Source organism: Haliotis rubra, unplaced genomic scaffold, assembly GCF_003918875.1.
Source record: "Haliotis rubra isolate DU_JTF1 unplaced genomic scaffold, ASM391887v1 Scf262, whole genome shotgun sequence".
Taxonomy (NCBI): domain Eukaryota; kingdom Metazoa; phylum Mollusca; class Gastropoda; order Lepetellida; family Haliotidae; genus Haliotis; species Haliotis rubra.
In genome coordinates, this window is record NW_025766692.1 from 1 (window position 1) to 57,321 (window position 57,321).

The following is a 57,321-nucleotide window of genomic DNA, read 5'->3' on the forward strand; positions in this document are numbered from 1 at the left end:
CTCAACGGCACATCGTATTATCAACTTCAACTCCCTGGGGAGTATACAACTCTTGCAGCCACTAGGCGCAAACCTGAGTTATTGTGGCTTTTTCATCCTAACGAGGTACCCATTCACAGCTGGGTGGACTGGGACACATAGTCACAGTACTTTGTCCGTTCACTGCACGTTGCTGTACCCGCAACTAGGTGTTTGCACGTATTCATGTGGGCCACCATCTGGTCATATACCAACGGATTCGTGGGTTCTTTTATGCACAGGTTGTGTACTGTACACTAGGGGTTGTGACAACACTGAAAGAGTCTGTACACACAAAGTTGACTCTGCAAGGCTTTTACACCCGGTCACAGGTGGGCTCGATCCCGACACCTCAACCTCGCTGATCACTTCAGCCTGGCGTCTTAGCCAGCTCGCCCACCGCGCCCCATGCTCGCTGCGCTTACGACTGAGCAAGCTGAAGCTGTACTGATTCCAGTGTGCTCGCTTACATGACTGAGTGTGCTCACTTCAGCATGACTGGAGCGTGCCAGCTTCAGTTTAATTCGGTGTGCCCAGTTTTATGTGATTTCGAGTAAAGTTAGCTTACATGATTGAGAGTGCTCTCGCCATTACATGACTGGAGTGTGCTCGCTTCCATGATTGAGCGTGCTCGCTTACATGATTGGCGCGTGATCGCTTAAGCATGATTGAGTGTGTTTCGCTTATATGATTGGAGCGTACTAGTCTACATGACTCAGTGTGCTCGCTTTATACGGGATTGAGTGTGCTTCAAGTTTTACATGATTGAGTGCGTGCTCAAGCTGCATGATTTCGAGCAGCGCCCGCTTACATGATCGAGTGCTTTTGTTAATACGACTTGGAGTGCACTAGCTTTGCCATGACTCAAAGTGCTTCAAGCTTACGTGATTGAGTGCGCCAGCTTACATGATTGAGAGTGCTTCGCTGCTACGACTGAGCAAAAGCTCGCCATAGCTGATTGAGTGCGCTAGCTATTGCATGATTGGAGGTGCGGAAGCCATACATCGAAAGCGTTTCAAAGGCTTAAGCATGGATTGAGTAAAAGTAGCTTTATACGATTGAGTGTGCTAGCTTACATGACTCAGTGCGTGCTCAAGCTTATTACGGTTGAGCGTGCTAGCTTACATGGCTGAGTACGACTCGCTTGCATGCCTAACTATACGCGCCATTACGACTGGAGTGCGCGAGCTACATGACTGGCCATCGCGCTCGCCCGCAATATCGACGGTGCCAGCTTACATGATTCAGTGTGCTCGCCAGCATGATTAAGGCGCCAGTTTTCAAGACTCGAGCGTCGCTTTGCTTATTATTGAGCGCCTGCTTCGCGCTTACATGATTAAGTGTGCTCGCTCACATGATTAAGCGTGCCTGCTTTTATAAGGATTGGAGAGTGCTCTGCTATATTTTAATTCGTGCGCTAGCAGTAAAATGACTCCAGTGTGCCCGCTTACATGATTGAGTGTGCTCGCTTACATGCTTATCATGTGCCCGCTTTCATGACTGACTGTGCTCTGCATACGACTTGAGTGTGTTTCTGCCATACATTATCGGATTTCAGCTCGCCTACACGATTGAGAGTGTGCCTGCCATTACATGCATTAAGGGCGCCCGCTTTACATGACTCAGTGCCTTTCGCTACATGATTGATTGTGCTCGCTATTATTGATCGAGCGTGCCCGCTTGCTTACGACTGACTGAGTGCGTGCTCGCCTACATGATTGAGTCTGTATATCTTTGATTAATTGTCTTAGATTTGCTACATTTAGTGCTTCAGCCTACATGATTTAGAGTTCTTGCCGACGCGATTTAGCGTACCAAGACTACAGTATTTGAGTGTTCTATCCTGCCATGAAGCGTGAGCAGTAACCTTCACTGTAAAATTACTTTAGAGTGAGATTTGATCGTGTAGCACAAATTGTAACTATAATATGTGAATGGCGGATTGCTTGTTTTAAATTTGCGCTATGGACATTTTTGGTTTGTAATATTAATGTAGTGAATAAATATTTTTTAAAAGATTCATCTTCAACTTTGTACTTAAAATGTATCCAATGCAGACTTGGTCTCGTCGATGTATGACTGAAATAACGCCGATGCGACGTAAAACTCTACATTAATTGAATTGCAGACTTACAGTGGGGCGGTGGTTAAAGCGTTGGCTCGTCACGCCGAAGACCGGGTTCGATTCCCCACATGGGTGCAGTGTGTGAAGCCAGCTTTTCTGGTGTCCCCGCTGTGTTATTGCCGGAATATTGCTAAAAGCGGCGTAAAACTAAAATCACTCACTCACTCACTCAGACTTACAGTATTTGGTGTGCCAGCCTACATAATTTGTGAGTAAATGCCTTCATTATCTCAGCCTACGTTAGACTTAAGGACTGAACTTCCATAACGCTTGGTGTTCTAGCCTGCATAGCTGTACATGATGGTGCATGCTTGCATGACTGAAAGTAACTTTGATAAGAAGTCCTACCTACAAACTCTCCCGTTTATGCTAGATTACTCAGCATTCAAGCGTATCAGATTGCACTTGCGAACGTAATTGATCCACCCTTACCTCAGGCAACCACCCGCTAAGCAAATCTGATTTCAATATGGATTTAATGCGTCGCTGACATCAAGTAGTTGTTCTGAATACGTTCTTTCCATAACAATTGAAGTTTTATCACATACTTAATCTGTTTCGCATACGCATAACATGAAACTACATTGCCTCGAAGGGTTTTATGATGCATTGTTGATCCTTTGAAATCGAAGGACTCCAACAACTGTTCTTTGGCAAGCTCTGCTTAACGTGCGAACTTTCCAGTTGTATTTCAAAATGATACTGAGAAATCGAAAGTTTGCCGTGTGTGTTTTATCCAAACACACTATAATCTCTTTGGAAGCAATCTCTGATAAAAGTCCGACCTTTCCAAGTTGATATTTCAAATATATGCTGAGAGGCAAAAGAAAAGTGTGCCTTGTGTGTATTTATCCATTTTACAATTTAATGATAATTGCCCTTTGAAACAGACTCTGCTAAAAGTCCCACTATTCCCAGTGGTACTAGTATTTCAAATATATACTGAGAGGGAAAAGGAAAGAGTGCCGTGTGTTTTTATCCAATGTTACACTTTTATAGTTACTGTTCTTTTGAAGCAAACTCTACTAAACGTCCTACGTTTCTAAGCATGGGTATTTCAAATATATGCTGAGGGCAAAGGAAGTGTGCCGTGTGTGTTTTATTCAATTTTACCCTTTGAATAAACCGTTCTTTGAAGCAAACTCTGCTTAACGTCCCTCTTTTCCGTGTTAGTATTTCAAATATATACTGAGGTGCAAAATAATATGTACCGTGGGTTTTTTTTTGTCCAATTTTTACTCTTTGAATTAACCTCTGCTAAAGGTCCTTCTTTTTCCATGTGGGTATTTTCAAATATATACTGAGAGGAAAAAGAAAGTGAACTATTCCCCGACTTTCCTTTTCACTCATACCTGGAACAGTTTGTAATAGGTATTGTGTGGCTGCCTGAATTTGTGGGAAACTGAATTGGTTCAATAACGGTGTGAAATGTATTTTAACACATGCCCTAGCTACCCTGATTGAAATGTAAACTTGTGCCCCAAAACCTACCAAGCTGCAGGTACTATGCGGGGAAAATTCATCTTGAAAGTTTTAAATTATACAATATTTCAAAACTAAAACCAAGTAGATGTATGCTTTGAGGAGTGCTGACTTAACGGCGGTCTGGTTCATGTGTTGGATATATACTGGACAAAAATAAGTTAGGGATATTGGTTTTATGATTGATATTTTATCAGTGTATCAATGAATAAATAGATCGTTATTCATAATTTCAAAATCTTACATATATCCCTAACTATTTTTTGTGCAGTATATTATCGCTCACTTAAGATACTATCAACTGAAAATCAAACATTTTCAAAATAACCTGAGAAGTCTGCATTGTGGTGTATTTTCTTGTGGGTTCAAGATCAGCCATCTTCTGTCTCCATATCTTTATACATCAATATTCTGACTTCTGTTTACTCTGCTCTTGTACGGAAATCCAATAAAGCCACAATTTATAACACGTGCATGTATTTATCATGAGCCAAATCGGGCCCCAATCCGGGATATCCTGAGCTGTATTCGTATCTCTTTGTTATTTGTGAGTGAGTGAGTTTAGTTTTACGCCGCACTAAGCAATATTCCAGCTGTATGGCGGCGATTGTTATTAGTAATAATCTGAGAAGAAAAGAGTGTAGTCCGATTGCAAATGTATCAAACATCACACTTGTTATGGCACAACACGTGGGTCAGCGACACGCCCACAGGTCTACAAGCTGCTCTCGATAAGGCATGGCACTTCGCGAGAACTCAGTACTTCCGGTGACAAACAACGTGTCACTTTCATACCTTTTCGAATGGTCTCATGGTTGTCAGTTGACAGTAAGGAACCGATAATGCTTGCAGGAATAACAAATCCTCGATCTAACCATCCCCAAATTAGCTAACTATTACGACTGTTGGTCCAGTCTGGTAAAGTCATATTTGGCGGTCGCACAATTTGGAACCAGAACTGGTTCTCCAATATATGCTTGTCACCGAACATCTGGTCCGGAAGTAAGCTGGGCCCGTCTCGCATATCGCAAGCTGACGCGCGTAAAGGAAGCCTGTAACCAGCTTAGTACCCGAAGTAGCGCCTCGCGAGACTTACAGACAGACAGTCACATTTATTCCAGTAAAAGCAATAGGCCAAAAATAAAATCTTAACAGAATGTTTAACCTATGTGCGAAGTAATAAAGTAGCATATTTGTTTTGCCCTTAATGTTTGGACTTTCGCCAGATAATGACATACATGGGCGGATCCAGGAATTTTGCAAGGGGTTTAGGGGTTCGAAGCTCCTGAACCCTGGCGCCGCCAACGCAAAAAATCTTCACACACCCACACACCACCCCTGAACCCCACCCCAAGCCCCTTGGATCCGCCCATGACATACATTACAAATGACGTTATTATTTGTTGAGGACTTCGCGAGGCGTACAGGCCATATACATCAACCCGTGAAGATCCGGGTTAGAATTGATCTTCAGTAACCCATGCTTGTCGTAAGAGGCGACTAACGGGATCGGGTGGTCAGGCTCGCTGACTTGGTTGATGCATGTCGTGGACTCCCAATGATGTATGCTCATGATGTCAGACACTGGATTGATTGGTCCAGACACGGATTATTTACAGGCCGCTGCAATATAACAGGAATATTGCTGAGTGTGGTGTCAAGCAACAAAGAAACAAACAAAACCTTCTGCACATGCGCAAAAATGAAATTATTTTGAGTGCCTCCATATCTTAAAATGATCACTATGCATCAGTCAAAAGGTGCGCAAGGTTCATTGGTGGTCGTTATTCTCATTACATCAATACGTGAGTGTATCACGAACGTCTGAGATGTGGTGGGGGAGCCTAGTGGTTAATGTGTTGGCTCGTCACGCCGAAGGCCAGGGTTTGATTCCCCACATGGGTACATTGTGTGAATTGTGTCCCTGATATTGCTGGAATGTTGCTAAAAGAGGCTAAAACCCGGGTCTTCGGCGTGACGAGCGAACGCTTTAACCACAAGACTACCCCACTGCCCTGCATCGGTACTTCACTGACTGACTGAGTTTGGTTTTACGCCGCTTTTAGCAATATTCCAGCAACATCACGGCGGGGGACACCAGAAATGGGCTTCACACATTGTACCCATGTGGGGATTCGAACCCGTGTCTTCGGCGTAACGAGCCAACGCTTTAACCACAAGACTACCCCACTGCCCTGCATCGGTACTTCAAGCTACTGCATATCAACCTAAGAGGCAAGAACAAACACCGAGTGCCTGGAGACAGCTCCCTCCGCAGTTGATCTCTTAGATCAATGGACCAATACACTAAATATATAGAAGTCAGCATGAGACCTAAGGACTAACAAAGGATAGTAGCCTCGGCAATATAACACACCGCCGATAAATTAAACCAGGTGGTCATCAAACCCGTTTTACCGTTACTTAACAGAACCTTTCATAGTCAATTCAATGGAACGGAATATGGTAATGCGGTTCCAGGGAATAATGTTCTCACGTCAATAAAAATGCAATGATTCCCAATGTCAATACAGGTTATTTTTTCTCCACCGATCGATCATATCACCAAAGCACGTTTTGGTGTTTAAAAATATCGACACTATTCTTTTCGCCCCCAACGACTTGAGGGGTAGCTGCATAATGACGTTTATTCTGGTGCGTTGTCCATGCCAACATCATTTCTATATCAGTATACGTAGATATGGATCGTGGGCAAGTAAAAACTTGAATATAATTTCATTTTATCGCATGACTACATGAGCATATTTTCTTATGTGATTGGAAATTCATTTGTGGTAGGTTTCTTATCATTATTCGTATCAAAACTTTGAACGCACAACCTGCACTCCTACCGTGTTTTTGAGTTTTATGGTGGCCCCACACCAAGAATCGATTACCCTGGTGTTCTATTGGTTACCGCGAAGGTATAGTCAAGGGTGGGGGGTTGGGGGGCGGGGTGTGTCTTCTCGGGGGATATTCTTGTGGGTTTATCATCAAGACGGTAGCACCCCTGGGTTTCCCTGGGTAATTTGTTTTCCAGTTAGATAGTTTCCCAGGTGGATTGTATACAGGGTAGATTTTCTCTCAGGTTGATAGTCTCCTTGGTACTCTCCCTGTAAGATCCAGGGTAGAATTCGCCAGGGTAGATTGTCTCCGGGGTAGTGTTCCCTCGGTAGATAGTGTCATAGGAAGATAGTCTCCCGGGTAGATTGTCTCTAGGATAGAGCGTCTCCTGGGTAGATAGTGTCATAGGAAGATAGTATCCCGGGTAGATTGTCTCTAGGATAGAGCGTCTCCTGGGTAGATAGTGTCATAGGAAGATAGTCTCCCGGGTAGATTGTCTCTAGGATAGAGAGTCTCCTGGTTAGATAGTGTCATAGGAAGATAGTCTCCCGGGTAGATTGTCTCTAGGATAGAGCGTCTCCTGGGTAGATAGTGTCATAGGAAGATAGTATCCCGGGTAGATTGTCTCTAGGATAGAGAGTCTGAGATAGTATGGGTTTGTCTCTAGGATAGAGCTTCTGGTTAGATAGTGTCCAGGAAGATAGTCTCCGGGTAGATTGTCTCTAGGATAGAGCGTCTCCTGGGTAGATAGTGTCATAGGAAGATAGTATCCCGGGTAGATTGTCTCTAGGATAGACTGACTGACTGACTGAGTTTGGTTTTACGCCGCTTTTAGCAATATTCCAGCAACATCACGGCGGGGGAAACCAGAAATGGGCTTCACACATTGTGCCCATGTGGGGATTCGAACCCAGGTCTTCGGCGTCTCTAGGATAGAGCGTCTCCTGGGTAGATAGTGTCATGGAAAGATAGTCTCCCGGGTAGATTGTCTCTAGGATAGAGCGTCTCCTGGGTAGATAATGTCATAGGAATATAGTCTCCCGGGTAGATTGTCTGTAGGATAGAGCGTCTGCTGGGTAGATAGTGTCATAGGAAGATAGTCTCCCGGGTAGATTGTCTCCAGGATAGAGCGTCTCCTGGGTAGATAGTGTCATAGGAAGATAGTCTCCCGGGTAGATTGTCTCTAGGATAGAGCGTCTGCTGGGTAGATAGTGTCATAGGAAGATAGTCTCCCGGGTAGATTGTCTGTAGGATAGAGCGTCTCCTGGGTAGATAGTGTCATAAGAAGATAGTATCCCGGGTAGAGTGTTCCCTCGGTAGATAGTATCACAGAAAGATATCCTGGATAGAATGTCTCCAGGATAGAGCGTCTCCAGGGTAGAGCGTCTCATGGGTAGATGTTATCACAGGAAGATAGTCTCTCGTGTAGAGTGTCTTCCGGGTAGATACTGCTCTTATTTACAGAAGAATCCTTCAAGGAATTCTATGCCCTTGTATAAGAGGCGAAAATACATGATGGACATGTTAGACATTCAGAAAATACATGATGGCTTGAGGGGATTGATCTTTGCAACAATCAAAATTTGACATCTGCTTAATTACGCTTACGCTTACGTGAAACATGACGTTTTCTTAGAACCAGACGCATTCGACGTTACAGCCTCGATGACGATTGCCACGGCTTTTCAAATTTCAAATTTAATTCTTAAATTGACACACGACGAGAATCTGCCCAACGTACTTAAACGTGATCGAAAGGAAGGGTTTATTTAGTTGGGATGATTTTTACGCCGATTTTAGCAATATTCCAGCAATATCACGGCAGGAGACACCAGAAATAGGCTTCACATATTGTACGAATGTGGGGAATCGAACCCGGGCCTTCGGCGTGACGAGCCAACGCTTTAACCACTGGACTACCCCACCGCCCCCTGGTTTTATTCAGACAGCGGTCTCTAGGATTTCGAGCTTAGTCATCCATGTTGAATTGAAAAGTATGTAGTATTTCCAATATGCATGAATAAGAAAGTGATCCAATATATATGTTTGTAAGTTTTTACATCACCACAGTTGCCAGGGACGCCGCTATCGAGGTAAACACAACAAACTTTCAGTCTAGTCTGTTCTTGATGGGCGGTCCAGTCTATTGGGAAATAGGGAGAACCTACCAATTACGTCATTTTATGAAATATAACCCAATCGACTGATAACGAATGGAATACCAAAATATTGCATTTCTACATGTGTTAGGTGGTTTAATAGACATTGAAAACATATCAGGTTTGTGTATAGCGGATGAGTGAAATTATTCATTTTCAGTATTACCTTCCATGTTTGAACTTAAACTCGTCTAAGAGATGACTTAAAAGGGTCCCGCGCGGGCTTGCTGTACAGGCCGATCTGGTGATAGCTGCAGAGGTAGGTACAGGGTATTTGTGGGGGGACGATAGCTGCAGAGGTAGGTACAGGGTATTTGTGTGGGGGTGACTGAGGGGTGAAGTGTGTTTGGTCACACGTAGAATACCTTCGGCAACATAGTTTTGGAGATTTTACTTTATATGTGATAATCTTGTAATACTTGAAAGACGTTGAAACTTCATCGGTGTACATTTAAAAGAAATTATTTTGATATATTAATATTATAGACACTATAGAACTTCTTCTGAATCTAGTGAGATGACGGGACGGTGGGGTAGCCGAGGAGTAAAACCACCCGCTAATCACGCTTAAGACCCGGGTTCGATAACCCACATGGGTACAATGTGTGAAGCCCATTTCTGGAGCCCCCGCGTGATATTGCTGGAATATTGCTAAAAGCGGCGTGAAACTAAACTCACTGTTGAGAGACACAATGCCCACGTCTCCCTGCTCCCGATGCTTCATATTGAGAGAGGGGCGGTGGGGTAGCCTAGTGGCTAAAGCGTTGGCTCGTCCCGCCGAAGACCTGGGTTCGATTCCCCACCTTGGCACAGTGTGTGAAGCCCATATTGCTAAAAGTGGCGTAAAACTAAACTCACTTACTCATTCATTGAGAGAGGGCTACACCATATCTGATGGTGGCTGAAACTGGGACAGATATCAATCGTTATTCATTAAGTGCTTGATACGATTAGGATAGTGGGTTTTTGGGCCTTAGGTTTTGGAACTGTTTTCATTCTGGTAGCGTTTGTCTTTTGGTCAAATCCAGTTTTCAAACGTACAGATGACATTCATTTGCCCTGCAGATTAGATCTCCACCACTAACCCTAGCTCTTACATTCTCAAGTAGACGTGGTGTCGTCCACTACCACCAGGTTCTCCAGTCTCCAGTAGACGTGGTGTTGTCCACTCTCCAGTAGACGTGGTGTTGTCCACTAACCCCAGGTTCTACAGTCCCAAGTAGACGTGGTGTTGTCAACTACCCCTAGGTTCTCCAGTCTCCAGTAGACGTGGTGTCCACTAACCCCAGGTTCTACAGTCCCCAGTAGACGTGGAGTTGTCCACAAACCCTAGGTTCTACAGTATTCAGTAGTCTCCAGTAGACGTGGCGTTCTCCACTACCACCAGGTTCTACAGTCTCCAGTAGACGTGGCATTGTCCACCACAGTCGTGTTCTACAGTCTCCAGTACACGTGACATTGTCCACTACCCCTGGGTTCTACAGTTTCTAGTAGACGTGGCGTTGTCCACTACCCCCAGGTTCTGCAGTCTCTACTAGACGTGCTGTTGTCCACTACCCCCAGGTTCTACAGTATCCAGTAGACGTGGTGTTGTCCACTACTTCCAGGTTGTACTGTCTCTAGTAGACGTGGTGTTGTCCACTACCCCCAGGTTCTACAGTCTCTAGTAGACGTGGTGTTATCCACTATCCCTAGGTTCTACAGTCTCCAGTAGACTCGGTGTTGTCCACTACCCCCAGGATCTACAGTCTCCAGTAGACGTGGCGTTGTCCACTACCCCCAGGTTCTACAGTCTCCAGTAGATGTGGTGTTGTCCACTACCCCCTGGTTCTACAGTCTCTAATAGACGTGGCATTGTCCACTACCCCTGGTTCTACAGTCTCTAGTAGACGTGGTGTTGTCCACTACCCCCAGGTTCTACAGTCCCCAGTAGACGTAGCGTTGTCCACTACCCCCAGATTCTACAGTCGCCAGTAGACGTGGCGTTGTCCACAACCCGCAGGTTCTACAGTCTCCAGTTGACGTGGTGTTGTCCACTACCCCCAGGTTCTACAGTCTCTAGTAGACGTGGTGTTGTCCACTACCCCTAGATTCTACAGTCTCCAGTAGACGTGGTGTTGTCCACTACCCCCAGGTTCTACAGTCTCAAGTAGACGTGGCGTTGTTTACTACCCCGAGGTTCTACAGTCTCTAGTAGACGTGGTGTTGTCCGCTACCCCCAGGTTCTACAATCTCTAGTAGACGTGATGTTGTCCACTTCCCCTAGGTTCTACAGTCCCCAGTAGACGTGGCGTTGTTCACTACCACAAGGTTTTTACAGTCTCTAGTAGATTTGGCGTTGTCCACTAACCCCAGGTTCTACAGTCCCCAGTAGACGTGGTGCTGTCCACTACCCCTAGGTTCTACAGTCCCCAGTAGACGTGGCGTTGTTCACTACCACAAGGTTTTTACAGTCTCTAGTAGACGTTGCATTGTCCATTAACCCCAGGTTCTACAGTCCCCAGTAGACGTGGTGCTGTCCACTACCCCTAGGTTCTACAGTCTCCAGAAGACGTGGAGTTGTCCACTCCCCCTGGGTTCTACAGTCTCCAGTAGACGTGGCGTTGTCCACTACCCCGAGGTACTACAGTCTCTAGTAGACGTGGTGTTGTCCACTTCCCCTAGGTTCTACATTCTCTAGTAGACGTGGTGTTGTCCACTCCCCCTAGGTTCTACAGTCCCCAGTAGACGTGGAGTTGTCCACTACCCCCGGGTTCCATAGTATCCAGTAGACGTGGCGTTGTCCACTACCCCCAGGTTCTACGGTCTCCAGTAGACGTGGCGTTGTCCAGTACCCCCAGGTTCTACAGTCTCAAGTAGACGTGGTGTTGTCCAGTACCCCCAGGTTCTACAGTCTCTAGTAGACGTGGCCTTGTCCACAACCCCCAGGTTCTACACTCTCTAGTAGACGTGGCGTTGTCCACTACCCCCAGGTTCTACAGTCTCCAGTAGACGTGGCGTTGTCCACTACCCCCAGGTTCTACAGTCTCCAGTAGACGTGGCGTTGTCCAGTATCCCCAGGTTCTACAGTCTAAAGTAGACGTGGCGTTGTCCACTACCCCCAGGTTCTACAGTCTCCAGTAGACGTGGCGTTGTCCAGTACCCCCAGGTTCTACAGTCTCAAGTAGACGTGGCGTTGTCCACTACCCTTAGGTTCTACAGTCTCCAGTAGACGTGATGTTGTCCACTACCCCCGGGTTCTACAGTCTCCAGTAGACGTGGTGTTGTCCACTACCCCCAGGTTCTACAGTCTCCAGTAGACGTGGCGTTGTCCACTACCCCCAGGTTCTACAGTCTCCAGTAGACGTGGAGTTGTCCACTACCCCCAGGTTCTACAGTCTCAAGTAGACGTGGAGTTGTCCACTACCCCATGGGTTCTACCCTCTATAGTAGACGTAGCGTTGTCCACTACCCCAAGGTTCTACAGTCTCCAGTAGACGTGGTGTTGTCCACTACCCCCGGGTTCTACAGTCTCTAGTAGACGTGGTGTTGTCAACTACCCCCTGGTTCTACAGTCTCTAGTAGACGTGGCATTGTCAACTACCCCTAGGTTCTACAGTCTCTAGTAGATGTGGCATTGTCAACTACCCCCTGGTTCTACAGTCTCTAGTAGACGTGGCATTGTCCACTATCCCCTGGTTCTACAGTCTCTAGTAGACATGGAGTTGTCCACTACCCGTAGGTTCTACAGTCTCCAGTAGACGTGGCGTTGTCCACTACCCCTAGGTTCTACCCTCTATAGTAGACGTAGCGTTGTCCACTACCCCAAGGTTCTACAGTCTCCAGTAGATGTGGTGTTGTCCACTACCCCCGGGTTCTACAGTCTCTAGTAGACGTGGTGTTGTCAACTATCCCCTGGTTCTACAGTCTCTAGTAGACGTGGCATTGTCAACTCCCCCTAGGTTCTACAGTCTCTAGTAGATGTGGCATTGTCAACTACCCCTTGGTTCTACAGTCTCTAGTAGACGTGGCATTGTCCACTATCCCCTGGTTCTACAGTCTCTAGTAGACGTGGAGTTGTCCACTACCCCTAGGTTCTACAGTCTCCAGTAGACGTGGTGTTGTCCTCTACCCCCAGGTTCTACAGTCTCCAGTAGACGTGGCGTTGTCAACTGCTATACCGCCTGGTTCTACAGTCTCCAGTAGACGTGGCGTTGTCCACTACCCCGAGGTTCTACAGTCTCCACTAGATGTGGCATTGTCCACTACCCCCTGGTTCTACAGTATCCAGTAGACGTGGCATTGTCCACTACCCCCAGGTTCTACAGTCTCCAGTAGACGTGGCATTGTCAACTACCCCCAGGTTCTACAGTCTCCAGTAGACGTGGTGTTGTCCACTTCCCCCGGGTTCTACTGTCTCCAGTAGACGTGATGTTGTCCACAAACCCTAGGTTCTACAGACTTCGTGGCATTGTCAACTACCCTCGGGTTCTACTGTCTCCAGTAGACGTGGCATTGTCCACCACCACCAGGTTCTACAGTCTCCAGTAGACGTGGCATTGTCAACTACCCCCAGGTTCTACAGTCTCCAGTAGACGTGGCATTGTCCACTACCCCAGGTTCTACAGTCTCCAGTAGACGTGGCGTTGTCAACTACCCCCAGGTTCTACAGTCTCCATTAGACGTGGTGTTGTCCACTTCCCCTAGGTTCTACATTCTCTAGATTCCTGCTCCAGTGTGCATTTCTTTCCCAAATTTGAAACATATATTACATTTCAGATTCCCAAGCAACAGGAACAATGAAGTTTACCTTGATTGCCATTCTTGTTCTCTCGCTTTACGTTGTTAATACCATGGCTGCGACAACAACAACAGTTGCAGCAAGTAAGTCATCTTGATCTATGTTTTCTTGGTAATTAGTGCTTTTGGAGGACTAAACTCAGGAACCCGTCAAGATCCGGGTTAGAATTGTTCTTCAGTATCCCATGCTTGCCGTAAGAGGCGACTAACCGGATCGGGTAGTCAGGCTCGCTGACTTGGTTGACACATGTCATCGAATCACAATTGCGTAGATCGATGCTCATGCTGTTGATCACTGGATTGTCTGGTCCAGACTCGATTATTTACATACCGCAGCCATATAGCTGGAATATTGCTGATTGCGGCGTAAAACTAAACTGACTGACTGACTCATGATCACTCACTCACTCACTGACTCAGGGAATCGGCAGATGTCAAACATCACGCTGTCTGCTAGCTCAGTCTTCATAGGTGAGACTTTGAATCCGGATTAATAAATTCCGGTGAGTGAGTGAATTTAGTTCTACACCTCTTTTAGCAATATTCCAGCAATCTCACGGCGGGGGGACACCAAAAATTGGGTTCACACATTGTACCCAAGTGGGGAATCGAACCCTGGTCTTCGGCGTGACGTGCGAACGCTGTAACCACTAGGCTACCCCACCGCCCCGGTAAACAGAAAGAGTCCCGTAAAAATATACTACTGAAAAGAACAATCAATTTGTTGTGTTTTTTTCTAATTTCACTGAGGACCACCAAACAATATTTTCTGATTCAGACAAATATTGGATACAACACCGACAACAATTATTGAGCATGTTTCGGAACATCCCTTTCAAGTTAATCCATACCTGTACTAAAAGCGGCGTAAAACTAAACTCACTCACACACTGTTCATCCGTCTGTTTCAAATGTGGAGTGGTCATTTATCATTGTTAAGGGGCGGTATGTGGCCTAGTGGATAACGCGTTCGCTCGTCACGCCGAAGACCCGGGTTCGATTCCCCACATGGGTACAATGTGTGGAGCCCATTTCTGGTGCCCCCAGCCGTGATATTGCTGGAGTATTTCTAAAATCGGCGTAAAACTAAACTCACTCACATATCATTGTTACCGATTGTTCTCAAACTTAAATAACGTTGGCTTAACGACCTGCTCTCATCATTCAGCAACAACGGCCGCTGCGACGACCGTTGGAGCGACGGGGACCACCGTCGGAAACGTAAGACTTCTATACGTTTTCACATAACAATTCTGTTCTGACATGTGAGGTTTACAGCTGACGTTAGTTTACAGCTGACGTTAGTGTGCAGCTGACGTTAGTGTACAGCTGACGTTGTCGTCAAAACATTACTGTACTATACAGACAAATACTGTTTACTGCAATACTACTATACAGACAACTACTGTTTACTTCAAGACTACTATACAGACAACTACTGTTTACTTCAAGACTACTATACAGACAACTACTGTTTACTTCAAGACTACTATACAGACAACTACTGTTTACTTCAAGACTACTATACAGACAACTACTGTTTACTTCAAGACTACTATACAGACAACTACTGTTTACTTCAAGACTACTATACAGACAACTACTGTTTACTTCAAGACTACTATACAGACAACTACTGTTTACTTCAAGACTACTATACAGACAACTAAATGTTCCCTTCAAGACTACTATACAGACAACTACTGTTTACTTCAAGACTACTATACAGACAACTACTGTTTACTTCAAGACTACTATACAGACAACTACTGTTTACTTCAAGACTACTATACAGACAACTACTGTACTACTATACAGACAACTACTGTTTACTTCAAGACTACTATACAGACAACTACTGTTTACTTCAAGACTACTATACAGACAACTACTGTTTACTTCAAGACTACTATACAGACAACTACTGTTTACTTCAAGACTACTATACAGACAACTACTGTTTACTTCAAGACTACTATACAGACAACTACTGTTTACTTCAAGACTACTATACAGACAACTACTGTTTACTTCAAGACTACTATACAGACAACTACTGTTTACTTCAAGACTACTATACAGACAACTACTGTTTACTTCAAGACTACTATACAGACAACTACTGTTTACTTCAAGACTACTATACAGACAACTACTGTTTACTTCAAGACTACTATACAGACAACTACTGTTTCCTTTACTATACAGACAACTCTGTTTCCTTCAAGACTACTATACAGACAACTACTGTTTACTTCAAGACTACTATACAGACAATTACTGTTTACTTCAAGACTACTATACAGACAACTACTGTTTACTCACTACCACTTCAAGACTACTATACAGACAACTACTGTTTACTTCAAGACTACTATACAGACAACTACTGTTTACTTCAAGACTACTATACAGACAACTACTGTTTACTTCAAGACTACTATACAGACAACTACTGTTTACTTCAAGACTACTATACAGACAACTACTGTTTACTTCAAGACTACTATACAGACAACTACTGTTTACTTCAAGACTACTATACAGACAACTACTGTTTACTTCTAGACTACTATACAGACAACTACTGTTTACTTCAAGACTACTATACAGACAACTACTGTTTACTTCAAGACTACTATACAGACAACTACTGTTTACTTCAAGACTACTATACAGACAATTACTGTTAAGTTCAAGACTACTATACAGACAACTACTGTTTACTTCAAGACTACTATACAGACAATTACTGTTTACTTCAAGACTACTATACAGACAATTACTGTTTACTTCAAGACTACTATACAGACAACTACTGTTTACTGCAATACTACTATACAGACAACTACTGTTTACTGCAATACTACTATACAGACAACTACTGTTTACTTCAAGACTACTATACAGACAACTACTGTTTACTTCAAGACTACTATACAGACAGCTACTGTCTACTTCAAGACTACTATACAGACAGCTACTGTTTACTTCAAGACTGCTATAGATCAACTACTGTTTACTCCAACACTACTAAACAGACAACTAGTGTTTACTCCAACACACCGCTATACAGACAACTTCTGTTTTCTCCAATACACTACTACACAGGCAACTCCTGTTTACTCACAAACACTTCCATACAGACAACTACTGTTTACTCCAACACAGTACTATACAGACAACTAGTGTTTACTTCAAGACTCCTATACAGACAACTAGTGTTTACTCCAACACACTACTATACAGATAACTACTGTTTTGTCCAAGAAACTACAACAAATGTCTAGCAGTAACACTAACAGCCGAGACAACGGTGTATGTTGAGACTATCACTCACAGTTGGGTATCTTTGCCTCGACGATAAACTGTTCTTCTGATTATTGTATTCACCCACTTACTCACAAACCATTTCTTCTTGTAGACTGGCGCCACCAACGTCTTCACTCCCATCATGTACGTCGTCGCCGTCTACAGCGGGGAGGCTGGCACTGAGCCTGGTCCTGTAGCATCTCTATGATAAAGTGGATACAGACATGGACTTCAAATGTACGAGTTATCTTAGCTTCAAATGAACACTCGGCAGCTCTCGGATCTTTCCGTGATCATCGTGTCGTGCCTTGGAATTATCCGAAAATGACGAACAGTCAAAACAACACAACGCCTGCTTGATTGGCATTTTAGAAGATGATATTTGATGAACATAGAGATTTCTAGGTTACATCTTCTTTTTATTGTCGAGTACAACGTTTCAGGGCTTGTTCACAACGCATGGCGGAAAATCCAGTTTCGGAAATGTTGAATATTGACATTTTGAGTAATTTCAAAATATGTGCCATTTTATTAAGAGAAATACCCAAAATTATAAATTCATTTTACATATCAGTCAACAGACGTATACGACCATCACTCAAGTTTCTATGTTTCCTTGATAACACCGTTCAGTGTATCAGCTGGCAAACACAATTTCTTCCTGGTCGTCCATTATGTCCGCATCCATTTTATTCCACGAGTTCAGCGTGTCCATTTTATTCCTAGATTGTTTTGTTATCTTCTGTCAGTTATTTATTTCACCTATCGTGGGAGCGGTGGTGTAGCCCAGTAGTTAAAGCGTTCGCTAGTCACGCCGAAGACAGGTTCGACCCAGTGTGAAGCCCATTGCTGGTGGTATTGCTGAAATATTGCTACAAGCGGCTTAACACTAATCCCACGCACTCACTCACTAACTCACTTACCTATTGAGTGCTCTTTCACTCGTAAGCCAACGACGCCATTATAATCACTGTAATCACCTCAGGGTTAATTCCTGTGAGTGATGAAGTGACGTACTTCACCATCAATTTATGGCTATGACTTGGTCCCTTTGATTCGTCAGCTAACAACGAATATACGGTTTGTTTCGCCACAGGAATCTGTAGTTCTGATTATGATTAAAACAGTTGTTTCACTGTGAAACGCCTCTCTATTCCACACTCAAACATACGCATACACCGTAAGTACCGCAAACACAGGAAATATCGTACACATCGCAAATATCGCACACACCGTAAATACCGCACACACCATAAATACCGCACACACCGCAAATATCGCACACAACGTAAATACCGCAAAAAACCGCACACACCGTAAATACCGCACACACCGCAAATATCGAACACAACGTAAATACCGCACACACCGCACACAACCTGAATACCGCAGATACCTCACACACCGCACTTACCGTAAATGCCTCACTCACCGCACCTACCGTTCACACGCAAGTTTATGAGAATGGTACGGAGTGTTGGAAGTGAAAAAGAGGGGTGTTAATATAGTGAAAAAGAGGGGCGTTTGGTTGCGGAATGTCATGCACTCTTTTGTTATATTCAGAACATCCTCTGGCATTCTTCTGTTCTCGTACATTAAAGATATTTTGTGCATCTAAAGATCAGTGGTTGTTGTGATTTATTATGTGTTGTGAAACATTTCAAGTTTAATAATGGTTATTTACAAAGCGTGCATAATCAAGGCGCTTACCGCGACTAACCCAAGCTGCCTGTAAGGCGCAAGAAGGTTAACGGTCCCATTCTCACCGGGTAGCCATTCTCTGATGGGTGAACTTGACAATTTACAATCAAACTCACTTGCCTAGTATGAGACCACATGTGCTTTGTTGTGCTTACATGTGCTTGTTTGTGGGGCAGGACTGAACTATCAGGAGTCAAGCTGACAGACACGGTCACCCACCCAACTGTCCGCGACGCGTTACTTAACGTCCACCGATTTGTGACCTGGGTCACGTTGTACATAGCGATCTTAGCGCTAAGGTGACTCCCATACCCTAACATAGACTTGAGGTAGTCTTAATGCTAAGGTTGTTTTGTACAACGGGACCCTGGACTCTGTGTACTCGGTATAACCCAGCCGAACATTTAGCCTGGGATCTCAAGATCTCGAATCCCGACCAGACAGTCCAGTGATTGAAGTCATGAGCTTTCATATACACAATTGGGATCCGATGCCGTGCACCATCCTGGGACACATTGCTATGCGAACCTGGCTAGCTATTCTCGAAACGTACGTAGCCTTACGAACTTCTTAAGCCCGGTTTAACACATTGGCTACGATCAAAGTCTTAGATCAAATTCTTAGAGCTAAGAACGTTTCGAGAATACGGGCCCTGACCACCTAATCCCGTTAGTCGCCTCTTACGACAAGAATGGGGTGCTGAAGTTTGATACTTACCAATCTCTTCACAAGTATCATTCGATGATTCTGTATTGATTATGGGAATCACAACTAGATCACTGTGTCTTAACCGATTAATTTAATTGACTCTTACAAGTAGGTGTTACTGAGAAAGAGAGAGAGAGAGAGAGAGAGAGAGAGAGAGAGAGAGAGAGAGAGAGAGAGAGAGAGAGAGAGAGAGAGAGAGAGAGAGAGAGAGAGAGAGAGAGAGAGAGAGAGAGAGAGAGAGAGAGAGTTCCTGCTCACCTGATAATGATACCCGCGAAGATCTGGGTTAGAATTGGTCTTCAGCAACCCATACTTGTCAGAAAAGGCGACTGAGAGGATCGGGTGGCCACGGTCGCCAACTTGGTTGACACATGTCATCGCACCCCAGTTGCGTAGAACGATGCTCATGCTGTTGGATTGTCTGACCAAGACTTGATTATTTACAGACGGCCGTCATATAGCTGGAATTTTGCTGAGTGCGTCATTAAACAACCAACCAACCAATTGGTGTGTGGCGTTAAACAACGACCAAACCAAACCAAAGCTAAAAGAATTTCCTGTTTACTTGCTGCAACTTATCAAACGATTTTCAAAGTTGCAAATGTCTACATTACTTTCAAGATATCTGCACAATAACTGATATAGCAAGACACAGTGAAAACGAGGCAATGTTTATTTACATGACACATTATGTTGGACATACGCATATATACACTAAAAGAATATTGCTTGTTCAATAGCCATAAGGTATGGGATCTTCAGATTGTAACATCCCTTACTTTAGACATGAATGGAAGCACTTCTCCCCTTTTCATATTAACACCATGACTACTGTCAGTTCTAAACTGCAACATGCGATTACATAAATCGTAGTCGTTGTGCTCAGATCTCTTTGTGCACCCGGCCTTGTTTTCATAAAGCATTGAAAAGATTATCATCATTAAACTCCAACCTCCCGATCACACAAAAATACAAAATACAACTCCTCCCAGTGCCTCCAGGTGGCGCTCGTATCTCAAGGTACGAGTGACAATGGCGGCGCTGTGGGGGAGCTTGACACAGCCCCTTGTTCCTGTCCACCGCTGGCATACTAAGCTCCCTGCACTGTACTCTGTTTCTGGGTTCATCCCCTGGTACCACCTGCACATCTGCTATCCACGAAAAGATACAGATGGCATCCGTGAGGTCACTGTGCTACACAGATCATGTATTCTTGAATCACACAGGAATCAATGCACCAGGGTCCAGGGGGTCGAGATACAGAGGTCATATGAGGTCATAAGGTCAAGGTCAGAATAGGTTTGTCTGAAGCATGATCCTGATGAACTCTTCTTTGTCAATGACGCCGTCTCCATTGACGTCGGCTTCCTCGATCATATCCTGCAGCTCCTTCTGCGTGAACTTTATGCCAACGTCTCGACACGCCTGGCGCAGGTTCTCCTGGGAGATGGAGCCTGAGCCGTCTGTAAGGCAGAGGGGGACACATGAAATTAGGGAGCAACTACAGTCAAACACTCTTGTGTCGAAGTTAAAGGGACCGACGTTACTACTTCGAGTTACCCAAGGTACAACAAAACCATCCTGACTCCATCAGGAATGCGCAGGGACCATGGTTTTGCTTCGAGACAGACATACGTTTGACACATCAAAGTTCGACTCAACGGTGTTAAACTGTATTTCATTTTCAGTGTGAGCGTGCATCCAGGGGCGTAGCTACCATAATAAAAAAAAAAAGCCCGGGCTTACACATGATTGTTGCTGAAAAGTTTGGGCAAGTCCTCAATACTATCTAAACTAAAAGCTTTGCAACCTATCGGGCTTACACGAACAAAATGGCTTGCTACGCGCCTGTCATCCTCAGGGTCTGTTCGAGATCATTTTAGCTCCTGTTTTACTGAAGATTTAATCGACAAATGCCTAGCAATCTAGGGAAAAATACTCCACAGCTTTCTTGCAGGTTTGTAACAACTACACTTCGTTGTTTCTATATATAGTAGTTTTATGTCAGCGTTTGAAAGATAAACAGTTAAACAAAACATGCCATAAATTTACCAAAGTCGTAAATTTTGTTCATCAAGGTTGTTTCAATAAGAATACATTCGAACACAGTAGTGTCGAAGCTTAAGGAACCTACGTAAAATACTTAGAAACAATATAATACTTCGACACAACTGTAAGTTCAACACAACACTGTACCAGAATACCACCCCAAGGCTTGATGTATGATTTTACGTGCGTTTCGCCGATCAGCCTACCCTGAGCACATCTGTACACGTCAACGCGTTCTCATAATCGATAAACATACCAAAGATCACATGAAAACGGGATTGCTGGAAAATAAGACATTATTGTCTTTACAAACGAACCATGAATGCATATGTCCCTTGTCACCTGGGCTCCTTTTCAATTTAGATAGATTTATTTGTTTCTATCAAAACCATATAGATTCAGAGACTAAACGTTAGTCTAAGGTGAACGTCTAAAACCTTCATCACCTCGGGCTTTCCTCCAACTTTAAGCTCACAGCGTGAAAAAACTGAATTACGTGTATTTTTCAAACTGTCGTATTGATTCTTTACAAAGGAACCATGAATACATATGTCGAATACTCATCTGTGTCGAGCAAGTATTTCTAAAGAAATTTTAAAATACACCAAAGATCACCTGATTGTTGGAAAATATGACCTTATTGCGCTAACAGACCAGGTATGACTGAATATATCGAATTATCACCTGTGTCGAACATGTTGAAGCCCTTCAGTATTTCCTCGTACACATCTCTGTTGTCTCCCTGCCGGTCTAACACAGTCTCCAGGAACTCGTTGAAGTCAATCTTCCTGGAAAACAAGCAAACACCATGGTCAATACGTATATGTAACGATCACAGAAATACGTTTATTGGTTGGTTGTTTAATGCCGCACTCAGCAATATTCCAGCTATATGGCGGCGGTCTGTAAATAATCGAGTCTCGACAAGACAATCCAGTGATCATTATCATAACCATCGAACTACGCAATTTGGATACGATGACATGTGACAACCAAGTCAGCGAGCCTGACCTCCCGATCCTGTTAGTTGCCCCTTACGACAAGCATGGGTTGCTGAAGACCAATTCTAACCCGGATCTAGGATATATCTAACCGCCGCCATATAGCTGGAATATTACTGAGTGCGGCGTAAAACTAAACTCTCTCACTTCTTCTCCCACTAAGATATATTTATGTACAGTAAATTACGGTTGTAACGAAGACAGGTACCATTTTAGTTCGTTACAAGCAAGTGACAGGGACCAAACGTTGAACATTTCGTTCTAAACGTCATATTAGATATTAGAAGGTGTTCATATAGGCAGATATATGCATAAAGTCAAATTTCTGATTAATAAGCAAGCGTGAATAAAGGTTTGACCATTCCTGGCAGAGTTCCTGCTTTTCTTCACATTGTCATCAACACAACGTCCTAACATCGACCGCCTCGGTGGTGTAGTGGTTTAGAGAGTCCGCCCGAGAGCGGAAGGTCGCGGATTCGATCCATACCAAAAGACGTTAAAATATAGTACTTGTTGGTCCCTGCCTGGCGCTCGGCATTAATGGCTACAAGAAGGGCTGGTCGGCTCGGAGTCAGTATAATGTGTCTGAGTGGGGTATTCATGCTTCACTGCGGCATGGTACCTCAGTGGGCTAGCACTATAAAATCAGCTTAAGTCTGGGCTAGTACAAGCAGCCGCACATACACATACACACGCATGTACGTCGTCATATGAGCAAAATATTCTCAAGCACGACGTTAAACCCAATTTCACCTCACCTCACCTCATAAGCGTGTTTGATGAAAACGTAGTTTATTGTACAGAGTGAGGTACTTTTGAAAGACCCCAGTATATATAGCCAATACCTACAGTACCGTGAATCATCAAGCTACTGTGACTATGTACACTATTGGTCTTCCTAGTATGTTCGGTTCCTTGTACTTCCGGTTTCTTTCTACCTTCTGTACAAACACTACAAGACAATTATAGCCCAATATACCAATCGGAAGACTCTTAAATCGAATACTGAGACAAATCGGACGAAACTCACGCTCTTCCTTTCAGACTCACGTCCATGATCATTCTTCTCGCTTCCTCTCGAGAGATTTTGAAGCCAAGGACACGCATAGCCTTTTTTAATTCAAGAGGGCCGATGAACCTACAAAAAAAATGGCAGTCATGTCATTATACACTGATGCATTGTGGGTATTTCTCGCCGAGATATCATGGCGGGCAGTAGCACATAGGTCACCATAGGTAAGTGACTTTATTTGTAACGGGCCTCTGTTCAGCCATCAATGAATGGGTACCCGGTAGGATGAGGTCATGTGACCTTTAACCTTGTAGTAGTTGTATAGTCCCACAATAGATGATAATGAAAATCGAGTGTACACTGATCCATTGACCAGGATCATAATAACAAAATTATTTTTCTAATAAACTTTGGCGCTTCAGTCTGGGCTGGTACAAGCAGCCGCACATACACACATACACGCATGCACGTCGTCATATGAGCGAAATATTCTCAAGCACGACGTAAAACCCAATTTCACCTCACCTCCCTTAATATAAGATCATGATATGCTTCTGTGAATAATGTTCACGTTTTCCTAACGCAGAGAACATCATCTGAGACGGAGGCCCGGGTTGATGACATAATACAGAGGAAACGCCCATCTGTCACAGCTGCAGCTACAGCCACATCCACGACATCGTCGCCCACGTTCTCGGTCTCCGCCCCTCCATCCGCCACTGAACCCGCCACTGAACATGCCACTGTAGTCCAAGATGGAATTTCTTCCCCGCGAGATCTTCAACTAGTTTTGAAAGATGGTGTGACTCTGTCTCTTAAATTTTGAATTAAAATATAATGTTATTTGTGTTCTTATTGATATGTGTTATTTTTCCAAACCACTGTCATAATGTTTGCGTTTAACAACCAACTGAATGAGGAATTGTTGAAAACGGTTAGATCCCATTTTCAACCAACCAAAAGCTGGTTACTTAATGACGTCATGCTGTTTCCATCTGCTGTATTTCTGCGATCAGTTTTGGTAACATGAGAACGTTGCATACTATAGAACAGAGACAGCTCGGCTTACTATGAGATCGTACACATGACTATGGGAGAATAGACTTTAGTAACAAACTATGGGAACCTTTCCCTTAGTTTGTTTAACTAATAGCTTTGCAGTTAACATGAAAATTTACCCATTTGCGACTAACATCCACATAACTTAGTTTTAAGCATAAAATCAAATTGGTACACTGGGACTCGTTATCATCGGAAGAAGCTCGCAGTTTACCTGTATGGGCGATTTATTATAAGTACGTGTTGTCTGTCTGTAGTAGACAGAACCGTTACATAGCATGTAGAGCACGGACACACTGCTCGTGCATCCCCCACACTCACGTGCACGTGCTTCACAACATTCGCAGCGCGTTCACCGTTAACATCTAGCGGTGATTGTCACTGACTGAAGACGTGACGGGAGGCGTTGACAACTTCATGAGCGTATCAGGTGGTAAAATAACAGATAAATATATTAATATATTTGATGATATTATTACACCCAAACTGCACACTGTACAGGCTGAAAATCTTGAGGGTGATATTACTATAGATGAAATAACACGAGCCGTTAAATCAATGAAAAATAACAAAAGCCCAGGAGTAGATGGTTTCCCAATAGAATTTTTTAAATTTTTCTGGAAAGGTCTTCATATTTGGGTTTGTAGATATATATCAGAAGCATTCAGGCAAAATATGTTAAGTCCAACAAAATACAGAGGCGTCATAACATGTATTCCAAAAGCTAACAAAAATAGACAGTTGTTAAAAAACTGGCGCCCAATTTCCCTACTGAATTCTTTGTATAAAATACTCAGCACATGTATAGCCAATAGAATTAAAACAACATTGAATAATCTTATTCATGAAACTCAGACAGGTTTTATACCTGGAAGGTGTATTAGCGAGAACATTAGATTATTATACGACATTATGTTTGAAGCAAAAGTACAAGATAAAAAGGGACTCTTGTTACTTATTGACTTTGAAAAAGCTTTTGACACTGTCTCTAAAGAATTTATAATTTTAACAATTGGAAAGTTTGGCTTTGGACCCAATATGGAAAAATGGATCAAAATATTAATCAGTAATGCTACATCATGTGTTATACAGAATGGTCATTTATCACAATTTTTTACAATGAAAGGGGCTGTAGACAAGGGGACCCAGTCTCTCCCTATATATTCATCTTAGTGGCTGAAATTTTAGGAATAATGATCCGTAACAACACTGCAATAAAAGGAATTACACTGAATAACACTCAACATAAAATTGGACAGTTTGCAGATGATACTGAATTATCTCTCGATAGGCGTGAAGAAAGTTTAAGGGCAGCAACTGACACTCTCAATAATTTCTACAAACTGTCTGGTTTAAGAATAAATATAGATAAAACGAAAGCAGTGTGGATAGGCTCAATGGCAGGTAATAGCATGATTTTATGCCAGGATCTTAAGCTTGATTGGCATAATGGGGATTTTGATATTCTAGGAATAAGACTTAATCCTAATTTAAATAACCTTTGGGTAATTAATACAAGAAAAAGACTAGAAATTATTAATAGAATTGTAGGGAATTGGAGGAAAAGAAAGTTGACATTAATAGGGAAAATAACTGTTATTAAAACTTTAGCACTTTCATCATTGGTGCATATATTCACTTCACTCCCAAATCCTCCAAAGGAATTCATTGACAAATTAAACAATATATTTTATAAATTCATCTGGAATGATAAGCGGGATAAGATAAAGTGAACGACACTTATTAGAAAATATGAAGAGGGGGGACTCAGAATGGTTAATGTACAGGTATTCATAAACTCTTTAAAACTGTCAGTTTTACATAAATATCTTCAAAATAATAGCAGTTCTAGCCCTAGTATCTTTTCATTTAAAGATATATTTCTGCTTGGAGCCAGTATTGAAAATTATGTCAGTATTATGAATCCCTATTGGAAAGATGTATTGGCTGCATTGGGAATATTCTATAAAACACATAAAACTGATTTTACAGATATTGATCAAATCTTATCTCAACCCCTTTGGTTCAATCACCAATTCCAAAATAGTAATTTCATTATAAAACATTGGCATCTCAAAGGTATTCACTCTATAAGAGACTTGTGTAATGATCAAGGTATTTTGCCATTTAGTGAACTGAAGAAAACTTACAAAATTAAAGGCACAATTCTTTACTATTATCAGGTTCTTTCAAATATACCCCAAAAATGGAAAGAAACTATAAGAAAGAATTTATTGATTGTTCATAATCATTATCTTAACACATCACTGATAGATTTACTTTCAGCACCAAAGAGATCCAGATATTTCTATGATAAACTTATAACTACTGAAAACCTACCATCAACATGTGAAAAATGGCAAAATATCTTTGATATTGCAATTCCATGGCAAGATATTTTTAGAAAATATAGAAGATGTACAAAAGATACTAAATTGATTGACTTCCAGTTTGAATTTATCCACAATATTGTCTACACAAAGAAAGAATTATTGAGAATGAAATTAGTAGATGATGAACTTTGCTCATTTTGTAATTTAATGTCAGAAAATTTGATACATGTTTATTGGGAATGTGAGTGTGTGAAAACGTTCTGGCTGAAAGTGAAAGAATATATTGAAGATAAATCATCAGAAAATTTTACCCTGACAAAATATACAGTCTTAATTGGCGGATATAATAACGACCTTATGAATCACATACTTCTTGCCAGTAAAACATATATCCATATATCAAGTATTAAAAAAATAAGTTATCACTGGATACATTTGTAAAAATATTGAGTGATATTTTCAAGACAGAAAAGTTTATTGCCAGTAAGAATCAAAACATATTACAATTTGACAGAAAATGGTCATCTCTACTGCACACATTCCCAGCCTAATGAAGATCCCAATATCTGTAATGCCAACCCATATGAATTTCTGTTCTACGGTGTACAAGTGTTGTTGCATCATGTACTTTGTATACATGTATCTACTGATTTTGAATGAATAAAAAAATTATTAAAAAATAAAATAAAATAAAAAAATAAAATAAAAAACAAACTACATGAGCGCATCTTATCATATTTATCTAAATCATATAAATTGTTCATTTATATCACATGTGAAGCTCTGCAAAGCGCAATGTTACTGTAAACAACAGTTTTATGCACAGTTATACTGATGTTAACATATGTAAAGCATGGATTCATGATGACTATCGACAGTAACTGTTCATGAGATCGTGCAAGGGCATTATGGGTATCTCAAACAAGTTATCTCATGACTGTAATAGTGTTCATTTGTCTTGCCTCAGACTAATCACCACCTTGAGTTTAGTAGACTCGCACACTTCATCGAAGTGCTGTTGGCCCACCTTTCTCGCCGGCCCGTCCAGCATCTTATTGAGGATGCCTGACCCCGCTGGTCACCCATGATGCCTCAACTTTCTTATCCAAGACAAGTTAGAGGGCCGTTCGAGCTAGCGCTGCTTCGGGTTCGGTCAGATCTTCATTGATGATAATTCGTGTCAACTGACAAGTTATGTGTTCTCCTATGGTCCTCATATAGCTTCCCGTCTCGATTACGATTTGTGAATCTTAAATCTGAATCTTATATGTGTTATTCAGAATGGTTGTATTGTATTCTCTCTTCAGAAACAGTTTTAAAAAGGAAGTAATAAAATTGTTTTTCGATGGCAACGCTAGAAAATAAAACTTTATATATACAGTGTCACATACTCCACTTTCTGAATGAAAGCATGCATGAAATTACCTGCAGTGTCCATATATGAAAACAACCACAGGAATGTGGTTGATGTTTAAGAAATTATGTCCTGGTCACGTGTCCTCGTTGATCATGGAGGGTTGGTTTGCTTGCCTAGGGTTAAAGCGTTCGCTCGTGGATCCGGGTTCAATTTCCTACATTTGTATAATGTGTGAGGCCACCCCCGCGATATTGCTGGAATATTACTAAAAGCGGCGCAAACCATACTCACCCACTCACTCGTTGATTACAGAGTAACAGCATGCTACGAGATACCTTCTTATCGGTTATTTGCATATTATATCTCCTTAAAGGCTTTGTAACTCTTTAATCTTGCATGAAAACGCATTTAGATGATATGTACATATATACACTTTTATTCCTCCATAGGAGAGTACATAGAAATGCGATAATTCGATAAATTAGAGTTTAGAGTTCATTGAAATAGATTTACAGAATTATTTTTGTATGGTTCATACAAGGACATGGGCGACGGCAAAATAGTCGGGGCTGCATGAAATACATGGACAGTGTCGGTTATAATGGAGTGAGTGGGTGAGTTTAGTTTTACCCGCTTTTAGCAATATTCCGGCAATATCACGGCGGGGACACCAGAAATAGTCTTCACACATTGTACCCATTTGGGGAATCGAACCCGGGTCTTCGGCGTGACGAGCGAACGCTTTAACCACTTGGCTACCCCACCGCCCCATAACGGCTGAACGTTTGTCAAGTTATATTTATCAATAATACCATTTGCAAGGCATTGTATGTACCTTGACTTTCATACTCATAGGCATATAATAGATTGGAGAGATTATTCATATCAGTCAACCCATTTCGATCGTAATTAAAAAGCCATTACTGCAAACCTTACACTAGTCTTTCATGTTGAATAGCTGTCTTTGAAACACAGAAAGTATTCCGAGCTGATTTGCTTTTCAGTCACTTCCCGTCTCACGCCCCGCGATGACATTGGCATTATGTGATCTGACAACGGAAAACAAATGGAAGTTCTTGTGCTTATTTACTCTTTTGAAGTGTAGCGTTTCTACGACTTAACACATGCATAATACATAATAGTGGATAAAAAGAAACATTGCCTTTTTTAATTTAGTTTGTAAACTAATGACGTCGACTGTTTTTTGCTATTGAACACTCTGTGACTACATATTGTGACAGCAACCATCTGTCGTCGTATATCTCATAAAGCGAGAGCGTGTAGTGAACGCCTGCGTTTGTTCGTGCTGGTCTTTCCTTTGTTGTTATATCTGAAAATGACGGGAACATGAATCTAATTAATGCCCCGTATGGTGTTTATGCATAAATCCACGTTGAGTCACTCACTCAACAACGCTGGGAGTTTAAAAAACTCTTGTTACCTTTGATCGCGCAGTGAATATCGAAGATATTCAGTCGCAGATGATAGTGTGAAGCTAATTCATAACGCCATTCGTGTTGAACATGTAACGGATATTACTTCATACGTTTACACGCGCACCACCTCCTGTACAAACTTGACAGAGAACGGTTCTCTATGAACGGTTGTATGTTCATGATATCTGTCTCTTACAGTAATATGTAGAGTTTCAAGGTAGGGTTTAGAACTACGGAAGCGTAGTAGGGCCACGGTGAAAAAAATGCTTGGTCTCACTATCTCCTACGTAGCACTTGATATCTCCTACGTAAGACATATTTTCTCCTACGTAGGACATAGGACGTAGGACATATTTTCCCCTACGTAGTACGTAATATCTCGTATACACGTAGGAGATGAGCGATATATTAATAGACATTAATCTGAAATGGTCGACTTAAATCCCCAGACACGCAAACAATCAGTTCCTGATGCTTTTGTGTGTGTGCGTGCGTGCGTGCGTGTGTGTGTGCGTGTGCGTGTGCGTGTGTGTGTGTTTGTGTGTGTGTGCGTGCACTCGCTCTTGCTACCAGTATCAGTTGGCGAATCTTGTGATGTGCTTGTTTCGACGGCTTATAAGGTTCAGCGGTGAACAAAGGGCGATGAGGTGCCTCTTTGTCCGCTCAAGTGTCCCCTAGCTGTCCCAATAGAATAGCACTTTATCTGTCTTAGAGTACAGCCAAATATGCAACACGTACCAACTCGTAATTTCTTAAGTATAGTCAGCTCACAACTGTAATATAAATATGTTTGGCAGTAAATGAATGGAATATTATTGCACTGCATGTGACCTTTCTTAATAGTCTCACAGTGCCGGAACCACATTTGTTTCACTAACGCAAAAGTATGCGAGAACAAACAATGCCATATCAAATTATATATTCTGTGAGACATAAAATGAAAAAAAGTTTTTTTTCGTCTAACGATTATGACCGGATAGCACAGGCGGGTTCGTTCTCTGAGTATACCACAGGCATGTTGGACCTCCGTGCCTTTTTAAAATTCGTCTTGATTGTCCGGTTTAAATTGACGATCGATAAACTCAGATTGTGAAAGCAAATGTCACACAAGTAAATGTGATGTTGCATTGCTGTACCTTTACCCGTTGGAGAAGTCCTTCTCAAAAGATGTATCTTCCGTTGTTTGGAGCAGACCTATATGACTATTACGCCCCAGTGCTGCTAAACAACTCATAGACTATCAGTCTGACATAGACACAGACCTCGCATGTTCAAGTTCACATCTGATAGATTGCTGGAATATTGCTAAAAGCGGCGTAAAACCATACTCAGTCAGTCAGTCAGGCAGTCACATCTGATAGGGGCCGAAAATATTGATTCCGACATGAATGCAATATCTTATTGGGTTATTGTTTTCCCTAAGTAAGTGGAGTGCCTTCTACAATATTGGAGATAAGTGTATCGCTGTCCATCTGATATTCCCCAAACGAGAGTTCTACCCATTTCAGGTACAATGTGTATGTTACAGAATAGTAGGGAATAGTCTTAAGACTTTTCAACTTTGACCAGGATTCTTCGAACTTTGAAACAGTCGTTTGAGAAGATCAAAAGAAAGGGGTAGTACTCGATGTATCTGACGGACGTATATAGAGATATAGAAAACGTTCAAAGAATGTTACTGTATACATACAATAATTGAAATACCGATTATGTTTAAAAGTACCCTCAGTCTGATAGCCAGAGAGATATTATTGTGAAAGATCGCAGTATGTATCATCATAAACGGCCCAAGATAAAAGTACATGTCATTCATCCCCATATTATATCCCTTCTATAGACACGGGACATATACAGGTAGGGCAAACACTTTCTTCCATAGGTATCTGCTGGTTTCACGCTACATACATGTATTCAGATTATTGAGAAAACCAGCGACGCAAGTTCTCCTCCATCACACGTATAATTATATAGATACCCAGTGATTAGTGATAGCGTTGAAGCAACTTATTAAAAGTTACGACATGTACACTATCAACTGCAGTAGTACTGCCACACCCAGCATCGTATTTATTACCATCTTACATAAGGTGAAATATCACAGGGTTGTCATGGTAACGATAATTTGGCATACTATTTATTGTCTTACTCTTTAATCAGCGATTAGAATTTAAATCAGTTTGAGGTCAGCAGTCTTTAGAGGAAAAGAAGCTGTAAAAACGAAAAGTATTGTGATCGAATCTATTGGCCTTTGTAAAAGCAAGTTTCAAGCCACCTACATAAAAACCTGTTTTCATGATAAATATCTGCTAATCCGTGGCATGATTCCGACCATATCATGAGCATGTGTTTGTGAATCATAATCAAATAGTGATGTTACAAGGCGTCCATGCCGCGTCAACAACACACATGCAAACGCACGAGAATTGCAATACGGGCCCCTACACCAATGATTCTCCGTGACCTGGAGACACATGTGTTTGAGCGTATGTAGGGACGTAGTCTGTGATACAGACCCTGAAACAAATATATCCAAGCCATCGCAAGTCTAGAAAATGAGGCAAGTCTAGATTTCCACAGAATGTTTCAGGGCTCCCTTTTATTACATTTTTTCTTTTTACTATGAACTGTTTTGTGTAAAATATGTTCATTTCAGAGACTAGTTGTTCGTCTAGTAGGGACGGGTAGAAGACAAAGACAAAACGGATACTCGCGCTGTTTTACTTTTGAATTATATGTAAGGATATTGATATTATTTCCCCTCCCCAAGCCCTAACTGTAATGCTTACGCCCTACAAGAAGCATGGCTAGATATTCCCAGGTTCAGCGTCTGTTATAATCTGCAGGAAAACTCACTGCAGGGTTCGGGTTACAGAGTAAACATACCAAATACCCATGGCTGGCGGAACCAACATCTCCAGTAACATTTACATCTGCCAACGCTTAATTCGCATGTGGTGAGGGCAATACGCTAATGAGGCGAAGTGTCCTGTACCATGTTTGTGAAAATCTATGATGCCTTACATGAAGTTGTTTTGGGTTTTATAATCTAAGCAAATCTAGCTATATATGGCGTTAAGTCACTGCTTGAAGAAAGCCTCCTTTACAATTTTATTTGGTAAATATCAGTATTTCACTGACTCAATCATATTGTCATACTGGAAACACATGGCAAGCTATGCTTCATTGTGACTATGATTGAGGCATCATTGTAAAACACAAGGGTTATTTCCTTTGCGTTAACTGACAGGTTTCGGTGTCAAATATTTGGAACCCGGCCAAAGGAGATGTCATGCTGTCTGGAAAATATGGCGTTTATGTAATGCTTTGGTTGCACTTAATGATAAGTGATTGTTAAATGTACATAGGATGTTTTTAAGGATAATCTCAGCTGACTCAGAGACTTTGCACGTGTTTCTCCCCACTCCTTCCATACCCGTTAAAAATAATTTTCTATATATATGTCTGTAAGTAAATTCTGTACAGAAATACCGAAGCCCCAATATAGATGTTGTTAGTCTGTGAATCTTCCAAAATTACTTGGTCTTTTTTCCATTGAAATTAAGTTCTTTGCCTTTTATCAAAATAAAAATATTTTAATGTACCTATGTCGGGAATCAAACACCTGCTTTTGACCTGACCACGAGCGTACCCCATCATTCCTTGATACTCTTAAAAATATACATTGGTATATTCTTGGTACATTTATTATACATTCAAGATTGAACCCAGTTTGTCACTATATATCCTTCAGTTTTATGTTAGTGACATGATTTGCACTACTGATAATTTAAAACTTGTATATGAATAATAATTGTTTGCAATCTTTACCCAATTTAGTTTTCCATTTATTTAACAATTTTCAGTTCCTATATCCTGAAAATTCTGTACGAAAGATACATTTAACAGTTCCACCCAATAACAGTAAAGCATACAGCTAATACGTTTCAGTACTTTGATAGATTAAGATTGATTAACATAATTGTATAATGTATAACAAATCAGACAAGCAAAAAGCAAAATGAAAACGCATGAGCAACATAAATGCTGTCAGGTAGTAAGCTTTCAATAATTATCGAAACTGCTTAGTTATCTAAGTTTATGAACTAATAGCAATCACTAGAATTTTCTATAATCTACCAAAGAGATGGAATTAAAGTAGGTGTACACTATATTCTGTCAGGTAACTGAAATTTGAGAAAATATCTGTATTCCGAATAAAAAAAAGGACATCCCATGTAGTGGTGTAACGATTCATCGATAGTATCGATGTTTGCATAGTCAACTATGCGATACGAATGCATCAATACAAAACACATTTAGGCAATACATCAGGATATTTAGATCGCGAGGGTCCGTGATACATGGATACTATAAATTATCCTTCCAAAACATCATTTGTACATTTAACAATCACTTATCATTAAGTGCAACCAAAGCATTACAAAAACGCCATATTTCCAGAGAGCATAACATCACCTTTGGCCGAAGTTCCAAATATTTGATACCGAAAGGGTCCGTCCTATTGTGCAAAGTAGTACAATAACCAGTTCAGAATTTTGAGACCAACTCATTCAACTGGATATATAAATATTAATCAGTATAATTTGATACATCCTGATTACTTGTATATTGGACACTACTCTCCTTCTAATCCGTACTCGTACTCTGTCCTACAACGTGAGGTTGGCCTGACACAACGGAAATCTGGAAATCGTGGAAATCTCAAAACGAGGTTCGGCTGCGAGAAAAGTTTGGCGGTCCCTGCACGGACATGATATGATATCACATTGTGCGTTACAAAATACACCTAATAAGCGCAATTGCAATAAATATAGAGGGTGTCAAGCTAAATTACAGATAGATCTGTAACTTTCTAGATCCTTCTGCCAAATGGCAAAACCTGATATACTTGGTAAAATTAATGCAGTTGCGAGGAAAAACTTGCCATAACTGTTGCGCCACGTGTTCTTTTTCACTGTCCAGCGAGGAAATGGACTGGCTTTGGGGCAACTCCACTTTTCGTGTGGACAGCGCTTCCACTCTGTGTTCGATACATCTGAGTAAACCCACCATATCTTAGTGTCTGGTCTGGTTAAATTCATTTTGGGCTGGTAACATTTTGAAGTTACTTCAGCCCTGGTGTCTGGTTGGGTTTTGGCTTTATTTCATACACAGCCTAGAGCATGTTTTGATATTGTATTCTCTTCAAAAGTAAACTAGTTTTAGATTTACATGTTAGTTTTAAACACCATCTTTGATACTCTAGTTATTTTACAGTTCTTTGATGGCTGGATGTTTTAACAACTTTATTTATTATGTTTGCTTCCCTCAGTATATTTATTTCCAATGAAGGAACTGGATTGGAAAACAAGCATAGCTTATATGAATACCTCTCCGGGATACAATGGAAGGAAGAGTAATCATGTCATGATGAACGTACAATGTGAATGATATATAAATATTGCAAAAACGGGAAATAACGCCAATCATTGTTAAACAGTATATGTCATATGAACAAGTTATTTTGGATCAAATCTGCCTGTTAAATTTATAACCGAGTGCACCGAAATTAAAAGTTCTTTGTTTACTATTGAGGGACAGTTTTGGTTTCCAAACAAAATTTATTTTAGGTCAAACCCTTTAGTATAAAAAATACATAATTTGATTGGTATCGTTGTAAAGAGTACATGAGAAGAAATAATGAGCCGAGTCTTCATAGTTATGGCCACAAGAGCAAGATGATGTTGGAAATGTAAATCTTTCATATTTGTGCGCATTAAGGTCACTACATTCAAGTCGGAGACGAGAATGTAAGATTTGACAAAATCTGCCAAAATTTCAGTCAAAATGACTGTAGATATAAGAATTGTTTAAACTTACATTTTTGAATCTCGATAGGTACAGTGATTCCCTATGTTCGGCTGGCAATGAATTCCATAATGTAACAGTATCTGGAAGAAAGATCCTCGCATAATTTACAAATTTACAGTTTAAAGTCTGAAGATTTGAATCATCGCGCAGATTATAACCAACGACATCTGATACTCTAGGCGGAACAAGGTTACTAAGATAACTTGGCGTAGTGTTATTGACCATTTTTTGTAAAACATAGTCATTTTATGAAAGTATCCTCTACGACACAACGGGTGACAATTAGTTTATTTGTATATTTGTATACCACGAACAGCATCACACACGGTTCTTAGAGCATCAAAGATTAAGCTTTTCAAGTATATCTGCTTGCTGTTTAGTACAATTATCCCATATATGACTGCAATAATCAAAACTGGTAATATGAACTGTATGTACAAGGTTTCTAATGTTTTACGGTTTAAACGATATTTGAGACCCCATTGGTGCAACTGTTTGAGCACAGTCGTTAATGTGTTCATTCCATGAGCAATCATGCTGAAGTATAAGACCTAAATGTTTAAGGCTTTGAACGGAATTAATGACATTACCATTCATGGTTAGAATCGGCATTGGTGGTCGTTATTCTCATTACATCAATACGTGAGTGTATCACGAACGTCTTAGAGGTGGTTGGGGAGCCCTAGTGGCTAATGTGTTGGCTCGTCACGCCGAAGGCCAGGGTTTGATTCCCCACATGGGTACATTGTGTGAATTGTGTCCCTGATATTGCTGGAATGTTGCTAAAAGCGGCTAAAACCCGGGTCTTCGGCGTGACGAGCGAACGCTTTAACCACTAGACTACCCCACTGCCCTGCATCGGTACTTCAAGCTACTGCATAAATCAACCCTAAGAGGCAAGAACAAACACCGAGTGCCTGGAGACAGCTCCCTCCACAGTTGATCTCTTAGATCAATGGACCAATACACTAAATATATAGAAGTCAGCATGAGACTTAAGGACTAACAAAGGATAGTAGCCTCGGCAATATAACACACCGCCGATAGATTAAGCCAGGTGGTCATCAAATCCTTTTACCGTTACTTAACAGAACCTTTCATAGTCAATTCAATGGAACGAAATATGGTAATGCGGTTCCAGGGAATAATGTTCTCACGTCAATAAAATGCAATGATTCCCAACCGTTGTTTGGTGTCAATACAGGTTATTTTTTTCTCCACCGACCGATCGGTTTAAAAATTTCTGTTTAAAAATATCGTCACTAATGTTTTCGTCCCCAACGACTTGAGGGGTAGCTGCATAATGATGTTTATTCTGGTGCGTTGTCCATGCTAACATCATTTCTATATCAGTATACGTAGGTATGGATCGTGGGCAAGTAGAAACTTGAACATAAATTTCATTTTATCGCATGACTACATACGGAGCATATTTCCTTATGTGACTGGAAATTCATTTGTGGTAGGTTTCTTATCATTATTCATTATCAAAACTTTGAACGCACAACCTGCACTCCTACCGTGTTTTGAGTTTTATGGTGGCCCCCACACCAAGACTCGATTACCCTGGTGGGGTGTGTTCTCCATTGGTTACCGCGAAGGCAAAGTCAAGGGTGGGGGTTGGGGGCGGGGGTGTGTCTTCTCGGGGGGATATTCTTGTGGGTTTATCATCAAGACGGTAGCACCCTGGGTTTTCCTGGGTAATTTGTTTTCCAGTTAGATAGTTTCCCAGGTGGATTGTATACAGGGTAGATTTTTCTCTCAGGTTGATAGTCTCCCTTGGTACTCTCCCTGTAAGCTCCGGGGTAGAATTCGCCAGGGTAGATTGTCTCCCGGGCAGTGTTCCCTCGGTAGATAGTGTCATGGGAAGATAGTATCCCGGGTAGATTGTCTTTAGGATAGAGCGTCTCCTGGGTAGATGTTATCACAGGAAGATAGTCTCTCGTGTAGAGTGTCTTCCAGGTAGATACTGCTCTTATTTACAGAAGAAGAATACTTCAAGGAATTCTATGCCCTTGTATAAGAGGCGAAACTTGAGGGTGTTGATCTTTGCAACAATCAAAATTTGGCATCTGCTTAATTGCGCTTACATGAAACATGTGGTTTCTTTGGAACCAGACGCATTCGACGTTACAGCCTCGATGACGATTGCCACGGCTTTTCAAATTTCAAATTTAATTCTTAAATTGACACACGACGAGAATCTGCCCATCGTAATTAAACGTGATCGAAAGGAAAGTTTATTGAGTTGAGATGATTTTACGCCGATTTTAGCAATATTCCAGCAATATCACGGCAGGAGACACCAGAAATAGGCTTCACATATTGTACGAATGTGGGGAATCGAACCCGGGCCTTCGGCGTGACGAGCCATCGCTTTAACCACTGGAATACCCCACCGCCCCTGGTTTTATTCAGACAGCGGTCTCTAGGATTTCGAGCTTAGTCATCCATGTTGAAATGAAAAGTATGTATTATTTCCAATATGCATGAATAAGAAAGGGATCCAATATATATCTTTGTTAGTTTTTACATCACCACAGTTGCCAGGGACGCCGCTATCGAGGTAAACACAACAAACTTTCAGTCTAGTCTGTTCTTGATGGGCGGTCCAGTCTATTGGGAAATAGGAGAACCGATCAATTACGTCATTTTATGAAATATAACCCAATCGACTGATAACGAATGGAATACCAAAAATATTGCATTTCTACATGTGTTAGGTGGTTTAATAGACATTGAAAACATATTAGGTTTTGTGTATTGCGGATGAGTAAAATTATTCATTTTCAGTATTACCTTCCATGTTTGAACTTAAACTCGTCTAAAAGATGACTTAAAAGGGTCCCGCGCGGGCTTGCTGTACAGGTCGATCTGGTGATAGCTGCAGAGGTAGGTACAGGGTATTTGTGGGGGGATGATAGCTGCTGAGGTAGGTACAGGGTATTTGTGGGGGGTGATAGCTGCTGAGGTAGGTACAGGGTATTTGTGTGGGGGTGACTGAGGGGTGAAGTGTGTTTGGTCACACGTAGAATACCTTCGGTAACATAGTTTTGGAGATTTTACTTTATATGTGATAATCTTGTAATACTTGAAAGACGTTGAAACTTCATCGGTGTACATTTAAAAGAAATTATTTTGATATATTAAAATTATAGACACTATAGAACATCTTCTGAATCTAGTGAGATGACGGGACGCTGGGGTAGCCGAGGGTAAAACCACCCGCTTATCACGCTTAAGACCCGGGTCCGATAACCCACATGGGTACAATGTGTGAAGCCCATTTCTGGAGTCCCCGCCGTGATATTGCTGGAATATTGCTAAAAGCGGCGTGAAACTAAACTCACTGCTGAGAGACACAATGCCCACGTCTCCCTGCTCCCGATGCTTCATTGTGAGAGAGGGGCGGTGGGGTAGCCTAGTGGTTAAAGCGTTCGCTCGTCACGCCGAAGACCGGGTTCTGATTCCCCACATTGGCACAGTGTGTGAAGCCCATGTTCGGTGTTCCCTGCCGTAATATTGCTGGAATATTGCTAAAAGTGGCGTAAAACTAAACTCACTTTACTCATTCATTGAGAGAGGGCTACACCATATCTGATGGTGGCTGAAACTGGGACAGATATCAATCGTTATTCATTAAGTGCTTGATACGATTAGGATAGTGGGTTTTTGGGCCTTAGGTTTTGGAACTGTTTTCATTCTGGTAGCGTTTGTCTTTTGGTCAAATCCAGTTTTCAAACGTACAGATGACATTCATTTGCCCTGCAGATTAGATCTCCACCACTAACCCTAGCTCTTACATTCTCAAGTAGACGTGGTGTCGTCCACTACCACCAGGTTCTCCAGTCTCCAGTAGACGTGGTGTTGTCCACTAACCCCAGGTACTACAGTCCCAAGTAGACGTGGTGTTGTCCACTACTCCCAGGTTCTCCAGTCTCCAGTAGACGTGGTGTCCACTAACCCCAGGTTCTACAGTCCCCAGTAGACGTGGTGTTGTCCACTACTCCCAGGTTCCCTCCAGTCTCCAGTAGACGTGGTGTTATCAACTACCCCTAGGTTCTCCAGTCTCAGTACAAGTGGTGTTGTCCACTAACTCTAGGTTCTCCTGTCTCCAGTAGACGTGGTGTCCACTAACCCCAGGTTCTACAGTCCCCAGTAGACGTGGAGTTGTCCACAAACCCTAGGTTCTACAGTATTCAGTAGTCTCCAGTAGACGTGGCGTTCTCCACTACCACCAGGTCTCTACAGTCTCCAGTAGACGTGGCATTGTCCACCACAGTCGTGTTCTACAGTCTCTACTACACGTGACATTGTCCACTACCCCCAGGTTCTACAGTCTCTAGTAGACGTGGCGTTGTCCACTACCCCCAGGTTCTACAGTCTCTACTAGACGTGGTGTTGTCCACTACCCCCCCAGGTTCTACAGTCTCTACTAGACGTGGTGTTGTCCACTACCCCCAGGTTCTACAGTCCCAGTAGACGAGGTGTTATCCACTACCCCTAGGTTCTACAGTCTCCAGTAGATTCGGTGTTGTCCACTACCCCCAGGATCTACAGTCTCAAGTAGACGTGGCGTTGTCCACTACCTCCAGGTTCTACAGTCTCCAGTAGACGTGGCGTTGTCCACTACCCCGAGGTACTACAGTATCTAGTAGACGTGGTGTTGTCCACTATCCCCTGGTTCTACAGTCTCTAATAGACGTGGTGTTGTCAACTACCCCTGGTTCTACAGTCCCTAGTAGACGTGGTGTTGTCCACTACCCCCAGGTTCTACAGGCCCCAGTAGACGTAGCGTTGTCCACTACCCCCAGATTCTACAGTCGCCAGTAGACGTGGCGTTGTCCACAACCCCAGGTTCTACAGTCTCCAGTAGACGTGGTGTTGTCCACTACCCCAGGTTCTACAGTCTCTAGTAGACGTGGTGTTGTCCACTACCCCTAGGTTCTACAGTCTCCAGTAGACGTGGTGTTGTCCACTACCCCCAGGTTCTACAGTCTCCAGTAGACGTGGCATTGTCCACTACCCCCAGGTTCTACAGTCTCTAGTAGACGTGGTGTTGTCCGCTACCCCCAGATTCTACAATCTCTAGTAGACGTGGTGTTGTCCACTTCCCCTAGGTTCTACAGTACCCAGTAGACGTGGCGTTGTTCACTAGCACAAGGTTTTTACAGTCTCTAGTAGACGTGGCGTGTTCCACTAACCCCAGGTTCTACAGTCCCCAGTAGACGTGGTGCAGTCCACTACCCCTAGGTTCTACAGTCCCCAGTAGACGTCGCGTTGTTCACTACCACAAGATTTTTACAGTCTCTAGTAGACGTTGCGTTGTCCATTAACCCTTGGGTTCTACAGTCCCCAGTAGACGTGGTGCTGTCCACTACCCCTAGGTTCTACAGTCTCCAGTAGACGTGGGAGTTGTCCACTACCCCCAGGTTCTACAGTATCCAGTAGACTTGGTGCTGTCCAGTACCCCAGGTTCTACAGTCTCAAGTAGACGTGGTGTTATCCACTAGCCCCTGGTTCTACAGTCTCTAGTAGACGTGGCGTTGTCCACTACCCCCAGGTTCTACAGTCTCCAGTAGACGTGGAGTTGTCCACTACCCCAGGTTCTACAGTATCCAGTAGACTTGGCGTTGTCCAGTACCCCCAGGTTCTACAGTCTCAAGTAGACGTGGTGTTATCCACTAGCCCCTGGTTCTACAGTCTCTAGTAGACGTGGCGTTGTCCACTACCCCACGGTCCTACACTCTCTAGTAGACGTGGCGTTGTGCACTACCCTTAGGTTCTACAGTCTCTAGTAGACGTGGCGTTGTCCACTACCCCAGGTTCTACAGTCTCCAGTAGACGTGGCGTTGTATAGTACCCCAGGTTCTACAGTCTCAAGTAGACGTGGCGTTGTCCACTACCCCCAGGTTCTACAGTCTCAAGTAGACGTGGTGTTGTCCACTACCCCAAGGTTCTACACTCTCTAGTAGACGTGGCGTTGTTCACTACCCTTAGGTTCTACAGTCTCAAGTAGACGTGGTGTTGTCCACTACCCCCAGAGTTCTACAGTCTCCAGTAGACGTGGTGTTGTCCACTACCCCGGGTTCTACACTCTCCAGTAGACGTGGTGTTGTCCACTACCATTAGGTTCTACAGTCTACAGTAGACGTGATGTTGTCCACTACCCCTAGGTTCTACAGTCTCCAGTAGACGTGGCATTGTCCACTATCCCCTGGTTCTACAGTCTCTAGTAGACGTGGTCTTGTCCACTACCCCTGGTTCTACAGTCTCCACTAGACGTGGTCTTGTCCACTACCCCCTGGTTCTACTACAGTCTCCAGTAGACGTGGTGTTGTCCACTACCCCCGGGTTCTACAGTCTCTAGTAGACGTGGCGTTGTCCACTACCCTTAGGTTCTACAGTCTCCAGTAGACGTGGTGTTGTCCACTACCCCCGGGTTCTACAGTCTCCAGTAGACGTGGCGTTGTCCACTACCCCCTGGTTCTACAGTCTCTAGTAGACGTGGTGTTGTCCACTACCCCAGGTTCTACAGTCTCCAGTAGACGTGGTGTTGTCCACTACCCCCAGGTTCTACAGTCTCCAGTAGACGTGGCGTTGTCCACTCCCCCCAGGTTCTACAGTCTCCAGTAGACGTGGTGTTGTCCACTACCCCTGGTTCTACAGTCTCCAGTAGACGTGGCATTGTCCACTATCCCCTGGTTCTACAGTCTCTAGTAGACGTGGTGTTGTCCACTACCCCCAGGTTCTACAGTCTCCAGTAGACGTGGCGTTGTCCACTATCCCCAGGTTCTACAGTCTCAGTAGACGTGGAGTTGTCGACTACCCGCAGGTTTTACAGTCTCCAGTAGACGTGGCGTTGTCCGCTACCCGAGGTTCTACAGTCTCTAGAAGACGTGGTGTTGTCCACCACCCCTAGGTTTTACATTCTCTAGTAGACGTGGTGTTGTCCACTACCCCCCAGGTTCTACAGTCTCCAGTAGACGTGGCGTTGTCCACTACCCCAAATTCTACAGTCTCAAGTAGACGTGGCGTTGTCCACTCACCCCTGGGTTCTACCCTCTCTAGTAGACGTAGTGTTGTCCACTACTCCCCAGGTTCTACAGTCTCCAGTAGACGTGGCGTTGTCCACTACCCCGGGTTCTACACTCTCTAGTAGACGTGGCGTTGTCCACTACCCCAGGTTCTACAGTCTGTAGTAGACGTGGTGTTGTCCACTACCCCCAGGTTCTACAGTCTCTAGTAGACGTGGCGTTGTCCACTACCCCTTTGGTTCTACAGTCTCAAGTAGACGTGGTGTTATCCACTACCCCTGGTTCTACAGTCTCTAGTAGACGTGGCGTTGTCCACTACCCACGGTCCTACACTCTCCTAGTAGACGTGGCGTTGTGCACTACCCTTAGGTTCTACAGTCTCTAGTAGACGTGGCGTTGTCCACTACCCCCAGGTTCTACAGTCTCCAGTAGACGTGGCGTTGTCCACTACCCCCAGGTTCTACAGTCTCCAGTAGACGTGGCGTTGTCCACTACCCCCGGTTCTACAGTCTCAAGTAGACGTGGTGTTGTCCACTACCCCAGGTTCTACACTCTCTAGTAGACGTGGCGTTGTTCACTACCCTTAGGTTCTACAGTCTCAAGTAGACGTGGTGTTGTCCACTACCCCCGAGTTCTACAGTCTCCAGTAGACGTGGTGTTGTCCACTACCCCCAGGTTCTACACTGTCTCAGTAGACGTGGTGTTGTCCACTACCATTAGGTTCTACAGTCTACAGTAGACGTGATGTTGTCCACTACCCCTAGGTTCTACAGTCTCCAGTAGACGTGGCATTGTCCACTACCCCCTGGTTCTACAGTCTCTCAGTAGACGTGGTCTTGTCCACTACCCCTGGTTCTACAGTCTCCACTAGACGTGGTATTGTCCACTACCCCCAGGTTCTACACTCTCTAGTAGATGTGGCGTTGTCCACTACCCCTGGTTCTACAGTCTCCAGTAGATTCGTGGTGTTGTCCACTACCCCCGGGTTCTACAGTCCCCAGTAGACGTGGCATTGTCCACTATCCCCCTGGTTCTACAGTCTCCAGTAGACGTGGTGCTGTCCACTCACCCCTGGGTTCTACAGTCTCTAGTAGACGTGGCGTTGTCCACTACCCTTAGGTTCTACAGTCTCCAGTAGACGTGATGTTGTCCACTACCCCTTTGGTTCTACAGTCTCCAGTAGACGTGGCATTGTCCACTATCCCTGGTTCTACAGTCTCTAGTAGACGTGGTGTTGTCCACTACCCCAGGTTCTACAGTCTCCAGTAGACGTGGAGTTGTCGACTACCCGCAGGTTTTACAGTCTCCAGTAGACGTGGCGTTGTCCGCTACCCCCAGAGGTACTACAGTCTCTAGAAGACGTGGTGTTGCCCACTTCCCTAGGTTTTACATTCTCTAGTAGACGTGGTGTTGTCCACTACCCCAGGTTCTACAGTCTCCATTAGACGTGGCGTTGTCCACTACCCCAAGTTCTACAGTCTCAAGTAGACGTGGCGTTGTGCACTACACCCTGGGTTCTACCCTCTCTAGTAGACGTACGCGTTGTCCACTACCCCCAGGTTTCTACAGTCTCCAGTAGACGTGGCGTTGTCCACTACCCCGGGTTCTACACTCTCTAGTAGACGTGGCGTTGTCCACTACCCTTAGGTTCTACAGTCTGTAGTAGACGTGGTGTTGTCCACTACCCCCAGGTTCTACACTTTCCTAGTAGACGTGGCGTTGTCCACTACCCTTTGATTCTACAGTCTCCAGTAGACGTGATGTTGTCCACTACCCCCGGGTTCTACAGTCCCCAGTAGACATTTTGTTGTCCACTACCCCAGGTTCTACAGTCTCCAGTAGACGTGGCATTGTCCACTACCCCCAGGTTCTACAGTCTCCAGTAGACGTGGCGTTGTCCACTACCCCCAGGTTCTACAGTCTCCAGTAGACGTGGTGTTGTCCACTACCCCCAGGTTCTACAGTCTCCAGTAGACGTGGCGTTGTCCACTACCCCGAGGTACTACAGTCTCTAGAAGACGTGGTGTTGTCCACTTCCCTAGGGTTCTACATTCTCTAGTAGACGTGGTGTTGTCCACTTCCCCTAGGTTCTACAGTCCCCAGTAGACGTGGAGTTGTCCACTACCCCTGGTTCCACCAGTCTCCAGTAGACGTGGCGTTGTCCACTACCCCCAGGTTCCTACGGTCTCCATTAGACGTGGCGTTGTCCACTACCCCCAGGTTCTACAGTCTCAAGTAGACGTGGCGTTGTCCACTACCCTGGGTTCTACCCTCTCTAGTAGACGTAGCGTTGTCCACTACCCCAAGGTTCTACTGTCTCCAGTAGATGTGGAGTTGTCCACTACCCCCGGGTTCTACAGTGTCTAGTAGACGTGGCATTGTCAACTACCCCTGGGTTCTACAGACTCCAGTAGACGTGGTGTTGTCCTCTACCCCTAGGTTCTACAGTCTCCAGTAGACGATGCATTTGTCCACTACCCCCTGGTTTTACAGTCTCCATTAGATGTGGTGTTGTCCACTACCCCTAGGTTCTACAGTCCAGTAGACGTGGTGTTGTCCAGTACCCCAGGTTCTACAGTCTCCATTAGACGTGGCATTGTCCACTACCCCCAGGTTCTACAGTCTCCATTAGATGTGGTGTTGTCCACTTCCCCTAGTTCTACATTCTCTCCAGATTCCTGCTCCAGTGTGCATTTCTTTGCCAAATTTGAAACATAGATTACATTTCAGATTCCCAAGCAACAGGAACAATGAAGTTTACCTTGATTGCCATTCTTGTTCTCTCGCTTTACGTTGTTAATACCATGGCTGCGACAACAACAACAGCTGCAGCAAGTAAGTCATCTTGATCTATGTTTTCTTGGTAATTAGTGCTTTTGGAGGACTAAACTCAGGAAACCGTCAAGATCCGGGTTAGAATTGTTCTTCAGTATCCATGCTTGTCGTAAGAGGCGACTAACCGGATCGGGTAGTCAGGCTCGCTGACTTGGTTGACACATGTCATCGAATCACAATTGCGTAGATCGATGCTCATGCTGTTGATCACTGGATTGTCTGGTCCAGACTCGATTATTTACATACCGCAGCCATATGGCTGGAATATTGCTGATTGCGGCGTAAAACTAAACTGACGAACTGACTCATGATCACCACTCACTCACTGACTCAGGGAATCGGCAGATGTCAAACATCACGCTGTCTGCTAGCTCAGTCTTCATAGGTGAGACTTTGAATCCGGATTAATAAATTCCGGTGAGTGAGTGAATTTAGTTCTACACCTCTTTAGCAATATTCCAGCAATCTCACGGCGGGGGACACCAAAATGGGTTCACATTGTACCCAAGTGGGAATCGAAGACCCTGGTCTTCGGCGTGACGAGCGAACGCTTTAACCACTAGGCTACCCACCGCCCCGGTAAACAAGAAAGGGTCTCGTAAAAATATACTACTGAAAAGAACAATCGATTTGTTGTGTTTTTCTATTTTCACTGAGGACCACCAAACAATATTTTCATATTCTTTAATTCATGACACAAAGGTTCTGGATACAACAAACCGATACAACACCGACAACATATTGAGCATGTTTCGGAACATCCCTTTCAAGTTAATCCATACCTGTACTAAAAGCGGCGTAAAACTAAACTCACTCACACACTGTCTGTTTCAAATGTGGAGTGGTCATTTTTATCATTGTTAAGGGGCGGTATGTGGCCTAGTGGATAACGCGTTCGCTCGTCACGCCGAAGACCTGGTTCGATTCCCCACATGGGTACAATGTGGGCATATTTCTGGTGCCCCCGCCGTGATATTGCTGGAGTATTTCTAAAAGCGGCGTAAAACTAAACTCACTCACATATCATTGTTACCGATTGTTCTCAAACTTAAATAACGTTGGCTTAACGACCTGCTCTCATCATTCAGCACAACCGACCACTGTCGCTGGGGGGACGGGTTCTACAGTTGCTACGACCACCGCCGGAAACGTAAGACTTCTATACGTTTCACAATACATTCTGTTCTGACATGTGAGGGTTTACAGCTGACGTTAGTTTACAGCTGACGTTAGTGTACAGTGACTGTTAGTGTACAGCTGACGTTGTCGCCAAAACATTACTGTACTATACAGACAACTACTGTTTACTTCAAGACTACTATACAGACAACTACTGTTTACTTCAAGACTACTATACAGACAACTACTGTCTACTTCAAGACTACTATACAGACAACTACTGTTTACTTCAAGACTACTATACAGACAACTCCTGTCTACTTTAAGACTACTATACAGACAGCTACTGTTTACTTCAAGACTACTATACAGACAACTACTGTTTTACTTTAAGACTACTATACAGATCAACTAGTGTTCAACACTACTTCAAGACTACTATACAGACAACTACTGTTTACTTCAAGACTACTATACAGACAACTACTGCTTTACTCCAAGCACTACTGACAACACTGTTTACTCCAACACTACTAAACAGACAACTACTGTTTACTCCAACACTACTATACAGACAACTACTGTTTACTCCAACACTACTATACAGACAACTACTGTTTACTACTCAAGACTACTAAACAGACAACCACTGTTTACTCCAACAGAAACACTAGTGTTTACTTCAACACTACTATACAGACAACTACTGTTTACTTCAAGACTACTATACAGACAACTACTGCTTTTACTTCAACACTACTAAACAGACAACTACTGTTTACTCCAACACTACTAAACAGACAACTACTGTTTACTCCAACACTACTAAACAGACAACTACTGTTTACTTCAAGACTACTAAACAGACAACTAGTGTTTACTCTCAAGACTACTACAGACAACTACTGTTTACTCCAACACTACTATACAGACAACTACTGTTTACTCCAAGACTACTAAACAGACAACTAGTGTTTACTACTCCAAGACTACTATACAGACAACTTCTGTTTTCTCAATACACTACTACACAGGCACATCTACTATTTTACTCACAAACACCGCCATATACAGATAGCTACTGTTTACTTCAAAGACTACTATACAGACAACTACTGTTTACTTCAACACACTACTATACAGACAACTACTGTTTACTCAGGACTACCAACACTTCAGACTACTATACAGACAACTAGTGTTTACTTCAAGACTACTATACAGACAACTACTGTTTACTTCAAGACTACTATACAGACAACTACTGTTTCGTCCAAACACACTACTATACAGACAACTAGTGTTTACTCCAACACTACTATACAGACAACTACTGTTTACTTCAAGAACACTTCATACAGACAACTACTGTTTACTTCAAGACTACTAAACAGACAGCTACTGTTTACTTCAAGACTACTATACAGACAACTACTGTTTTACTTCAAGACTACTATACAGACAACTAGTGTTTACTTCAAGACTACTATACAGACAACTACTGTTTACTTCAAGACTACTATACAGACAACTACTGTTTGCGTCCAACACACTACTATACAGACAATTAGTGTTTTTACTCCAGCACACTACTATACTACTGTACAGAGGACAACTGCTGTTTACTTCAAGACTACTATACAGACAACTACTGTTTTACTCCAAGCACAGTACTATACAGACAACTAGTGTTTTACTCAAGCACTACTATACAAGACTACTATAACTGTTTACTTCAAGACTACTATTACTGTTTTTCCAAGAAACTACAAGAAAAGCCTTGTCTAGCAGTAACACTAACAGCCGAGACAACGTTGTGCGGTGGATGTTGAGACTATCACTCACATGTTGGGTATCTTTGCCTCGCCGATAAACTGACTTACTTCTGATAATTGTATTCACCCACTTACTCACAAACCATTTCTTCTTGTAGACTGGCGCCACCAACGTCTTCACTCCCATGGTGTACGTCGTCGCCGTCTACAGCGGGAGGCTGGCACTGAGCCTGGTCCTGTAGCATCTCTATGATAAAGTGGATACAGACATGGACTTCAAATGTACGAGTTATCTTAGCTTCAAATGAACACTCGGCAGCTTTCGGATCTTTCCGTGATCATCGTGTCGTGCCTCAAAACAACACCTGGCGCCTGGAATTATCCGAGAAATGACGAACAGTCAAAACATCACAACGCATGGCGGAAAACCCAGTTTCGGAAATGTTGAATATTGACATTTTGAGTAATTTTAGAAATATGTGGCATTTTATTGAGAGAAATACCCAAAATTATAAATTCATTTTACATATCAGTCAACAGACGTATACGACCATCACTCAAGTTTCTATGTTTCCTTGATAACACCGTTCAGTGTATCAGCTGGCAAACACAATTTCTTCCTGGTCGTCCATTATGTCCGCATCCATTTTATTCCACGAGTTCAGCGTGTCCATTTTATTCCTAGATTGTTTTGTTATCTTCTGTCAGTTATTTATTTCACCTATCGTGGGAGCGGTGGTGTAGCCCAGTAGTTAAAGCGTTCGCTAGTCAGGCCGAAGACAGGTTCGACCCAGTTTGAAGCCAATTGCTGGTGGTATTGCTGAAATATTGCTACAAGCGGCTTAACACTAATCCCACGCACTCACTCACTCTCTTACCTATTGAGTGCTCTTTCACTCTTAAGCCAACGACGCCATTATAATCACTGTAATCACCTCAGGGTTAATTCCTGTGAGTGATGAAGTGACGTACTTCACCATCAATTTATGGCTATGACTTGGTCCCTTTAATTCATCAACTAACAACGAGTATACGGTTTGTTTCGCCACAGGAATCGGTAGTTCTGATTATGATTAAAACAGTTGTTTCACTGTAAAACGCCTCTCTATTCCACACTCAAACATACGCATACACCGTAAGTACCGCAAACACAGGAAATATCGTACACGTCGCAAATATCGCACACACCGTAAATACCGCACACACCGTAAATACCGCACACACCGCAAATATCGCACACAGCGTAAATACCGCACACACCACAAATACCGCACACAACGTAAATACCGCACACACCGTAAATACCGCACACACCGCACACAACCTGAATACCGCAGATACCTCCACACCGCGCTTACCGTAAATGCCTCACTCACCGCACCTACCGTTCACACGCAAGTTTATTGAGAATGGTACGGAGTGTTGGAAGTGAAAAAGAGGGGTGTGAAAAAGAGGGACGTTTGGTTGCGGAATGCCATGCACCTTTTTGTTATATTCAGAACATCCTCTGGCATTCTTCTGTTCTCGTACATTAAAGATATTATGTGCATCTAAAGATCAGTGGTTGTTGTGTTTTATTATGTGTTGTGAAACATTTCAAGTTTAATAATGGTTATTTACAAAGCGTGCATAATCAAACGCTTACCGCGACTAACCCAAGCCGCCTGTAAAGCGCAAGAAGGTTAACGGTCCCATTCTCACCGGGTAGCCATTCTCTGATGGGTAAACAGAGACAATTTACAATCGAACTCACTTGCCTAGTATGAGACCACATGTGCTTTGTTGTGCTTACATGTGCTTTTTTGTGGGCAGGACTGAACTATCAGAGAGTCAAGCTGACACACGACTGTCCGCGACTAACGTTGCTTTAATGTCCACAACTGTCACGCGTACATAGCGATCTTAGCTTAAGGTGACTCTAACATAGATTTAGTGACCTGGGTCCCGTTGTACATAGACGATCTTAGCGCTAACATGGACTTGAGGTAGTCTTAGCGCTAAGGTGACTCTCATACCCTAACATAGACTTGAGGTAGTCTTAGTGCTAAGGTTGTTTTGTACAACGGGACCCTGGGCTCTATGTACTCGGTATAACCCAGCCGAACATTTAGCCTGGGATCTCAAGATCTCGAATCCCGACCAGACAATCCAGTGATTGAAGTCATGAGCTTTCATATACACAATTGGGATCCGATGCCTTGCACCATCCTGGGACACGATGCTATGCGAACCTGGCTAGCTATTCTCGAAACGTTCGTAGCCTTACGAACTTCTTAAGCCCATTCTTAACACATTGGCTACGATCAAGGTCTTAGATAATTTTCTTAGAGCTAAGAACGTTTCGAGAATAAGGACCCTGACCACCTAATCCCGTTAGTCGCCTCTTACGACAACAATGGGGTGCTGAAGTTTGATACTTACCAAGTATCAATCGATGATTCTGTATTGATTATGGGAATCACAACTAGAACACTGTGTCTTAACCGATTAATTTAATTGCCTCTTACAAGCAGGTGTTACTGCATCACAATTCTGTCCCGGTTTGTTATATATACTTCCTGCTTACCTGATAAACGATACCCGTGAAGATCCCGGGTAGAATTGGTCTTCAGCCACCCATACTTGTCAGAAAAGGCGACTGACAGGATCGGGTGGCCACGGTCGCCAACTTGGTTGACACATGTCATCGCACCCCAGTTGCGTAGAACGATGCTCATGCTGTTGGATTGTCTGACCAAGACTTGATTATTTACAGACGGCCGTCATATAGCTGGAATTTTGCTGAGTGCGTCATTAAACAACAACCAACCAATTGGTGTTTGGCGTTAAACAACGACCAAACCAAACCAAAGCTAAAAGAACTTTCCTGTTTACTTGCTGCAACTTATCAAACGATTTTCAAAGTTGCAAATGTCTACATTACTTTCAAGATATCTGCACAATAACTGATATAGCAAGACAGAGTGAAAACGAGGCAATGTTTATTTACATGACACATTATGTTGGACATACGCATATATACACTAAAAGAATATTGCTTGTTCAATACCCATAAGGTATGGGATCTTCAGATTGTAACATCCCTTACTTTAGACATGAATGGAAGCACTTCTCCAAAGGCCCCTTTTCATCTTAACACCATGACTACTGTCAGTTCTAAACTGCAACATGCGATTACATAAATCGTAGTCTTTGTGCTCAGATCTCTTTGTGCACCCGGCCTTGTTTTCATAAAGCATTGAAAAGATTATCATCATTAAACTCCAACCTCCCGATCACACATAAATACAAAATACAACTCCTCCCAGTGCCTCCAGGTGGCGCTCATATCTCAAGGTACGAGTGACAATGGCGGCGCTGTGGAGGAGCTTGACACAGCCCCTTGCTCCTGTCCACCGCTGGCATACTAAGCTCCCTGCACTGTACTCTGCTTCTGGGTTCATCCCCTGGTACCGTCTGCACATCTGCTATCCACGAAAAGATACAGATGGCATCTGTGAAGTCACTGTGCTACACAGATCATGTATTCTTGAATCACACAGGCATCAATGCACCAGGGTCCAGGGGGTCGAGATACAGAGGTCATATGAGGTCATAAGGTCAAGGTCAGAATAGGTTTGTCTGAAGCATGATCCTGATGAACTCTTCTTTGTCAATGACGCCGTCTCCATTGACGTCGGCTTCCTCGATCATCTCCTGCAGCTCCTTCTGCGTGAACTTTATGCCCACGTCTCGACACGCCTGGCGCAAGTTCTCCTGGGAGATGGAGCCTGAGCCGTCTGTAAGGCAGAGGGGGACACATGGAATTAGGGAGCAACTACAGTCAAACACTCTTGTGTCGAAGTTACAGGGACCGACGTAACTACTTCGAGTTACCCAAGGTTCAACAAAACCGCAAAATGATGACTCCATCAGGAATGCGCAGGGACCATGGTTTTGCTTCGAGACAGACATACGTTTGACACATCGAAGTTCGACTCAACGGTGTTTAACTGTATTTCATTTTCAGTGTGAGCGTGCATCCAGGGGCGTAGCTACCATAATAAAAAAAGCCCGGGCTTACACATGATTGTTGCTGAAAAGTTTGGGCAAGTCCTCAATACTATCTAAACTAAAAGCTTTGCAACCTATCGGGCTTACACGACAATATTGGCTTGCTACGCGCCTGGCATCCTCTTCGAGATCATTTGAGGTCCTGTTTTACTGAAAATTTAATCGACAAATGCCTAGCAATCAGGCTCCACAGCTTTCTTGCAGGTTTGTAACAACTACACTTCGTTGTTTCTATATATAGTAGCTATATGTCAGCGTTTGAAAGATGAACAGTTAAACAAAACATGCCATAAATTTACCAAAGTCGTAAATTTTGTTCATCATGGTTGTTTAATAAGTATACATTCAAACACAGCAGTGTCGAAGCTTAAGGAACCTACGTAAAATACTTAGAGACAATATAATACTTCGACACAACTGCAAGTTCAACACAACACTGTACCAGAATACCACCCAAGGGCTTGATGTATGATTTTACGTGCGTTTCGCCGATCAGCCTACCCTGAGCACATCTGTACACGCCAACGCGTTCTCATAATCGATAAACATACCAAAGATCACATGAAAACGGGATTGCTGGAAAATAAGACATTATTGTCTTTACAAACGAACCACCTGGGCTCCTTTTCAATTTAGATAGATTTATTTGTTTCTATCAAAACCATATAAATTCAGAGACTAAGCGTAAGTCTAAGGTGAACCTCTAAAATCTTCATCACCTCGGGTTTTACTCCAACTTTAAGCTCACAGCGTGAAAAAACTTTTCAAACTGTCGTATTGATTCCTTACAAACGAACCATGAACGCATATGTCGAATACTCATCTGTGTCGAACATGTATTTCTAAAGAAATTAATACACCAAAGATCACATGAAAACGGCATTATTAAAAATATGACATTATTGCGATAACAGACTATTTATTTTTTGGTATGACTGAATATATCGAATTATCACCTGTGTCGAACATGTTGAAGCCCTTCAGTATTTCCTCGTACACATCTCTGTTGTCTCCCTGCCGGTCTATCACAGTCTCCAGGAACTCGTTGAAGTCAATCTTCCTGGAAACAAGCAAACACCATGGTCAATACGTATATGTAACGATTACAGAAATACGTTTATTCATTAGTTGTTTATTGCCGCCGCACTCAGCAATATTCCAGCTATATGGCGGCGGTCTGTAAATAATCGAGTCTGGACCACACAATCCAGTGATCAATATCATAACTATCGATCTACGATGACATGTGACAACCAAGTCAGCGAGCCTGACCACCCGATCCCGTTAGTCGCCCCTTACGACAAGCATGGGTTGCTGAAGACCAATTCTAACCCGGATCTAGGCTGTATCTAACCGCCGCCATATAGCTGGAATATTGCTGAGTGCGGCGTAAAACTAAACTCACTCACTTCTTCTACCACTAAGATATATTTATGTACAGTAAATTACGGTTGTAACGAAGACAGGTACCATTTTAGTTCGTTACAAGCAAGTGACAGGGACCAAACGTTGAACATTTCGTTCTAAACGTCATAAGCGTGTTTACTGCCTCCGTGGTGTAGTGGTTAGAGCGTCCGCCCGGAGAGCGGAAGGTCGCTGGTTCGATCCCCGACATCGCCATACCAAAAGACGTTAAAATATGGTACTTGTTGGTCCCTGCCTGGCGCCCGGCATTAATGGCTACAAGAAGGACTGGTCGGCTCAGAGTCAGTATAATGTGTCTGAGTGGGGTATTCATGCTTCACTGCGGCATGGTATCTCAGTGGGCTAGCACTATAAAATCAGCTTAAGTCTGGGCTAGTACAAGCAGCCTCACATACACACGCATGATCGTCGTCATATGAGCGAAATATTCTCAAGCACGACGTTAAACCCAATTTCACCTCACCTCACCTCATAAGTGTGTTTGATGAAAACATAGTTTATTGTACAGAGTGAGGTACTTTTGAAAGACTCCAGTATATATAGCCAATACCTACAGTACCGTGAATCATCAAGCCACTGTGACTATGTACACTATTGGTCTTCCTAGAATGTTCGGTTCCTTGTACTTCCGGGCGGTGGAGTAGCCTAGTGGTTAAAGCGTTGGCTCGTCACGCCGAAGACCCGGGTTCGAATCCCCACATGGGTACAATGTGTGAAGCCCATTTCTGGTGTCTCCCGCCGTGATGTTGCTGGAATATTGCTAAAAGCGGCGTAAAACCAAACTCACTCAGTCAGTCCTTGTACTTCCAGGTTTTTTTTACCTTCTGTACAAACACTACAGGACAATTATAGCCCAATATACCAATCGGAAGATTCTTAAATCGAATACTGAGACACATCGGACGAAACTCACGCTCTTCCTTTCAGACTCACGTCCATGATCATTCTTCTCGCTTCCTCTCGAGAGATTTTGAAGCCAAGGACACGCATAGCCTTTTTTAGTTCAAGAGGGCCGATGAACCTACAAAAAAATGGAAGTCATGTCATTATACACTGATGCATTGTTGGTATTTCTCGCCAAGATATGATGGCGGGCAGTAGCACATATGTCACCATAGGTAAGTGTCTTTGTTCGTAACGGGCCTCTGTTCAGCCATCAATGAATGGGTACCCGGTAGGATGAGGTCATGTGACCTTTAACCTTGTAGTAGTTGTATACTCCCCAAATAGATGATAATGAAAATAATGAAATTATTACAAACATCATAGTGACCTTCACTGACACGATTAATTACACTCCCCGTATTAGCATTCTATCTCAGCAACTATACGACATGAGGCAGCTCATGAATAAGGGTTGATAGTCTCACTGAATAGAATATCAATTACATCACCCGGTCAGCAAGATATTGGCAAAACGGTAACAGCTAAGGCGGATACAACGTCCCGTTTAAGAATATTCCTCTTGCATTGATGAAACTTATATAATCATGGTTTCAAATCCCCAGGTCGTCCTGCTTTTTCCAAGCGTGTCTCCACCATACCTGTGCTCACAGGATTTACCAAAGGGATTAACGTTCGTCTGTTTCACAGTCCCTTAACCACATTATTTTCCCTTCCGCTCATTCCTTTCTGCAATGTTGAAGCACTAAATGAAGCAAGTCTAGATTTCCTCAGATTCTGAAGCTCTCTTGTCACCTGGGCTCCTTTTCAATTTAGATAGATTTATTTGTTTCTATCAAAACCATATAAATTCAGAGACTAAACGTCTAAAACCTTCATCACCTCGGGTTTTACTCCAACTTTAAGCTCACAGCGTGAAAAAACTGAATTAAGTGTACTTTTAAACTGTCGTATTGATTCACGATGTGTGTTAGACCTTACCCAGTACTGCCTGAGTCGAATATTTCAAAGACGACCCTGAGGTCCCTGACCTCCTGTGCTGTGAGCTGTTTCAATACCCGACTAGAAACCTTGATCCCATGAATCTCTTTCTCGTCCACCGGATGTGACGTCAGCAGCTTGATCAGCTGTAAAGTTGTATATTGAAAAGCAATGTAATCATATACATCTCAAGTGTTATATATTCCACAAACCTTTGTCCGAAACGAAATTTTCATGTCTTATGTGCAAAAGTGATTAATTGGTTTGTTTGGAGTCCAAGTTATCATTGAAACACAAAGTGTCATGAGAGGTTTAGGATGAAACCTAGTGTGCAGACAAACTGATGACCAATAGTATGAGCACACTGAATGAATAAAATACATTGTAGGTTAAAATCAATGGGGCTTATTCTGCATCATCACAAGTTGAATGGGGTGGTAGGGTAGCCTAGTGGTTAAAGCGTTGGCTCGTCACGCCGAAGACCCGGGTTCGAATCCCCACATGGGTACAATGTGTGAAGCCCATTTCTGGTGTCCCCCGCCGTGATGTTGCTGGAATATTGCTAAAAGCGGCGTAAAACCAAACTCAGTCAGTCAGTCAGTCACAAGTTGAATGGGGTGGTAGGGTATAGTGGTTAAGCGTTCGCTCTTCACGCGGAAGACAGGTTTCTGGTGTACCCCGTCATAAATGATAAGTAGTATTCAGGATTCTGTGATATTATTGTGCTTAGTTAGATATCTATCAATTGCTAAATAGACGGGAGAAAAGAGAGGTAGTTGTATAGCTAAAGCATCGACAGAGTTACTTCCCTTCGTTGCATATCCTTACCAAAAAACGTGTGTGAAAACAGAGGTAGTTGTATAGTGCTAAAGCATCGACAGAGTTACTTCCCTTTGTTGCATATCCTTACCAAAAACATCTGTGTGTTTACATTAGTTGTAGCGTACATGAAGTCTTTTTGACACTTGTTTCTGCTGTATAGAATGAAACATATCTATCTGGGTCGATAGGGTGGATACGAAAACATTTGCTATATTTAAGCAGGGGCTGTAATTTGTGATCTTCCTGGGATAACAAACAAAATAGAATACAGGTGTGAAATTCCAGGTATTCATCTCAATTCTCAAACATTAAAAATAGTTATAGGTTGTGTAAATTTAACATTAAAGCGAAAGATTCCACAAAGAAACCTGCTCGTGCGCTTCACAGATATAAATACCACCGACTTCCCTATTCTATACATAAGCGTCGACCCACCCACCTTCTCGCCTGGTTTCGGGGGTGGGGCAACATAGTCCGGCTTGAGGGGGTCAACCGGGCCCACTGGCGTCTCCACCTTTTTCCCTCCTTTCTTTCCCTTTTTCTTTCCTTTCTTCTTCACGGGCATCGTGTGTAGTATTCGTCTCTTTCCACGAGGTTGATCGTCACTCTGAAAAGCCTTTGTTGTCAGCCTGGGGCCGCCATTTTGAAACAACGTGTGTCGCCTAGCAACGGGGCGGCGTATGTACGGGTCAGCATGCCCGATGGGATTGTTCACAGATCACTGTGCACTATTTCTGATGTGAAAGCAAGCATCTGAAAGTCCATTTCCTGGAAGAAAAAATGACCCCGACAATAATCCTCGCCAATAACATTATCTATCTCATGGCTTGACAGATTCAAACTTGATATTTTCATGACTTTTAAGATATAGCTTTCACACTTTGCTAAGGATGAAATCATGGATTCAACAGAAAACTATGATGTGGGGTCAAATTTGGTTTAAATATCTAAGCCCATTTTAAGCTGGATCCTTGGTTTCAGTTTGTTATTTCATCTTGTGGATCCCATACCTGCTATTGACAGGTGTGTTCTTGTCACTGGCTCGTTCCATGATTTGCAAATTGGTTGATTGGTGCCTTGAAAACCATTTTTATGGTCACTCATGTATCAGGTGCATAAGGTTAG

General features: G+C 42.9%; 1 protein-coding gene and 1 long non-coding RNA gene across 3 annotated transcripts; one reads left to right on the top strand and one right to left on the bottom strand.

Moving 5' to 3' along the window:
• Nucleotides 1-19,783: 19,783 nt before the first annotated feature.
• LOC124280201 (caltractin-like) lies at nt 19,784-56,844 on the bottom strand. 2 transcript variants are annotated; one of them, XM_046716099.1, is made up of 5 exons: nt 56,636-56,844; nt 55,375-55,520; nt 23,209-23,316; nt 21,862-21,965; nt 19,784-20,591 (listed from the first exon to the last, which is right to left on the bottom strand). In XM_046716099.1, the coding sequence occupies exons 1-5, from the start codon at nt 56,759-56,761 to the stop codon at nt 20,419-20,421; spliced, it is 657 nt and encodes a 218-aa protein (XP_046572055.1). In that variant the 5' UTR covers nt 56,762-56,844; the 3' UTR covers nt 19,784-20,418. The 2 variants fall into 2 exon arrangements, with proteins under 2 accessions (XP_046572055.1, XP_046572054.1); XM_046716098.1 differs by lacking the exons at nt 19,784-20,591; nt 21,862-21,965; nt 23,209-23,316 and adding exons at nt 50,977-51,791; nt 53,022-53,125; nt 54,404-54,511.
• LOC124280203 lies at nt 42,978-44,455 on the top strand. The gene is made up of 3 exons (XR_006899614.1): nt 42,978-43,313; nt 44,151-44,238; nt 44,371-44,455. It is a non-coding gene; the product is annotated as an uncharacterized LOC124280203 (long non-coding RNA).
• Nucleotides 56,845-57,321: the final 477 nt, after the last annotated feature.

What these genes read in the sequence shown, in the direction of transcription:
- LOC124280201 (XM_046716099.1), bottom strand. Translation starts at nt 56,761, where the DNA reads ATGCCCGTGAAGAAGAAAGGAAAGAAAAAGGGAAAGAAAGGAGGGAAA. An exon ending in TTCGACTCAGGCAGTACTGG is followed by an intron (nt 23,317 to 55,374) that starts GTAAGGTCTAAC and finishes TTTTTTTTGTAG; the next exon opens with GTTCATCGGCCCTCTTGAAT. An exon ending in GTGAGTCTGAAAGGAAGAGC is followed by an intron (nt 21,966 to 23,208) that starts GTGAGTTTCGTC and finishes CTTGTTTTCCAG; the next exon opens with GAAGATTGACTTCAACGAGT.